This window comes from Lampetra planeri, chromosome 53 (genome assembly GCF_965212315.1).
Source record: "Lampetra planeri chromosome 53, kcLamPlan1.2.h2, whole genome shotgun sequence".
NCBI lineage: Eukaryota > Metazoa > Chordata > Hyperoartia > Petromyzontiformes > Petromyzontidae > Lampetra > Lampetra planeri.
The window spans coordinates 8,835,201-8,905,604 of NC_136159.1; the positions used below are offsets into that span (position 1 = coordinate 8,835,201).

General features: G+C 54.1%; 2 protein-coding genes across 4 annotated transcripts; one reads left to right on the forward strand and one right to left on the reverse strand.

Annotated features, from left to right (window-relative positions):
• Positions 1–6,084: 6,084 nt before the first annotated feature.
• On the reverse strand, positions 6,085–20,735 carry HDHD2 (haloacid dehalogenase like hydrolase domain containing 2). The gene is made up of 6 exons (XM_078617362.1): positions 19,762–20,735; positions 16,669–16,877; positions 15,902–15,986; positions 15,048–15,264; positions 14,609–14,672; positions 6,085–7,339 (listed from the first exon to the last, which is right to left on the reverse strand). Exons 1-6 carry the CDS (start codon positions 19,851–19,853, stop codon positions 7,233–7,235), a joined length of 774 nt encoding a protein of 257 aa, XP_078473488.1. The 5' UTR covers positions 19,854–20,735; the 3' UTR covers positions 6,085–7,232.
• A 919-nt stretch (positions 20,736–21,654) lies between these two features.
• Positions 21,655–57,787, forward strand: LOC144734930 (uncharacterized). 3 transcript variants are annotated; one of them, XM_078617391.1, is made up of 22 exons: positions 21,655–21,832; positions 24,548–24,755; positions 25,440–25,514; positions 26,773–26,927; positions 27,427–27,583; positions 28,536–28,775; positions 29,307–29,567; positions 30,234–30,328; positions 30,750–30,838; positions 31,521–31,688; positions 31,815–31,972; positions 33,765–33,865; positions 35,625–35,771; positions 37,206–37,340; positions 38,674–38,870; positions 43,764–43,904; positions 44,693–44,752; positions 45,090–45,217; positions 46,411–46,453; positions 48,523–48,571; positions 53,250–53,287; positions 53,412–57,787. In XM_078617391.1, exons 2-22 carry the CDS (start codon positions 24,560–24,562, stop codon positions 55,306–55,308), a joined length of 4,530 nt encoding a protein of 1,509 aa, XP_078473517.1. In that variant the 5' UTR covers positions 21,655–21,832; positions 24,548–24,559; the 3' UTR covers positions 55,309–57,787. The 3 variants fall into 3 exon arrangements, with proteins under 3 accessions (XP_078473517.1, XP_078473519.1, XP_078473518.1); XM_078617392.1 differs by lacking the exon at positions 21,655–21,832 and adding an exon at positions 22,162–22,256; XM_078617393.1 differs by lacking the exon at positions 25,440–25,514.
• The last annotated feature ends 12,617 nt before the right edge of the window (positions 57,788–70,404 follow it).

The following is a 70,404-nucleotide window of genomic DNA, read 5'->3' on the forward strand; positions in this document are numbered from 1 at the left end:
GCATACGGGAGCCTCGGGCACCTCGACAGCTGACACAACAGGCTGAGGGGGTTGCGGAACCCACGTACACCTATTCGTACCCGAAGCGCAAGCGCAAGGGGATCCCTGCGGCAATCTGGAGAGTGCGTCCGCGTTCGCGTGACGTGACCCCTTCCGATACTGAATTTCAAACGAAAATTCCTGCAGGGTTTCCAAACATCGTGCCAATTGGCCAGATGGTTGGTCAACTCTCAGGGCATATTGCAAAGCCGCATGGTCCGTGCGAACAATAAACGTACGGCCGTATAAATACGGCCAATATTGGCGGAGAAAATGCACAATAGCCAACAGTTCGCGGCGAGTAACGCAGTAGCGGGTCTCTGCTGGAGACAGCACGCGGCTACCATAAGCTACTACGCGTTCAACGCCGCCCTTGGACTGTGACAGAACGGCCCCAATCCCGTTGTCACTAGCGTCAGTATCCAGAATAAAAGGGCGATCAAAATCTGGATAGTCCAACGTCGGTGCCGTCGCCAAACGATCGCGTAGGCCCTCAAACGCTGCTTCCTCCGTCGGCCCCCAGCTGAACCTCTGGCCCTTCGCCGTAAGGAGGTGCAACGGCCTAGCGATCGTAGCAAAGTTCGGAACGAACCTGCGATAATATGAAGCGAATCCAACGAACCGACGTACGTCCCCCACTGTGGCCGGAGTCGGCCAGTTACGAACGCACGCCGTCTTCTCTGGGTCCGTGGCCACCCCGTCCGCACTGATTATGTGGCCCAAATAGCGCACGGATCGTTGCAGTAGGTGACACTTCTTGGGCTTAAATTTCAAATTCGCGGAGCGCATCCTAGCAAACACCGCATCCAATCTCTGCAGATGTTCCTCAAACGTGCGGCTGAAGACGATAACATCATCTAAATATATCAAACATGTCTCCCACTGCAGACCCGTTAACACAAGCTCCATCAGCCGCTGAAAAGTGGCGGGGGCAGCATTCAAGCCCATTGGAAGACAATTAAACTGAAAAAAGCCCTGCGGCGTACGGAAAGCCATCTTTTCCCTCGAGGACTCGTCCAGGGGAAGCTGCCAGAATCCCGACGAGAGGTCAAGCGTAGAAAAAAACTTCGCCCCAGACAAGGCATCGAGGGAATCATCTATACGCGGCAGGGGGTACGCGTCTGCAACCGACACCTTATTCAATTTGCAAAAATCTACACAAAATCACAATTTCCCATCCTTTTTCTTCACAAGGACCACCGGCGCGCCCCACGGACTGTTGGACGGGGAAAGAATGTCAGCAGCCAGCATATCCTCCACTGCGCCGCGAACATGATCCCGCTCCGTCGGACTCAACCGATGCGGGTTCATCCGAATCGGAGCGGCAGCCCCCGTATCAATATGGTGGGAGAGCAAGGAGGTGCGTCCCAAGTCGAAATCGTCCGAACTAAAAACGTCAGAATACCTTTCCAACAGCGCGCGAAGCACGGACCGTTGGTCCCCAGTCAAAGACGCATTTTCCCGGCACAACTCGGCAATCCACCGATCATCCTGCGCCGTGGAGGCCGAGACCCCCCCTACAAGGCCCCGGCAGTACCGGTCGTCATGGGCCGTGAAAGCCGTCGTAGCGTGAGCCAAAACCGTTCCGGCCGGTACACTAACATTATCCGCGCTTCCATTCAACACTTGTAAAAACGGAGGCTGACCCGGCCGGACAATCGTCTGTGCCCCGACCAGCGTCGAGCCACCTGTTATAGCCGTGGACGGCGATAACAACACAACCGCCGCTCCCTCAATGCCAGGCACCGGTTTCCGATACCTCAACGGAATAAGCATCTGCGAACCAGGTGGAATATCAACAGATACCTCGGACAGCGCCTGTACCTGGCAGACAGGAGCAGACTGGCCCCAGGGCAACGGCAAGAATGAAATTTTCCGACCCCCCGGTAATTCAATACAATTGTGATCCACCCTTATTTGAATGAGCATTTTTGCCAGGAAATCGGTCCCCAACAAACTGGGCACCATGACCGGTCGCACCCGCCCCGGCGGAATGGCTAGGAGATGGAAAATCATGTCGGAGATAATAGTCGCGGATGCACGTGAGTCCACCAAAATGCGCACATCGACCCCTTGTATCGAACCAGGCACAGTGGACGACCCAGTAGCGGCCGCCATCACCCTCCGTGCCAATTTCCGCCACTGCGTCAGCGAGCGACAAGGGTCAATCACCGCCCCCCCGTTATTAATGGCACACGGACCGCGCGGCAATGGTGATGCATGAGATGATAGGCCTTGCCGGATGTCTGATGCGTACCGACTTGCCTGTCATGGATGGTCCTGCCACGTCGCGTCCGTGGCCGAGGCCTTCTGCTGGGGCGGCCGCGGAATGGGAGCCCAACAATCTCTGGCGATGTGGCCCTTACGGCCGCAGCGGAAACATGCCAAGTCGGTTCGCCGTGCAGCACCCCCTCTGTCTTGGTGCTCCCGCGCCGGCGGCCTGGAGTGCAACCCCACGCCCCCTCGAGCAGGCCACTGGGTGGATGCCGCTGTCAACTCCTCAGGACCCCTGTCGTCTCGAACGTAGACAGCCTTCTTCGGGTCCAACCCTGTCGCACCGCCTTCGACGGTGGGGCCCCCCGTCCAAGCCGACACCTGTTTCCACCGTCGAAGGTTAAATTGGGCATCCAGGCACTTAGCCGCCGCACGGGACGTTAACTTATCGTGCCCGCACACCGGCATGGGGATGCCCAAGTCCCTGGATAACTCCAACATCTTTCCCAATATCAGGGGTTCCAACAAATCGGGCTCCGTCTCCGGATACGCGGCCATAGCTAGCTCCATCACGGCGCCCCGGAATGCCACCGGCGATTCTTCAGGTGCCCGTTGCCGCTGCACGAACCTACGATGAGCATCATCCCGGGGCTCATATGCCTCCGCCATTTCTTCAAACACCCCCTGTAGTATCCTCTTCTTTTCGGCCTTGATGGAGCGGAAGAACCTGACGGACTCGTCGTCAAGAAGCGTTGGCAGGACCTCCAAGGCTTCTGCATCCGTCCATTTCGCGGATCGTACAGCCGCTTGAAAACGGCAGGCGAATGCGCTCCAATCTCCGCTGATGGAGAACTCTTTCACAGTCGTTAGACGATGGCTGCAGGTCCCCGCTCCGCCATCTTCCGTCGATGGTGATTCGTGCGGCAGCGACAAGATGGCGTCACTCGGCAACGTGTTCAAAATGGTGGCTCCCCGCGGTGGAGGCAGCAAGATGGCGGCTTCCCGCAGTGGAGGCAGCAAGATGGCGGCTTCCCGCCGTTCCTCCCCAGCCACGCCCAAGATGGTGGTTTCGTGCCATGTGTTGGAGAGGGCTGACAGCGTCGGCAAGGCCCCAGTCGGATGGTCCCCGCTTGGCCTCCCCAAACTCGTCGTGGGCGTCACAAGGGTGCATAACTGCGTTAAAACAGACTTCAGCGACTCAAGTTGGGCTGCCACGTGTCGCCATCCATCGTAGGCGTCCACCAACGTGGACGGACCTGCTGAGCCGGCAACGTCCTGCACGCCTGGCGCGTCGCTCGTCCCTGCGTCGCCTCCTCCCTCCATCGTCGGTAGCGCCACCGCCAGAGGAAGATCGTCTTCAGAAGATGGTGCAGAAGATGGTGCAGGGACGATCTTTTTTCTGAGCTGTTTTGACATGCCGTTTCACTTCCGACACCAATGTAATAAAAGACTCTGCAAACAGTGTAGGTCTCCGTTGTCCTTTATTCGGGTTCTTGTCTCTCTCGCCCCTACGGCGTCCTCGCTCAGACCCGCACCTCCTCCACCGTGCACCCTGCAGCTACACCGCTGCTCCGTCTGCAGCCACACTGCTGCTCCGCTCTGCAGCCACACTGCTGCTCTGTGTGCCCCGCACACTCTGCTAGCTCTTCAGCCCGGCTAGCTTCCACTAGCTCTCCTCCGCTAGCTATAATTCCACTAACTCTAGCCCACTAGCTCTGCTGTGCCCCACGTACAATGCTGGCCGATGGTGCCGTGGCCTCCCACCACGTGGCAATCGCGCCACCCTCTCGCCACTGCCCAGCGTGGCCTCCTCCTGTTTCCACTCCTTCTCAACTCCCAGATTCCTTCCGGTTCTCCCCCTAAATCCTCTCTCTCACGTGACCCTGACTCCTCCTTCTCCTCACGTGACCCAGACTCCACCCCCTCTTTCCTTGCTCGCATTACAGGAGCAACACTATTTATTTACACAATGGTACGTAACATAACACAATCTACACTCGGGTCTCGACTGCCCATCTAACCATGCTATGGCAGAACTAGACACGGTTCGCTATCCAGGTCCCGACCACAAACGGGGTCCCGGACCGCGTGGCTAGAGGCTTCTTCTCCCCAACTTGGATCTTCGTAACACCAGCACACGAAGAACCTCGAGCTCCTCACGGGGCCCTCGTTAAATGCCCCCGGGCTGGGCTGGCTCTGCCCTTCGCCCTGCTCACGTTCCAGGTCTCTCGAGCTCCTTTAGACCACGTGACTGTCCTACGGCCCCCGTCCACCGGTGGCCCCCCTCCAATATCATCCGGTCACGTGACAGCAGGTCAACCAGCGTATCATTCCCTAAGGTAACCCTGGCTGGCTGACGCTCCCTCTCGCTCCTTGACCAGGAACCCGCACCGCACACTGCTCGCGGTGCCACTGCGCTAACCAGCACTCACCCAAGCCCCGCTAGGGCTGGTACTACATCCCTAACCCGGGCTGCCCATAATGACAACACCTTACCCGCCGTGGCTTCGTAAGCCCCAGCACCATACAGTGACAAGCACAGTCACTACAAATGTAGGGAGCTACAAATCCAGCAACCCGAGTTCGATTCCCGCTCACGGCCAACACCAGCTACGATTATCCGAACCGGTCCTGGGCTTCCCCTAGATCGACTCAGCCCCAAACGAGTACCTGGCGCGATGTGTAAAAACATCGCCACTAGGGAGACAAAGGTGGCCGGGCAAGGTGCTGGACACCCACCCCCTTGTGTGCCGTTCCAGCCTTCATAGGTGCTCGCTAATAGCGCTTATCCCAACCCAACAATCTGTTCAGGCTATATCGGGGACCTTTCCCTTTTCACTGAGGTTGTGTGTAGCTCTCCCCGGCGGGACATTGAGTGCAGCAGGAGCGCCGACACCAGCATCGACGCCGAGGATTGTTAAACTCTTTAGTTCTCTTATTTACTCGTCGCTCAACACATGCCGTGAGACACGGCGGGACACGGACGAGATGTGCGGGCAGCAGCCTCGCTTGAGCCGGAAAGGCCCAAGCAGTGACCTTGGCACCCAGCCACACCCTTCTCGCTGCCTGATAATCTGTCCAATGTCTATAAACCTGGTCATATTATAGGAATATAATGTATGCAATAATATATTATGCCCAGACGTAGCTTGTAATCGCACCTCCGATTAGCAGTTAGCTACATACGGTGCAAAATAATTTCTACATACATATATACAATCGACGCGTTATAGTTGTAGTTCCTTACGCCAATAATCCCTACTCTGAGGGAACCTAAGCACCATTGTGGAAACTGTCGAGTGACAAATGAAACAGTGTGTGGGTTAGTTAACTACACCATGAGGGGATCGTCATCGGGCTGCATCTCCCCAAGTTGCAGAATAATGGTGAATAACCTGCACAGGAGTCGCTCACTCCCGCAGAGAGAACGAGAAGCCAACTTGAAAGAGCGAGGAGGAACCACAGATAAGCGGGAAGGCAGCAGCAGCCACGTGGTGATGAGCCTATGCCGAATTTACCCTCCCCCAAGCTCGGTGTGCTTTCATATATTAAGGTATTATCAGTCAATTAATAACATGGAGGAAACTAAGGTGCCCGGAGAAAACCCACGTGTGCGAGGAAGGAAATGCAATGCCCGTACAGAGTCGACATTTCTGCTGTACTGCCTTTCTGGCAGAGCCTGGGTACGGCTGCTCCTCGAAGCCCACGGGAAGGGAGTTTTTCCAACATCCGTATGGTGATCCACCAACCCTCGCTGCTGCCTGCACAGTGCTGGGTTACAGGCAGCCATATGCATAGCCATTACCGCTGCCGCTTGGCACAGAGAACCTCTTCACAGCTATGGCCCTGGCAGGGCACCAGTTTATTGAAGGGAGGGAACACGTGACAACGAGGAAGGCGGTGACACTTCCAGCTGGTGGTTAGAATCCAGTGGCCCACCATGGTTAATACTGCAGGTGTGTATTAACCATACACATACTGCCACGCGCCATCTGCTTCACTCGCAGTGGATGTTAAAGATCCCGTAACATTAATCGCAAGAGTAGGGTCATTGTTGTGTCGTTCTATATTTTGCCAAACTTAAAAAAATGTACCCATCGAATGTACTCAATTGTAATTAACAGTTCAGACCTGCTCCGAAAGGACATCTGTGAAAAAGAGCTTTAAAGCTCATCGGATTCCTCCAGTATCAATAAATATTCTTATTCTGATTGTGAAAACTCGGCAAGACCCTCTCTGAAAAAGAGTCGTGAGACTCGATGAGTTCAAAATTATAAATTCACACTTACAACAAGAGTTCACAGCCTACCAGCCATCCACAGTTGAGCGAAAGCCTCTGTGCTGCACTTCACATGGCCTTAAAGTGCACATAGCCTGGCACAAGCGCTGTGGTGACATTACCGCCACTTGTTGGCGAATGGCAGTTGTTTTTGTGTTGGACAGGATGTGCGCGCTAGCAGCTGTTACACTGCGCTGCATCCCAATTCAGTCCCTGGCCATGACTACCCCAGCGATTAGTTATATCTGAACCAGTACTCGTCCCCCTCCCCCTCCTGCACCAATCTGCAGTGACCAGCATGGTGAAGTATGGTCAAATGACACACCCCCATGATTTCCATGGAGTTGGGAGGCCATTGTCCACTAGTGATTGTTACGGTCACCCCGTGATCGCCTCCGCTGGGAATGAAAATGGCCATGGCTGGCTGGGTGAGACAAGGGTCACCTCACAATCACTTGGCTGCAGCTTCTTCATGGGGGGCAGTGTACCGGGGAGGAGGGCATCACCTTCCCTGGGCCAAACTCACCACCCTCCATCCTGGCCAGCGTGGTGTTGCTCTGGTCAACGCATGGAGCTGTGCAACTAAAGGGCGAGGGTGGACGTCCACCTGTTTTCTGGTGGTCGAGCACCTTCTTGCCCTGTGCCTCTTTGCCCTCCTCCCAAATCGACACCCCCCACGACCTCCCTCATCCCCTCCTACTCATAAACGGAACTCAGCCTCCAACGCCTGCACGGCATCAGGGAAGCTGGAGCAGGTGAGGTTGGGCCCCGGATCCACACGGCTCTCGTCCCCGTCGCGGTATTTGCCTGCACAAGGGGACAACGGCGATGTTAGTGAGCATCCACTTTAGGCACGGTCCAGATAAACTAAACTGTTAACTACGAAAGATTTTTATTTTACCAGTTAAGGCTCACTGAGCTGTTTTGCTCTTTTTCAGAAGTCACCTGACCACAAACTATAGCTCAACGAGGTGGCTTATCACGTGGAAATGTATTGCAATCAAAATCTTACTGACCCTGGGAGCCTCACCGAATCTCAGGACGGGTCTCTATGGGAATGATAAGATTTTTCATATTTCCGCTGTACATTGCATCTGAAGTACCGTTGATGACTCTTGGACACCGTTGGTGAGGCACACGTATTTATTCCATACAAGTAGTCACAACTGTGGACATACAATACTAGAGGGGGTATCGGCCCCCTCACCCGGCTAGCTGGGAATACACTGCTAGCTATCTCTGACCTACCTCCTAGTCCTCCACTAACGGGCTAGGGGAGGCTGTCTGGCCCGATACTGGTAAGTCGGGCTACGGTACCCGGAGTCCCAGAGCACTAGCTCTGGTTCTCGGGACCACGCCGCTGGCTCGGTCCTGCGCAGCCCTGACAAGGGCGGCGTCCCAGGGGAGTCCAGGGCTCTAGCTAGACGATCTTCGGTCTTCACTGGTTTAGCTTTAACATTCTGCCCCGAGCCCTCTGACACATCCCCCTTTATACTCCACCCCCGCTGAGGGGTGGGGCCCCGGGCTGCCTGGTGCGGACGTCGTTGAGAGCACCCCCCCCGTGCACTCACGTAGCCCCGCCCACTGTGTTTGTTTCCCATAAGCTGCCATGCATAACGGCTCTCTCTCTAACACCCCTACATCACCCCCCCCCCGCATAGCTTGCAGCCGTCCCGGCTGCCAACATACAAAAAAAAACGACAATAAAAGCGCATTTACCCCCTGACCGCGCGTGTGCCTCACTATTTTTCAACATAACGCGAAGAGAACAACAACAAGAACCAGAAAACCCCGAAGGGAAAACAACCCGACGCACCCCCCCCCGAATAAATACGAATTCCGTAAAAGCAACGTATATACAAATCGCAAGGAACCCCCAACACACACACAACACAACACAATGTGCCAGGAGCACACCACCGACGCAGCGCACAGTAACCATACACGTGAAAATAAAAAATAAAAAAAATTTCTTCTTTTTGTGCATCACAAGAGTCTGCGCATTCTTGCGCGCGTCCTTGCCGCAGGCCCGTCACACGGGGCAACCCCGGATGGCGGACCATCCGGTGGCAGCTGTCCATTTCGAAGTGAGTCTGCGCTTGATGTCGCGAGACCCTCGGCATCCCCCGTAGGGGTTGTTGGGCGGGAGCCCGTCATTCCTGGTGCACCTGGGGGCGGGACAGCCGGCAACACGTCAGGCGAGAGCAGCAGAGACGGACCCTTTGAGTCGGCCGACCCCCCACATGTTTGGCCACGCGTGTGTGGAGTGGGGCATCGCACCGCAACGAAGGGTTTCAGCCTAGAGGGGTGCACAAACCACCGGCGCTTCCCCCATTTGATGCGAACGCACTGAGGCCGCAAAACCTCGACCACCTTGACGGGGCCCCGCCACGGCCACACCAGTTTTGAGGAGGTCGCGAGTTGTACCTGGGGACAGTGCAGCCATGCCCTGTCCCCCGGCTTCCACTGTAGCACGTGCGCGCGACCCAGTCTGAGGCGCTCATTTGCTTTCTGACGCCTGTCGGAATTTAGCATGGCAGCATCCCATGCCTCAGTCAATTTCGCAAGGTTAAATTTAACATGGTCGGCCAATTTAGTTTTTCCCAGCGGCGCGGGGATCTGCAGCTGTGCCCGAACAGGTGGGTCAGGTTCGCGGCCATACATGAGGAAGAAGGGTGAAAATCCCGTCGCAGCATGGGGGGCCAATCTGTATGCTGCCAGGACCCCTTGAATTTGCGAGTCCCAATCGGTCTGTGAGTCCGAAACCTGCTGCGACAACATAGACGTGATGGTTCGATGCAGACGCTCGACCATCCCGTCAGTTTGCGGGTGATAGGGAGAGGTACGAATTTTTTTCGTTCCCAGGAGCTCACAGACCTGTTGGAGGAGTTTGCCGGAAAAATGTTTTCCCTGGTCGGTCAGCAGCCGCTCCGGAGCACCTTTGTCCATGACGTAACCTTGGACAAAGGCCTCCACGATGGCTGCTGCCGACTGGTTGGCCAGGGGCCAGGCCATAGGCCAGCGCGTAAAGCATTCCACCCCGGTCAACAAATATCTATTGCCCCTAGGGGTGGCGGGAAATGGCCCCAGAATATCCAGCGCGACAAGTTCGTTCACTCTGGAGACTCTGATAGACTGCAAAAGCGGGTTTGACTCCCGTGCTGGTGGTTTTCGCTGCGCACACCGAGGGCATGATGCCAACAGATCTGCGACATCCCTCGTCATGCCTGGCCAAAAAAAATCAAGCTGGAGCAAGGCGAGGGTCTTTTGGGTACCCAGGTGGAGGAGGCGCTCATGAGCAGCCCACACCACCCTACCCCGTAACCCAGAAGGGACCACCAGCCGGTGTCGATGGGATTTCCCGTCCCAATGCATCAGCAACCCCGCGTGCATTTCCCATGCGTCGGCATCACCCATCCCCCGCCCCGCCTCCCCGGCGCGACGACGCGACGCGAGGAGGGAGGTATCCTCCATCTGGAGGCGCCCCCATTCATTAACAGGCAAACTTAGCAGGGAATCTTTTCCCTGTTGTGCGATAGAATTTGGAAGCAATGTTTCGTCGTCGGCGGCGGCCGCCAGGACCGGAACCGGCATGTCCCCTGCTGGCTTGCAACGTCCCGACCCCAGGAGGCATGCACATTCGGAGGTGGTTGGCATGCGCGACAGAGCGTCCGCGTTGGTGTGGCGAACGCCCTTACGGTAGGTGGTTTCGAAATCAAAATCCTGGAGGATCTCCAACCATCGGGACAATTGTCCCGATGGCTGTTGAACTCGCAGGGCGTACTGCAGTGCCGCATGATCTGTGTGGACGGTGAAATGCCGACCGTACAGATATGGGCGATACTGTTGGATGAAATAGACAATTGCCAACAGTTCCCTATGGGTGACACAATATCTTTGCTCCGCTGGAGACAACACCCGACTGCCGTACGCAACCACCCGTTCCACGCCGTCAACCACCTGGGAAAGCACGCCCCCAATACCCGTGTTGCTCGCATCGGTGTCGAGCAAAAATGGTTCCAAAAAATCGGGGTAAATCAAGGGAGGAGCTTTTACCAGGGCGTCCCGAAGGGAGCAGAAAGCAGCCTCCTCCTCCTGACCCCAGTGGAACCGAACCCCTTTTGATGTTAAAGCGTGTAGGGGTTTGGCAATCGTCGCAAAATCAGCGACGAACCGTCGGTAATACGACGCGAAGCCAATGAAACTCCTGACCTCTCCCACCGAGGTGGGAGTCGGCCAGGAGCTGACACACTGCGTTTTGGCGGGATCGGTAGCAATACCTGAGCGCCCCACAATGTGCCCCAAATAACGCACCGAATCGCGTAACAAATGACATTTTTGGGGTTTGAATTTCAAATTAGCAACCCGCATCTTTAGGAAAACCGCCCGCAACCTCTGGAGATGTTCGTCAAAAGTTTTACTAAAGACGATAACGTCATCCAAATAAATCAGGCACGACTCCCATTGCAATCCAGCCAAAACCAATTCCATCAAACGCTGGAAAGTTGCCGGCGCTGAGTGTAAGCCCATCGGCAACCGGTTGAATTGGAACAGGCCGTGCGGTGTACGGAAAGCAGTTTTAGGCTTTGAATCATCGTCCAGAGGAAGCTGCCAGAATCCCGAAAGTAAATCCAGTGTGGAGAAGAATCGCGCTCCCGCCAAGGCGTCCAGCGATTCGTCCATCCGTGGGAGCGGGTATGCGTCGGCAACCGAAATTTTGTTAAGGCGCCGAAAATCAACGCAAAACCGCAACGAGCCGTCCTGCTTTTTAACCAGGACGATCGGCGCTCCCCAAGGGCTGGTGGAAGGAGAAATGATGTCGGCGGCTAACATGTCATCAATAGCCGATTTGACATGGTCCTTTTCGGCGGGACTTAACCGAAACGGATTCTGGCGTATTGGCGCGCTGTCACCCGTGTCAATATGGTGACGCAGCAGATGAGTGCAACCCAAATCGTATTTGTCCCGACTGAAAACGTCGGAAAATTCCCGCAGTAACGTTCTAAGCTGTTGGTGCTCCGAATTTGACAGGTCCGTCGATCCCGCACAAAGCGCATCGAGCCACCCTCCATCGCTGTCCGAATGTGGGTGCGGCCGGGGAGCAGTGCCGACGTGATTCGCAACAGGTTCCTCGCAGGGCACCGGCGTCGCGTGAGCAAGCACCGTCCCTTGAGGAACCACCACTGTCTGCGACCCCACATTGAGGACCGCGATGAAAGGGTCCCCGTCCCCTCTTACGACGGTCTGGGCCGGAATCAAATGAGGTCCACTAACCCCGGCCCTAGATGGTCCCAGCAGAATTCCCTGGTCCCCAATGCCCTCAGCGAAGGGCCGACGAAGTTTTAGAGGCACCAACATTTGAGCTCCCGGTGGCACATGAACTGTTTTAACGACGAACGCTGGTACTGTTACGAACGCCGTCCGAGCCGCAGTAGGGGAAGGCAGGAACGCCATGCGTCGTCCCGACGGGAGCTCAATGCATCCCTGGTCTATTAAAATACGAATCGGCATTTTGCCCAAGAAGTCCGTCCCCAGCAGGCACGGAACCGCCAGCAAGGAGGAAACAAAAATCGGGCCCGACAATTTGATATCCCCGATACAAATTTGCGCTCGAATCTGTCCAATGATGCCAAGAGAGCCCCCGTTAGCAGCATAGAATGGGACGTTAACCGGCAGTAAAGGACGGCTCTGGACAGATAGAATATTGTAAATGAGTTCGGAAATGATGGTCGCCGATGCCCCCGTATCGACCAGGATGCGTACCTCCACCCCGTCAATGTGTCCCACCACGGCCGACGACCCCGACGACGCGGCCACAACGCGATGGGCCAACATGGACCACTGCCTGGGTTCGATTTGAGTCCCCATAGTGGTGCGTGTTGGCCCGTCGCAGCGCAATGTCGGCCCCCCGTTCGTTGCGGTGTGCGAGTGTGTGACGAGTGTGTGCTTGGGCCAAACATGAGGGGTGCCGCGACTCGCCGGATTATATTGATGGAGCTTGGGAGGAGGAGGGCCGGCGTCCTGTCGAGGCGTCGTCCCGCGCTGCCGAGGAGAGCGGCACCCCGAGGCGACATGGCCCCGGACGCCGCAGTTGAAGCAACGCGGGAGCGCCGGCGGCGATGACGGACGGTCGAAGCGGCTCGACCCATCCCGGCCCGACCGTGCTCCCGTCCCCTGCTGCCGTCGACGGTCGACAACGTAAACCTCCTCCACCGGGAGGGTGGCTGCAGCCACCGCACGCCCGGCCGCTGCCCTGCTGGCTTTCCGACGCTGTGACAGCAGGTTGGCGTGGAGGAGCCGCGCAGCCTGGAGGGAACTCATCTCCGTGTCCTCCTGTGCAACGACGGCGATGTCCAGGTCGTCTGCCAGCAGGAGGATTTTTTCTGTGACCATGGCGTCCACGCCGTCGTCGTCCATTCGAGGGAAGGCCGTCTTCGCCAGTGCCAGGAGACTCGTCCTGTACGCCAGGGGCGACTCCTTTGCACCCCGCTGGCGATCGTAAAACTGCTGCCTGCATTCCGCTGAAGGTCCGTAGACCCCGGCCAGCAACTGCAGCGCCATCTGTAGCGTGGAGCGCTTCTCCCTCGGCGCCGATGTAAGGGCGGCGAGTGCGTCGCTGTCGAGGAGCGCCGGCGGCGCGCAGAGAGCCTCAGCATCCGACCACAGTGCCATTTCTTGGTGGGCGAGGAAGCGTCGCTGGAAGCCGCCCCAGTCGCCCTCCGCGCCAACAAACTCTTTGAGCGGAGGCAGCCGTTGGTGCAGCGCAGCGGTCGCCATGGAAGCTCGCAGGCTGCTGTCCCCGTAACTCGGCTGCGCTTCGGCGCGAACGGCAGATGGTATCGCCTGTCGCAGCCGTGATGACGCTCCCTCCGCTGGCGGTGACGCGGCAGCCCCAGCGAGAGCGATGTTGGACCCGAGGTTCAGGCCGGCCACGCCCTCAGCAGCTGCTGCGGCGATGGCGGGAGATTCAAAGTTTGAATCCGTTGAGATGGCGGGAAGGCGCATCGGACGTCGGTTCTCCTCGCCCCGTGGTGGTCCACCAGCCCCCAGACGCGTGATGTGTTCGAGTGTGGCGGCAGCGGCGTAGCAGCTCCGCCAGCCTCGCGTGAGCCAGCCTCAGCCCTTCTGATGGCGGTTCCTCTTCATCCTGATGCCCCGGTAAGAATGCGTCCGGCCCCGGCTGCACGATGTCTTGTTGAGCCGTCTCGGGCTCGACAATTTCAGCGGTGTCCTCCACCTGCAGTCCTCCGGCTCGAGCTGTCCGGCGCGTGTCCATGTTCGTAGTTGTTCTGACACCAGATGAAGTACCGTTGATGACTCTTGGACACCGTTGGTGAGGCACACGTATTTATTCCGTACAAGTAGTCACAACTGTGGACATACAATACTAGAGGGGGTATCGGCCCCCTCACCCGGCTAGCTGGGAATACACTGCTAGCTATCTCTGACCTACCTCCTAGTCCTCCACTAACGGGCTAGGGGAGGCTGTCTGGCCCGACACTGGTAAGTCGGGGTACGGTACCCGGAGTCCCAGAGCACTAGCTCTGGTTCTCGGGACCACGCCGCTGGCTCGGTCCTGCGCGGCCCTGACAAGGGCGGCGTCCCATGGGAGTCCAGGGCTCTAGCTAGACGATCTTCGGTCTTCACTGGTTTAGCTTTAACATTCTGCCCCGAGCCCTCTGACACATCCCCCTTTATACTCCACCCCCGCTGAGGGGTAGGGCCCCGGGCTGCCTGGTGCGGACGTCGTTGAGAGCACCCCCCCCGTGCACTCACGTAGCCCCGCCAACTGTGTTTGTTTCCCATAAGCTGCCATGCATAACGGCTCTCTCTCTAACACCCCTACACATCTGTGCTACAAGGCTTTGCCTGAGACTTGTGCTCTCAATGGGCTTCTGCTTGGCTATAGAGGGCATTTATATCAAGATAAAGATACTTCCAGTTAAGAAATCTTAAAGAGAACAGTGCACCACCTTGGATCATAATGGATTGTCCCTTGGTTAAATAACCGTAACTTGAAAGTGAACTCGTGTTAGAGTGACAACGGCGGGAGCCGCGTGTCCACTTCCTCCTCACCGGTTTTCACCAGGATGCCCCTCATGCCGGCGCGCTGTGCTCCCGCCACATCATCCCGGGCATCCTGACACACGGCACGCACGCACAAAGACAAAGATCCCCCATATAGCCTGAACAGACTGTTGGGGCAAGTGCTGTTAGGGAGCACCTATGAAGGCCGGCACGGTACACAAGGGGGTGCGTGGCCAGTGGTGATGTTAACACACTGGATCAGGTCCTCATTTGAGGCTGAGTCGACCTAGGGGAGGAGGACCATGACCGATTCAGATAATCATCACTGGTGTTGGCCATGAGCGGGAATCGAACTCGGGTTGTTGGCTTCGTCGCGAAGCACACTAACCGCTACACTACTGCTCCCTACAATACGTGTATGCACATATTTCTGGGAGGTGGCAGGGTTGAGGGGCCAGGCTCACTGCAACCTCGGGGTCGTACGCACATCTCCGATCATGACGGCCTGGTGTGGTTCGCAGTCCAGGCCCCGCAGGGCCTCCAGGAAGAAGGGCCCCTCCGGTTTCCCCACGGCGAGGGCCTGCACGCCCGCTGCGTACTCCAGCGCCGCCACGAAGGGGCCAGGCCCCAACGCTAGCCCGTCGGCGCGCCGGTAGTACCTCGCCTTGTGCACAGCCACGAGTTGCGCACCCTCCAGCACCAGCCTGCGCCGGGACAACACATCGTAAAAATGATCCCGTAAACTGATAATGCACCATCACGTAGCATTTGTTGCATGGCTCAGAGGCAGGTTGCTCAAGCTCTGCTATCCTCTGTATATTCAGGTGTTTTCAGCCAATTCATGAGTGTTTTTATTTGGGAGGAACATGGAGCACTCGGGGGGGAAGAAAACCCACGTGTCTGAGGGGACAACCCTCTATCTCATACAGAGGGGATAGAGTCTACATGTTTGCTGTACTCCCTTGTTCTTGTAGAGCCAGTGTAGAGCTCCTCCTTGACACCCACAGGAAGGGATTTTAATAACATTTATATGTGTTATCCACCAACCCCTGCTGCTACCTCCACGACGCTGGATTACAGGCAAACGTGCACCTTCACCACCTGGCTATAATACAACACGTGGCCCGGCAAGACGTGAAAATGGTAAGGCACTCTGCACCACCCGCTCCAATGCAACCGATGCCATTGAGTTTTGCACGGGTCGATTCGTGATGGGCGTGTGGGGTGTTGGAGAGTGTAATAATGATTTTAGCGACCGGCCGTGGAGGTCACGGGGGGGTAACATTTCTAATGGCGACGGAGTTAATGTGTGTGGCCACGTGAGCGCGTGGTCCATCGCACCTGAAGGCCTCGTTCATGGCCTCATAGTGGAACCTCTCCGGCGCGAGCCCCACCAGGACCGCGTTGGGCTCGGCCATGTTCACACCTGCCGCACGCACAGTCACATGGCAGGGGGGCAGAGTTCACTCTTCACTTGCCTCTGTGGTTCAGGCAAGCCTGGCTCTGCTGATGAGACACCAGGTCCAGGGTGGGCTTGCTTAAGCAAATGTATGTGGAGACACAAAGCAGAATTATGTTGATATCTGGGTAAATAACCGGGTACATATCAGCTAGCTTCATTAAAATCGTTTATGCAACTACCGCTAACCGCATGAAGGAAATGGTAAACAACCGCTAACTAGTTTTCCCCACATATAAAATTGTCCAGCAATAAACACCTCTTTTTAAATCCTTTATATTAAGTTCACTTGCTTGCTTGCTTAGGACCGTGCAAATCTTTCAGTCGTTTTTTAACCCACTTCCCGTGATCCAATCGAGCTGACATTTTCCACACAGAATCGTTGTGCGTGACAATTAATGTTCGTGAAATTTTTTTCCAAAATTTTACACTTTTTAGGACAAAAATATATTTATTTACCAATTTCTTAATGCTGCCATGCAATCATCTGACCCATAGGTGGCAGCCATCTCAAGCCAGAGGACGAGAGGACTCTAGCCGCCACGCATATAAAGGATTTATAGTGAAAAACTTTGTTTTTACGGGTTGTACTTGTTACCTATTTAATTGAGGGATGAAGGGAGCTGCTGCGTGTGTAACCAAGTCTTACCCTGGAACTCTTCCAGGGCCGAGTCCTCCAGCATGAGCAGAGGCCTCAGGCCCCGCACCTCCAGTAAGCTCCGCGCTGCTAACAGCGACGTGAAGATCTCATTAGGCTCCAGGGCGAAGCCGAGGCGCGTGAGGCGTGCGTGCAGGTCGCGCCGGCACTCCTTCGTGGTGTTGGTCACGAACCGGATGCTCAGGGGCAGCTTGCGCAGCCTGGGAGAAGAGAGGAGATATGATTGAGGGGTCTGATCTGCGCGGGCAGCCCTGGGCTCTGCACCCACAGAGCTCTGCACCCATAGCTGCTCTGCCTACAGAAGACACAGCAAATGGAACAGCCATCCACATCAATGCTAAGATTCCTACGTGATTTTTTTTCGGTTTCATTGAGAATTCTTTATCTGGTGTCGAAGAAAGTGGGCTTGGGCAGAATACAGTTGCAAGAAGGGATGATGGCCGATGGACGAGACTGCTGATGGAATTTCAATATAAGGAGATAATTTCAGTACAGATAAGTACAGTATAAAGAGATGCATCTCTGGAGAGGATGGCCACCATGGAGATGGAGTGTTGAGATTAGTTTGTATGCAGGAGATGGCTTGTGGCATCGCAGGACTATCAGTGAATGTGGCAATAAGGGGAGACCATCGTCCAGCTGTGGGTAGGCCATGGCTGATTAAAATGACATCTCAAACCCAACCAAAACCCCTGATAGTGCATATAGCAAGTGGCTTAGTCCAGGAGTCCATGGCCTGTGCACATAAAATGGGTATTTATCAATCTTAATTGAAAATGCAATACATTAAATGACAAACTACAGGAACATTATCTTTGTATACTGTGCAACAAAATCCAGGGATAACCAGGGGCTCCTACTCAGTAAACATGCCGTTGAGCCAATATTGACTCAACATTGGGCCAACGTTTAAGGGGCAACATTGGGCCAACATTTCATGTTTAGTGGGCACGAAGCTGGTGGGCGCATCTGTTGCCCTCTCGCGTGCTGGAGATGTGCGTCGGTGCCGAGTCCTGTGCCGTTCGCGTATATTAATAAGTGGAGGAAAATAAATGAATCATGATTCCACCAGCAATGGCGAGTGAACAGGGAAGAGCCCATTGCCAGATCCCCGGCTGTTGCGGCAGGCGAGGCAGTTTTAGCGTAGGGGAAGAGTGCCTGCTCGGTGCTGCTCGGGGGCTCCAAGTCCTTCTGATTGAGGCCTCCTCCCATGGACATTGGGCAAAGGTTTTAGTGACAACGTTGGGCCAACATTCCATGTTGACTGGGTAAAGCTTGGGACAGAATGCCACGTGTGAACCCCTTGTTGATTAGTGACAAACATGCCCATTATGGGGTCCTCTTTTGTGCGAGGCCTGGGAACATTTCCCTTCTGGTCCCTTTTGGTGAGTGGCCCTGACTACGGGCACTGGTGCCAACGGGCCTGTACCTCCCCTTACGCTCAATGCCACATATAATACATACCTTGATATTCATTGCATTATTTGGCATTTTCTTAAATGCATCAGCAACACAAAGCGCCTCACACCTCAAGGTCACCCCCAGTGGCAGCTGTCCCTGCGTGCGCGTGCCAAAAGGTGACTGGCCTGCAAGCAGGCATTAGTCTGCCAATAGGGGACGATGATTACTGCTGCTGTTGTCATCCCGAGTGATTTGCAGAGCCACTGCCACTTTAATTGCGACCGGTGCTGCACCATGGGCAGCGCAAGGGAAATTATGCAATAAGAAATCTGTGCTATAAATAGCTCATTAAATAACCCCATTGTCAAACACAAGAAGGCTAAGACGTCCCTCTAATTGCCTTTTAACTATCCCAAGAACAATAATTAGAATAGGTGACATAGCCTTTGCAAACACCAACGTTTTGGAACAACCTTGTTTCCTCCCTTAAAATCTTCCTCTTCCTGACGCAAAAGATTAGTACTAAATTATCCTGGATACAACCACATTTGTAAATGTGATTTGTAACTCTGATCCTTACCTATGCATCGATAGTAAAATTTTAATGTGCAATTTTATTGAGGGCCTGTGTGTTGTCTTGGTGTGGTCTGGGACTGTTTTTATGCCTTACCCAAGTTTGCATTTAGTGTTGAAATATCGGCAGGAACCGATGTACTGTAATATTCCAATTTGTACTTTTTAAAACATTTTCAGTCACTTGCTTACCTTTCCTATACTTTGCACTCCGCTCGTGTTTTGTATTGTTGGTTGTTATAAATTTCTGACCTGCCCCTACTGGACATCTGTGAAAAAGAGCTTCATAGCTAATCGGATTCAACCAGTCTAAATACAGCACCGTACTATATATTCTGATGACACATCAAGGACATGGCCGTGAGCGCCTTCAGTGGCGAATAGAGGTACTGCGAAATTATAAAATAATAGCCAATATTCCCACATATATTGTAATTATTTTGACAAATCCAAATCGGCTTATACAGCCCTTGCGGGATTGGCATCTTAGGGACACAGCTGGGTCCCCTCGCCAGAGGGATAAGGGGCCATAGGGGGGGGGGGCTCCCTCGCTTGTTAATTGCTTCGCCTGGTATATAGGTCCTGGTAGGTTCGATTCCGACCCTGACACCTGCTGAAAATTTTAAGTTTGCGTCTCCAGATCATCACGGTGGCTAGGAGATGTTAACTACATCGCCTGGTATTACAGAAGCCGTGTTAGGTTCGATCCCGACCCTGACACCTGCTGTTTATTTGGAGTTTTCATGTCTCTCTCTCCGTGGTCGTGTGGATTTTTCTCCGGGTCCTCCGGGTTTCCCCTTCCACGTTTAGAATGAACGTGCGTTTAAGAGTATTTGGCTGCTATAAATTCCCACTTGACAAGCCACTGCGTTGACGCTATCATTTATGGCAGCAAGATCGCTTCTGAAAAAGAGCTCTATAATAGCTCAGTGGGCTTTACCTGGTAAATTAACAACACCAGTTTATAGTAGTTTAGTTTCAGTGGTCGCTCGCAGAAGGGAGAAGCCGTGACCACTTCTCGGCCGCCGATTACAATCGCCCTTTGTAGTTTAGATCACGACGAAGTAACAACAGCGAGGTTATTATGGTGAAGACGACGACGATATTTACCGGAGCAGAGACTCCTGCGCGCCGGGCACGGCCGCGTCCCCGACGTGGAGCGTCCCGCTCAGGTCAACGAGCGCGGCGCGCAGCTTCCGCATCCTGCCGGGACTCACGGCTACAAACCAACCCGGGCCCCCGCCGCGGAGCCGGCCGACGATCCCGGGCCCCACGGCTCTTGCCTGGCACCCCCGAGTCTCAGTGCCCCTCACCCACCCCACACGCGGCCCCCGGGTGGGTCCCTGGAGCACCGCGGGCTCAGAGACGGCCTCCCACGCACGGGCCCCCCGCGGCCGCTCGCTCGATTCCCGTGCAGAGACAGCCCCGATCGCTGTCCGATAATTACATGAAACCCCCTCGAAAGAGATGTCGGTCCCCCGTGAGTTACGGGGTTTACGCGAGGTGGGTGGGCTGGGGGAGAATTTGTGAATCTCTCGCGGGGTTTGCGAGGGCGGCAGCTCAGGCCGCCTCGGCGTTCGTGGGTCACGGAGGCGGCTCCGGGTCGCGGCGCGTTAACGTATCACGCGGTCACACAATCACGACGAATCCCCCCTCGCAACTACAGTCACAAAGGGCCCACTGATGAGCGACGATAAGAATCCCTGAGCCCGTTTAAAATCGCAGCTGGCCAAACAACCCTCAACGTGTTGTTACAGTACACGCTGAACTTCTTTCGCGCCGTACGTAACCAACGGTGATCGTCGGCGGTGCGGGGGAATTGACAACAACACAACACTGCGGCAACATTCTCCTGCAAACGATTGGGACTCGGTTCAACTTTCACGAGATTGCGCACCGCAGGCCGCTGGGGCGAGTGATCAATGTTGTTGTTATTGCCGCTGGGGCTGCTATGGCGGCTCGCGGCAGACGGAGTTCGCGGCGGGGTCCGCCCCTCGCTCCGCCTCATGGCGGCGGCCGGGGCCCGAGCCTCCTCCACCTCTCCCCGCAGTCCCCCGCTCGCGAAATTGCGACTTCTCTCGCCGCTCATTACCATAACCACCCCCACGATCATCATTCATGGCCTCGATGATGACGACGGCGGCAATCAAAGCGGGGGGCGGGGTGGGGGCGACCCCCGGTGTCAGGTCGAGGCAGGCGGCGCCGCGCTGCTGCTGCTGCTGCGATGTCGACTCTGCCGGGGCGGGGGGGTTCCCGTTGACAATTCTCACGATCCGTCACGCGTGAGATTTGCCATCATATATTTTTTAAATCGATGTTGCAGAGGTTCCGTTTGGTTGTTGGATTTATTAGGGGTTTGGTTATTATTTTGTAGAACGGAGGATTATTGTTGGTGATGGTTGTGAAGCATGTAACGTCACCGCAGCTGCATCTCGAGGCGCTGTTTGTGGCGAATTATCGCCGGCGCCGCGAGCTACTTGTGGCGTGCTCCTGGCACTGCCGTCTCGAGTTGTTCGTCGGGGCTCATTTGTTTTTCCGCGCGCGCGTTCCTCCTGCGCCGCCACGAGTCGAGTCAACCCCCCCCCCCTCGTCGTGTCGAGTTTAACGGCCGGTTACTCTCCCCCGCTTGTCGAACACCCCCCTCATTGTTAAACCTCCCCTGGGGGGGGAGCCGGGGGGAAGGCAGTTGGGCGCTCGTGAATCCGCAACAGAGACCCCCCCCGTGCCCCCCCCCCTCGTGCCCCCCCCCCCGTGCCCCCCCCCCCCTCGTGCCCCCCCCCCCTCGTGCCCCCCCCCCTCGTGCCCCCCCCCCCTCGTGCCCCCCCCCTCGTGCCCCCCCCGTGCCCGCCCCCCCCTCTCTCGGCCCCTCCCCCCCCTCTCTCGGCCCCTCCCCCCCCTCTCTCGGCCCCCCCCTCTCTCGGCCCCTCCGCGCTGCCCATTGTCAACCTCTCCAGGTCGCCCTGCCCCGACTGCCCACCGCGTCACCGCATTGGCTACCCGCGCGCGCGACGTCACGTCCGCCGTCGCCCATTCGTTTCTGGCGCACCACGCGGGCGGTGACGTCACTGCGCGGCGCTCGAGAAGTCGGCGCCGCGAGACCGCGCGCGCAAGCGCAGCGCAGCACCGTCGCTTCCCCGGAGCCCCCCTAACCCTGCGAGGAGCCCCCCACGCAGCTCGATCGGTGAGCAAAGGGAACCCCCCACCCACACCACCACTAACCACCACCGTGCACGGGGGCCAGCAGCAGCGGCGGCGGTCGCCGAGCGCCTGCTCGCTCCGCCGCGGCTGCTCGCCCCCTAGGGGTTGGGCTCGCGTCGAGTCGGGGGCGTCACCGCGCGCCATTTTGTGGGGGGCAACGGGGACCACAGCGGGGCGGCGCATGTTCACCTCCCCGGGTACCCCTCCCCCCGCGGCCTCCCGCTGGATCCCCCCCCGACCCCCAAGCGGGAGGAGCCGCCTCTTTCCCGCCTTAAAACACAGCCCTCGCCCGCCACTCCGGAGCGCTTTGTGCGCCACGGCGTGAGGCGAACTGCGCATGCGTCGTCCGGCATTGCGGTGACGTTGCGTGGGGGGATGGGCGGAGCCCCGAGTGCAGCGATGGGGAGGTAGGCGTGACAGCGGTGACGTCACGACGGGGCGGGGCTTGTGTCGCAGCTCGGGTCGCGTTTAGAACGCGGCGGCAGTGGAGAGGCGGCGACGTGAGCCGAACCCGAGCTGCGCGCCGCTGTGTTTGTCAGGGCGGTGGCGGTCGCGGTATGAGATCATTGGTAACGTGTGAGCGCTGGCGTTTACCGCGCAACTTTAAAAAAAAACAGTTTCAGAGCACACCGGCCCAAAACAGCAAACAAGCCGAAACAGCACGGTCGAGGTCGTGTAATAGATTATGCAGGCTTCGTGCTGCTTGGAAGCGTATTGTCAAGTAATACGCTGTTAAATTGCATGGTGGTCAACTGTGAGCAGCCAATAATATGTACTGCATTTCCTCTGCAATTCTGTGAAAAACCTTAACAATTGGCTCTGTCGGGTGGTGGTGAGTTTTTAACTACACATTTACGCCATCCCAAAAAAATTTATTGTGGATAGTAAGATGCTCGCTGATAGAAAATTTGCTGGATGTAATTGGCTCCTTTGCAGCAATTACATTTGCTATTTAACTCGGTTGCAAAGCCCAGATTTATCAAAATCTTTATTTGGGCTGGAGGAATCCGATGAGCTATGAAACTCTTTCACAGAGTTACAACAACAAACGATATACGACAAATCCGATAGAAGAGTGCAAAATAATAGAAAGAGGTAAGCAAGTGTGACAGTGGAATCGCCTTGAGGGTAAAATCAACACACTCAGTGTGTGCGCGTTTGTCGCCGACCCAATCGCCATTAATGCAGCCCCAGTCGCTGGCGCACCATGACTTGACATCCGTGAAAAAGAGCTTCACAGCTCATCGGATTCCTCCAGTCTAAATAAAGATTTTGATTCTGGGAAGTTAAGCAGGAGGGAGCTCGCTGAGTTCCCGGGTGGGTGACCACCATGGCTTGCTGCTGGTGGTTATTGTGGGTGGTCAAGACTGCTGCCGTTCACGGAAGCGGCTGTGGGCTGTGGGTCCTCGATTGATGCGCGTTCATTCACACGACGCGTTTTCGCTGTAACGCGCGCGATATGATACGACACGCGCGGTCGGTTCTCCTATAACGCGGTAGTTGCGTTCCTGAAGAACATCGCGTGAAGGAAAAATCACCTGATAATAAAGCACAGTCCGCGATAACACATGAGATGCGTATGCAGGCTGACCAAAGACTGAAGCTTGTGGATAGAATCTAGAAACATTCAGCAGCGTCCTGCCTTGTGTACAACCACTTATTCCTACTCGCGCGACTAAGTTCCAATTCACATTCGGTTAGAAAAAAATGTGTTCCCTAATACATGCATCGCGTATATCCAAGTCACGTTATGAAAACAACATGTTTTTATAGGAGATCCGACTGTCAGTAGATTTTTCAAGCAATTGAGCTTTAGTTGGGAATGTTTTACTTTTGGCCGCTGAGTATTCACTTTCACCACTTTTCAGCATTGAAGGTTGAAGACGTTCATGCATTCTGTCCGCCCCTTCTTTGTAGGGGATGGCGGCACTAACCCTAGCAAAGATGATTCTACGTGAGCTGCTTCACTGTCGTACAAAGTTTTGTTGCTGTTGTGGATGCATACCCCATTGAGAGTGGCCGGGTTTGATGAGATGGTTGCCCAACCATGAAACCCGAGGCACAGCAAAAACAACGGGTTCCTATAGAAACACATGTTGCCATGACGGCCAGTCGGTTTGTACACTGCCGATTCAATCTTTCCAAAGACAATTGAATACTCGGGGTGTTGCATAACTGCTGCGCGTGCGATCATTTTCCCGACTTGTTAGTTTAAACGTAATGGAGCTGATTAAACTAAGCATTTTTTTTTATTTTACCAGGTAAGACCCTAACTCTCGGCTTCCAGCCCCGCCCACTCCCCCCCCCAGCCTCACGTCCCTCTCCTAGCGTCCACGTAGCGCTCCCCCCCCCCCTTGCCCCTCCCCCCTTTCTTACCTATATAACCTCTTACCACGGCAACTCTCTCTCCTACTTCAGCAAAAAATGTTTTTGCTGTGGTTTTCCCACCTGGAGATGATCGCTTGTGTTGCAATCAAAACGTCGTGATTTATTTTATCTTATACCTACGTGACTTTACCGAATAAACCAAAGAGTATAGGTAAGACCCACTGAACTATATAGCTCTTTTTCAAAAACCACCTGGCCACAAATGATAGCCCACAAATATGGCTTCTCATGTACAAATGTATCGCGACCAAATATTCGAAACGCACGTTTCTAAATTGTGTGTCCACCCCCCCCACCCCCAAAATTCCAGTGAGCAGGAAAAATGGCGGAGCTTTTTATGGAGTGCGAGGAGGAGGAGCTGGAGCCATGGCAACAGCAGGTGGAAACCCCCGATGACGACGACGAGGTGGAGTGCGTGGAGCCCACGTCCCCTCCGGCCACGCCGACCCCGCCCCTGCCGGCCCCAATGGCCCTGACTCGCACCATCCTCGCTGTACCCAGCACCTCGGCCGCTGCAGGTGATGGTTGGGCAGGGGTAGGGACGACGACTCCCTTCATTCCGCACCAGCGTCCAGGTCGTTTGGGGTAACGCGGTTGTGAGGATATGTTATCCCCCTCGCCTGCCGTGGAAGAGTTTGTGGGTTCGATCCTGATCTCTGACGTTACTCGTATATTTGGAGCCCGCATGTTCTCTCCCCCGTGGTGGTCGCGTGAATTTTCCATCCACATTTAGAAACATGTGTTTTTGTTGTTTGCCTGTTATAAATTCCCACATATGGTATAAACCACTTCGATGAGCTATCACGTGTGGCCAGCTGAGTGGGATTTGCTTTATAATTAGGTGGCTTGTGCAGTGCCGCCATATGTCACCCCTATAACCCTGTGGTGCACCCTGTGCGTGTGTGGTGGGTAGCTGTGGTGAAGTGGTTAGCACATTGCGCTACGAACCCAGTAACCACTTGTGGCCAATACCAGTAACGGTTGTCTAAATCAGTCCTGGGCCTCTGCTAGGTCCACTCAGCCTCAAAGAAGCATCTGGTTTGATGTGTAAACATCAGCACTCAGGAGAAAAAAGGTTGACTGGTGTGGTACTGGCCACCCATCCCCTCACGTGCTGTGCCAGCCTTCAGAAGTGCTCGCTAACTGTACTTGCCCCAACTGTCCATTAAAGGCTATACGGGGGGTTTTTGTCTTTGGTGAAGGTGTTCCGGCGCGGTCCCCAGCCATCTCCGTCACCGCTCCAAGTGCGCCCGCTGTCTCCTCCGGTGTTTTGGGCGGTATGTCTCACGGACGGCACGGTCATAAACCCCGATGGTGTCTTCTTGGTTGTCCTCTAGCCGGTGCAATGTGCTTCCTACATCAGTGCCACCATCTGCGTTGTGGTGGTGGCTATCCACGTAGCCTGTAATCCAGCTCTGTGGTGCTGGCTATGCACATGGCCTGTAATTCAGCGCTGTGGTGGTGGCGGCTATGCATGTGGCCTGTAATCCAGCACTCTGGAGGTGAGGATTGGTCGATTACTGCACAAATGTTGTGAAACTCCCTTCCCGTGGACGTTGAGGTGCTCGCCCCTGGCTCGCCGGTAGAAGGCAATACAGCAAGTAGACTAATCTCCAGCTGTGTCCATCTGTGGTTTCCTCCCACGTGTATAATAAACACAACTCACTATTGATTTGCTGAAAACATCTCAAAATTAAAACCCAATGCAGAACCCTCCTGAAGACTAGTCCTATGACTCGGTGTGGCTGTCCTGGATATATAAGTACATTTTTATATTGTATTTTATTATTGTTTACATTTAGCCTATTCCCGCATGCTCACAGAATGTGTGCAGAGGATGCTTATTGCCCGCCCGTTCTGCCTGACTTACTTGCCCTAAACCCACAATTTTTGATTTCAGTGTACATTTAAACCATAGGACAGAACAGACGGGCACATTGTACAGGTGCCGGTGTCTCTTCCCTTGCTCTGACACTTCTTTCCACACATCTTTAGTGTGACTCCAGAAGGTGCCGAGTTGGTGTGACTCCACAAAGTGAATCGGCCTCGAGCAGTCGTGACTGCTCAGTGGAACCAGTTGGCTATTTGTAGTGGCCCACACAGCAAACGCATCCACAATGCAGGAACAGCCTTAGGTTGGGTTCTTTGTCCAGGGTTGTTGTCTCTGTTATGCCAGATGATTGCCATCCGGTTCTCTATGAAAACTTCACTCGCAAGTTGTGTTTGACTCCTATATCCTCGTCTGTTTACGTATTCGTACAGTGGTCACCCTGTGTCTATAATTTAAAAGTGTTCTATTATAATTGGTCTCATGTGACGCAGTTGTTTTTGTACCGATTCCTTTTTTTCACGAATGTACTTTGTTTAGTTTTGTAATTTTGGTGATCCAGGTCACTTCCTAGTTGTTCGTGTTCCTCCCGAGGTTTAACCGAACAAACTAATTGGCGACCTGTTTCTGGTTAGGACTGAATTGGAGGTGTCTCGTGGGTGCAGTGTTGTTGCTGAAGTTCGTTGCCTCTTTCGCTTGTCCTGCAGCACCGGCAGGGCCGGCCTGTCTGCCGGTACCCCCAGCCAATCCCATGGCGCCGCTGACGTTTGGGATGCTGTCCACGACGGGCCAGAACGTGCTGACGGTACCCACGCTCACCGGGACCATCGCCCAGGGACAGAACACCTTCCTGCTGGCCCCAGTGAGTGAGCTATTTTCAGAGTGGCCATGCGCTCCGTTTCGTAATGCGCGAGTGTGGGTAAGCGGGGTGGGGCAAGGAGGAGGATGCATTCGATGTTGGGGAGAGCAGCGAGAGAGGACAGAGTCTGCTGAAAGTTTACAAATGCAGGAGCAATTTATGTCTCTGTCAAAATGTGGAAAATGTACACGGAGGAGCCCCAATGAGGATTAAAAAACACAGTTGACATCGCTATCATGGATCATCCCCCCAAAGACGTCCGGGACGTTTGTGTGAAATGTAACACGCGAGGTCGCAGGCTGCCACGATGCAGCTAACCCTCAACGTCTGCCGGAGAGTGTCCGCTGCCGCTTGGGATCAACACGCAGTGCTCCGGGTCAGGCAGCGTGTTGAGCGTACCTCCTCTCAAGCTGTTGCCACCACACGCTACTGCTGCCGCTGCTGCAAACGGCGAGTGGTTCAGGAGCCCGCACGGTGTTTGTGTCGCCGGTTGATCGCGCAGGGCTACATCCTGAACGGCATGGCGGCTGGCGCAACGGTACAGGCCCAGGGCCACGGCGGGAACAGCTTCGTGATCCAGCTGCAGGGAGGGACCCAGCTGCCCGTAATGGCCGGCGCCGCTGGGCAGCAAGGGCTGCGCATGCCCACCATGGTGCAGGGTCAGTGACCGTGGCCGGCCTGGCCTGTGTCCCCCGTCGCCCCGTGCGGCGGTCCGCGTATCTCCCTCCCATTACCCAGCTCCAGAGTGCGAGATACACGAGTTGTTTGTGTGTGTAGTTGTGTGTGTGTGGTCGCTCAAAGAGCAGTAGTGTAGGGGTTATCGCGCTGCGCTACAAACCCAGCGACCCGAGTTTGATTCCCGCTCACGGCCAATACCAATATCTGAACCGGTCCTGGGTCTCCCCTAGATCAACTCAGCCTCAAATGAGTACCTTGTGTGGTGTGTAAACATCGCCATTGGGGAGACAAAGGCGGTCGGGCATGGTGCTGGCCACCCACCTCCTCGTGTGCCATGCCGGCCTTCATAGGTGCTTGCTAACAGCACGTGCCCCAACAGTATGTTAAGGCTAAACAGGGGATCTTTGTTATTGTGTGGTCGCTCACGACCAATAACAATGGTTAATATTATTACACACAAAGTGCTTGCCACAAATTAAACACAATACCTTGCTGATCATATTACGTGGCTGATCTCGTCAAGGAGCGTAAACCATCACGTAAACTCCGGTCATTTTTGCAGCGGCTTTTGACTAACCATCGAACAAAGACAGTCACTGCATCGCGTGCTTTCAGATGCACTTCTGTGGTCATCTGGAACGGTCTTCCTTTCGATATTATGAAGCCACTTAAGCCGGGCAACTAAATTGCAGCATGTTGGCACAGTAGTTAGGCACAGCTGGTGCATCTGCCAGTCATCTGGGTCAGTCAACCCATGGCACTCAGATCACCTGTCAGCGAGCCTTCGACACTTCACGTGGCCTCCAAGTGCACATGGCCTGCCGCAGGTGCCACTAAGTAGGAAATGGTGGGTGTTGTTGTTGGTTGTGCATGTGGTGTGCGGTTGACAATTGTATGTACGGTTGCGTGGTTGTGCTCGTGTGTGCCGCCCAGTCCCCGGCTCCATGGTGCAGGCGGCGCGGCCCGGTAATCCCGTGTCCCAGAGGCTCAACATCCCCGTGCCGGTACGCTTCGTGGTGCCGCCCAAGTCAGGGCTCCCGCAGGTGATGCCGTCGCAGGGCAGCGGGCTCTTTACCAGTTCCTCTGCTATTGCCGGCTCCTCTGCCATGCAGATCGCGCCTGCAGTGGGCGCCGGGGCCGGCGCGCCGGTCAACCTGGGGATGCAGTCAACCGGTGAGGCCCCCCCCCCCCCCCCACCTGCGGCGGCGGGGATCATAGCCCTGTGGCATTGTGCCACGCAACGCAGCGCACCCTTGCGCGCTCACTACCGGGGCTTATTCACGAGGGATTTTGGGCGTCAAGATAGCGAGAGTAAAATGTGTGACGTTAACCTTCCTCCACCCGATGCAGCCAATCAATGAAGTTGTCACGTGGTGAACAAATGTGCCGATTTATTACTACTTCAGCAGTAGCACCGGGAGGCTGGAGAGTCATTTCACAATATTTAACCATTGGGTGCTAGGTATATATTTTGCCATATTCACAAATATTTTAAAATTTCCTTCCCTTCGCTGTCAAAGAGCTGACATACTCTGGCTTGCCAGGAGAAAGCAGTACAACGAGTGGACTAATCGCCATCTTTTTACATCTGTACGGGGAAAGAGCATTGCCCCCTCGTGTGCCTGAAAAAAAGTCCTATGACTCCTTGTGGCTCTCCTGGACAATAAAACAACCCGCTTGCTGTGGCTGTCGCTGCTTCCCCAGTGGTGAGCGCGCTGGGGCATCTGCCACGCCTCACGCTGAAGCGTGGGTCCGTGTCGGCGGCACCCATCCCCATCGACCCCAAGCGCCTGCGCACCGTAGTGACGCAGGCGAGCTACGGCCTGCACGGCAGCCTCGCCAACATCCCCGTTAAGTCAATGGCTGGCGATGGGCTCGCAGCACTCGGTGGCCCTGGCGGCGGAGGCATCGGCTCGTCCGGTGGCCCTGGCGCCGCCCTCTCGATTGCGTCGCCCGCCTCCGAATGTAGGTTCAGCCCTGACACTCTTGGTATCTTCTGTGTGTAGAACGGCAAGGTTTTTCAGATATCATCTGCGTGTGGGCCACGTAGCAGAATCGTCGTTTGTCGGCGGGTCACCTGACGTCATACAGCTGTCTCGACGTTCACGATACACGGTTTTAATTACATTTTATTATTAGTGGACATGGATAAGAAATGTTCAGCCTTTTACCAGAATTGACCGGCGGAGAGCCTTGGTGAAAGAACGGAAGTAACAGCAACAAATAAATCCTAACGTTGCAGACACCGAATTAGCAAAAACATTTGGGGAACAGCAACATTAAGGTCACGTGCCACTCATCACTGGCAGCAACTCGTGCGGGGTTCTCTCGTTACGCTGACCCCAGTGGTGAGCGCGCTGGGCAGCTGGCGGAGACGGGGAGGCATGGCTTGCGTCATGCCTCCCCGTCTCCAGTCTCGTGCTCTCCTCTCACGCATCTGGCCTTCATCGCCTACAGCTCTCTATGCTCTTGTTTACCTCTGTCTGCGTCGTCGAGCCCAAATCTCATAAGCGGACCATCGCAGTGGCCTCGCTGGTCACATCCCGCCCACGGGGTTAGGGTCGGCTCAATTTGAGGAGCGCGGTGGCGGTGAGCCTGAGACGACGTGCATTCCCGTGTCACCTCCCGCAGACGACAAGATGGACAACAGAGTGCCCATCCCCAAGGGCTGCCCCAAGTGCAACCTGCACTTCAACATGCTGGACGTGCTCAAGAGGCACATGAAGGTGCGGTGACAGCGCTGTCGTGGCTCACTCACACACTCGCACAAGCACGCATACGTGCACACATACATACACGCAAGTGTGCGTTTGCGCGTGTGTACATGATTGAGCGGTCCATGGGATAGTTTTTGTGCCACCACTCGATGTTGATGTTTATTTTAAGCTAGGCAGGGTTGCTCGTGCTTGGTAATTGGATGGGAGATTGAGAATACCAGGTGTTTTGAGGTTGGGGGGTGTAACGGCCAGGGGATAGCAGTATTGATGCATTTTGATCCCAAATCACGGGAGCCTCCCGAGGCAGGCGGAGGGCATTTTTGCCGTGTTTGCGATTCCATCGTGAGGTGCGGTTTGCTTCATTGCCCGCGTTGGGCTCCGATGAGGGCAATGAGCGGGATGACCCTGCTGTCTTGTCCGCGCCCTGCAGGTGTGCTGCCCGGAGCAGCTGCTGCTCCCCGAGAGGCCCGACGTGCCCGGGATGCAGCTCCCCAAGCCCACCGCGCTCCCGCCCATCAAGTAAGGGGCCCTCGGCTGCATCGCGGACGGCCATGGCTCACAGCATGATGGTGGCTGATAGAATACAGGGCAGTTGTTTCCCCCGTGAGTGCGTGCGTTTGTGTGTGTGTGTTCTTTGTTGTTCGATTCCCGCTCATGGCCAACACCAGTGACGATTATCTGAATCGGTCATGGGCCTTCCCCTAGGTCGACTCAACCTCAAATTAGTTCCTAGTGCGGTATGTAAACATCTCCACTGGGGAGACAAAGGCAGCCGGGCGTGGTGCTGGCCACTCACCCCCTCGTGCTCTGACAGTTTTCATAGGTGCTTGCTAATAACACACACCCCAACAGTCTGTTCAGGCTAGATGGGGCGTCTTTGTTAGAATGTGGGATTGTATGGGTGTGAGTGGTTGTGTGTGCAGAAGTGTAGTGATTAGTGCACTGAAGTACACCACAAGTGACCCAGGTTCAATTGCTACTCACTGTCGCTCACTCGCCATCTCGCTCACTCACACTCTCGCTCATCTGAATCATTTGTGGACCATCCCTCAGTCAACTCGAGGAGATAAAGGCTGTCCGGCGTGGTTCTGGCCACACCACCACCTCGTGTGCCATGTTGGCCTTCATAGCTGCTCGTAAGCAGGACTGGCCCCAAGAGTCTGTTGAATCTGTAGGGGAATCGTCTTTCGCGTGCGTGCAGGCCGGCGCCGCAGAAACTGCTGTTCTCCGAGGGCAGGCTCATCATGCTGGTGGACGACTTTTACTACGGGCGGGCCGAAGGCACCCGCAAACACTTCGATAGCAACATCATCATCACGACGCCCTTCAAGTGCTACAGCTGCGCCAAGGTGCTCAAGAACAACATCCGGTACGTGGGCACCATCGCGGAACTCTGTCTCTGGTAAACGCCCTCATCGCGGTGGCGGTGACTGCGGCGGCGGCGGCGCTGGGAGGTGGGCGTATGGCTGATGGTGGCGGCGGTGGTGATCGGCAGGTTCATGAACCACATGAAGCACCACATGGAGCTGGAGAGGCAGAGCAACGAGAGCTGGGACAGCCACACGAACTGCCAGCACTGCTTTCGCCAGTTCCCCACGCCCTTCCAACTGCAGTGCCACATCGAGAGCGCCCACAGTGCCTGCGACGCCCCCAGTGAGTAACTCGCCCTCTCGCACACTCATCCTCTCGCACCCTCTCACTCTCGCCTTCTCGCTCACTATCGTTCGCTCGCCCTCTTGCTTACTCATCCTTTTCCTCACTCGCCATCCCGCTCACTGGCCCTCTCGCTCACTCACCATCTCGCTCACTCATCCTCTCACTCACTCATCCTCTCACACACTCTCGCTCACTCGCCTTCTCGCTCACTCTCGCACACTCATCCCACTCGCACACTCTTGCTCATTCGCCTTTCTGCTCACTCACCATCGCTCACTCGCCCTCTTGTTCACTCATCCTCTCGCTCACTCATCCTCTCACACACTCTCGCTCACTCACTCACACTATCGCTCACTTGCCTTTTCACTTGCTCGCAATCTTGCTCACTAACCTGCTTGCTCACTCACCCTCTCGCTTACCCGGCTCCTGCTCACTCTCCAGCCTTATTATTTGTTTTGCCTTGTCTCTTTACCACTGCCATGTCTGTTCTTGAAAATGGCCGCAATCGCCAAATCCACGATCCGCAAACTCAAAGGCAAATGGGAAAACCAGTGTTTGGTGAAGGTTCGTGATACGACACCCACCCCTCCTTTTGTTTCGTGTTACCCTATATTAACCCTATATATCAAACCAAACCTGAAACAGGAAGTATGTTTTTATGTAAATATGATTAATATTTTCTAAAGTGTTAAATATAACTCACAAATGTATAGATTGAAAAAAAAGAACGTAGTGTACAGTAATTTACTGTACATGTAAAAGTGAACCTCCAAATAAAGATAAGTTTAATGATGCAGCACTCTTAACTTATGCAAGCCTCTCTGGTAATTTATCTTTCACACTACACTCACTCCCACTTAAGTTTCTTTTCGCGGACCATTGCAAAACAATAACGGCGCTGATAGAGAAAAATCGCGCGGCCAAACCTCACGGCCTCCTCACTTGCCGCTGAGAGAACGTAGCGAACTGGGACCCATGATGGGCTGCACGGGAGACGGGGTGGAAACAAGACGGCGTTGTGTGTTCATTTGCGGCAGCATCGTTGCGAGCGGTGCACTTCCGACGCGTACACGAATCTCACGCTCAACTGCGAATGGCCGAGCCGAGGGCGCACGATCGGCGAACTGTGCTTCGATAAAATTTGTCGCGAATGGTCAAATCCGTGATGGGAAAATCCACAATGGTCAAGGTTTTTGCCAGACTTGATTGGTCACATTGTGACTGCTATGCAGTTGATAAAACTATAAAAAAAAATTACTATTAAGTGTTTTATTTAACCAGGTAAAGCCCACTGAGCTATGGAGCTCTGTTTCAGAAGCGAACTGGCCACAAATGATAGCTTAATGAAGTGGAATATCACATAGAACTTTATAGCAGCCAAATTCTCTGAACGCATGTTTCTAAATGTGGAGGGAAAAACAGGAGGACCCGGAGAAAAATCCACACAATCACGGGGAGAGAGACACTCAAACTACAAATATACAGAATCGAACCCACGACCTCCTGTATACCAGGCGAGGTAGTTAACATCTTGCCGCTGTGGCATCCCATCTTGCCACCGTTGGTAGCATCCTTCATCCCGTTCTGTCCCTTCAGCGCTTGCACTCGCTTTGACCGTCACGCCACGGTAAATGTTCATATCAAATGCACGTTAATCAAAAACCATAGATTATCCTTGGCTCAGGTTGACGCATTTCTGGGGAAGGTGGAAGTCTGAGTGGACGAACCTATGGGTGGGTTTGCGAGCCGTGCTCCATTTGGGATTGTGCCTCTGCCGTCCGCTCCACAGCAAAGTGCAAGATCTGCGAGCTGAACTTTGACCACGAGCAGATGCTGCTGCAGCACATGAAGGAGAACCACAAGCCCGGCGAGATGCCCTACGTGTGCCAGGTGAGGCCGCGCCATCGTCCCACGGAGGGGGCATCGGCGCCAGTAGTGGCCGTGGTGGGGGTAACGTTGACTGTTTTATTGTGGCACAGGTGAAGAACACCGATTGGGAAATGAATGCATGTGTTCGAGGGGGACCTGGTTACACGATACGAACCTGGTTACAGCTGAAGTCATTGTACAGGCACACCTTGCTAAGCGTGACTCCGTAGGACACCGGTTCATTACAGCACTTCTTGTCCTGGATTCATTTTTTTACTCTAAATGAGAACACGCAGCAGCAGCGCTGGTCTGAGGAATGTACCCACCCCCAACATTAGCTCCGCCAATTAGAGCGACGCACGCTCCCGGCTAATCAGGCCCTATTTCTTTCGATTCGTAGTCACGATTGCATTGTGTGAAAAAAAAAGATGTATTTTTATGTAGCCAGATGAAAAGTCACGAGACCAGGGTAGAGTCTCAGGCTCCATTTATAAGAAAGGTCACCAAACAAATTTAAACTGATGTCATCGCTAAAACCACGGAGTCTTGGAGCTCTTCTCTGAGAACGAAACCGGACTGGGAGCACAAAAGCAGTTCCCCCACCGCTGCCTTGTAGTACAGTGGAATTCACTCATCAGTAGAGGACATAATACTGATGTTTTAAATTATTTCTAATTAAGAGAGACACTTTCCCCGCGGTATTATTATTAGCGCTTTCACCGATACCCCAATGAAGCCCTCGTATATTGCTCACGTGATAAAAATAGCGCTGTCGGGAACGCATCGCCACATATATAATGGTATGACGACCCCTTTTGGCACCGATTAGATAAGCGCTCACTTCTCCAGGAACGTATTTTAAGCGCTAAGGGAGGTCTGCCTGGAAAACAATTAATAAGCAACTCTTCAAGGTGTAGGTCGTGCATCAACACCGTCACAACAATACAATGAGATGAGTAGCATCAGGATCATCAGAATCTTTATCTTGAAGAATCCCATGCATCTCATACACAAAGGATTGGGTGTGAAACAGCACCAAGGTTGGTAAGATTTATTTTTTCTTCCATTTATTGCAAGTGGATGTGAATGGAAATTTGAGGTTTGAACTTGATGTCAAGTTAGGACAAGGATGATGAGGTTTTGATGCCAAACATTCTCGCTCGCTTATCCCAGAGAACGGGTCGCGACACAGAGGGGGTTTTTATATGGGGGAGGGAGGGGGGCCTTGAGCAGGAACAGGGAGGAGCTTCATTAAATGATTCATAAAGATATTTAGCAAAACTTTTTTTGTAACCACTTTAAGGATGAAGATAGCCCAATGGTGTTCCCTGCATAGATCAAGGAGAGGAGCTGATTAATTAAAGTTTACAGTGATTAAGCGTTCTGTAGGGGGCATGGAGGGCAAAGCGGAGTGGGACAATGGAACATGTTTAGCGCTGAGGCAACACCAGGTTTATAAATGACATCACGGTCGTCGAAGATGGAGAGCATGGTGGCTCTAGGGATTTCCAGTCGTAGGCAGGGTGGAATGCAAAGTTTATATCTGTGATGGTGGTGGCGGCGGTCGCAATGGTGGCGACGGTGGTAACGGTGGTGGTGACTGGTGGTGATGGTGGTTGTGACGGTGGTGGCGATGACCATGGTGGTGACGGTGCGTGCGGTGACGATGGTGATGATGGTAACGATGGTGATGGTGCGGTGACGATGGTAGCGGTGGTGATGGTGCGTCCGGTGATGGTGCTGATGGTGGTGACGATGCATGTGGTGACGATGTGTCCAGGTGTGCAACTTCCGCTCATCGGTGTACGCCGAGGTCGACTCTCATTTCCGTGCTGAGCACGAGAACACCAAGAGCCTGCTGTGCCCCTTCTGCCTCAAGGTCATCAAGAGTGCCAATGGCTACCTGCAGCACTTCATGCGCCACCAGGTCAGTGCGCCACAGAGATACCTGCCGTGTGCTCTGTCTCTGTGAAGGGGGGGTGAGGGCGTACTGGACTACAGACGGAATCATCGATCAACGATTAGCCCAGAGTCGCGCTGTCTGGTGTATGTATTCTGCTCATAGTCGAACCGACAGCCATGGCAGATTATTGATTCATGGAGGGTTAATCACTCTGTCGATTCATTGGCAAGCGGTCCACGAATTGAGTATTCCCATTGGTTAGTATAGCGTCATGTAAAACGCCCCCCCCCTTTTTTTAAATTAGTTAATATCTGCATGGCCGGTAATTCGCTCGCAGTCCGTTTTTATTGTATTTCAGCACCACGGTTAGGGATGGAGACGAGCGTCAGAGGAGTTGATCGTATACACCAACACGACGCGTCACTGTCGTACCATTTGATCGCTCGCTGTGTAGGCTTTTAGGAGTTTATGTAGGCCCCCGATGGCTTCAATGCTTCAAATGTAACAACAATGTCAATATGTAACGCGGCGCCACCACCGCGCAGCATTTGCTTGATCTCGTGAGAGAGAGAGGATGACTTCAGAGGCCATGAGGATACATCATACAGAAACAGCAACTTGAAACTCGGATCAAAACTATCACGTTGCCATACATAGCAGGCATGACAAAAAAGATATCTAAAATTCTAAACAAACATAAGATCAAAGTCCGATTCAGTACAGTACATACAATCCGTGATCTAATTCCATCTCTGAAAGATGTCATTCCTGACTTACAATACCCTGGAGTCTATAAACTGAGTTGCAGCTGTGGTGATTGTTACATTGGGGAAACGAAACGTCATATCTCTGATCGTGTCTGCGAGCACAAGTCAGGTCTAAGAGTATGAGGAGACATAGACGAGTGGCAAGGCAACAGCAGCCACACGGTGAGGAGCTGGGTACCAACAATTACCCAAACTCTGTGGATCTCTGTATATTAAGGTGTTACAATTAATGAGTGTTTATATGTGGGAGCAAACTGGAGCACCTGGAGAAAACCCGCGCTTGCAAGGTGGCAACCATCTATTCAGGTGGAGTCCACATTTTTTGCTAAGCAGGGTACTGCTCCTCGTCGACGCCCGTCCTTGGGAAGGGAGTTTGACAACATGTATGTGAGATCCACCAACCCTCGCTGCTGCCCAACAGTGCTGGGTTACAGGCGGCCACGTGCAGCGTAGCCCCATCACCGGCTGGCTATAAGGTTCCTGTAGAGCGTTTTATTCCGGAATTTGAGTTTCTGCTTCCCGCTAGTCTGTGGCATTAATTTCCTGAGTGATTTTATCTATTATTATTGGACTCAAGGATCCTTTGATTGCGTAAAATATAGTGGGGAGAAAGTTTGCGCAAAGCCGGCCGGTCCGGCTGGCTTGCTGAGCTAACGCTGCGTGGCCGCCATCGCCGCCGCTGCTGTCACAGAACAAGGGCGTGTTCCGCTGCAGCAAGTGCCGCCTGCAGTTCCTGAGCAAGAAGGACAAAATGGACCACAAGACGAACCACCACAAGACGCACCGCAAGCCCCGCCAGCTCTACGGACTCACGCCAGGAACCAAGGTGAGCCGTGCGGGACGCCACCCCGCGGCACTGACCATGCGTCACTACTCATCCAGCATTGCCCGCCCAGCCGTGTTGTTGGCGCTCGTAGTCGGGAGACGCCAACGAGGACGGCGAAAATTCCACTCATCTCGTTAAACCACGGGAAGAGAGGGGTCAACGTGAAGGTGCCGACCTGCTGTTGCTCATTTGCTCTGCTGCCGGCAGACGGGCCTTCACCACGGCCAACTACTGCAGGGCACGGTGAGATGTTAACTCCCTCGCCTGGTATACAGGAGGTCGTGGTCAGTCACTTCAATGAGATATAATTTGTGACCAGGTCACTTCTGAAAAAGAGCTATATAGCTCAGTGGGCCTTACTTGGTAAACTAAAAATAGTTTAGATTTGCTCTGCTCTTCTCCATTTTTTTTGTTTAATCATTATAATGCGCAGCGGCCGCTGCACAGGAGTCGCTCGCTCTCGAAGAGAGAGGATGACTGCGGCGTGAGGAGGAACCCCACAAATGGGTTGGAAGGCAGCTACAAGATATCCCGGTGCCGACAACTGCCCAAGTTCTGCGGTCCTCTGTATATTAAGGTGTTATCGGCTAATTGAATAATTGTTGACATTTGGGAGGAAACCGGAGCACCCGGAGAAAGCTGACGCCTGCGAGGGGAAAAGCTGTTGATGCCCACGGGAAGAGAGCTTCACAACGTCTCTGCGTGATCCACCAACTCTCGCTGCTGCCTCCTGAGTGCTGGATTGCAGGCCACGAGCAGAGCCACCACCACAGATGCTGTTGTTGGCCACAAAAAAATTGGAACTGCTGAAAACGTTAGGTGCCGTGGTCTCATGCACCCAACGACTCTACCTCGCTCCATGTTAGATGCCCATGCCAATTATGCGATTGCACATCCTAATCTAATTAAAAGCATAGTCACGCAGACACTACGCCTCCTACCCATAGCTGTCCCACCACATAACAAATACAAGTGTAGTTTTACTAATCCTATCAGCCTTACGACCTCCCTCCTGGGGGGTGAATGCATCATCATTTCAGCAGCGCTGATGGTGAGCGCCAGCTATAACACTGGAGCTGGCTCGACTCACAGTGCCTCACCAGCAGGCAGGCTTGCTTACAAACAACCGATGCTGGTGAAACTAGCACCACGACCCGTCTCTACCAACCTTGTGTGTGGCGCACACTGACCTGGTGCACAACCTGTGCTGGGAGAGACCGACAAGCCCACACTACCGCCTCGATTGCAGCCATTAGGCTCCAAGCTGCGGCCCCTTCATGACCCCTCTACCACCCTCCCCATTTGCTGCCCCCTTGCCCGTACGTCCATGCAGGTGACGATCCGTGCGTCGCTCACCACCGAGCTGCTGGCCTCGGCCAATGAGAGCATGGGCCCGGGCAGCTCCTCGGGCCTGCTGCTGTCTCCCCGCGCCACAGACGGGGCCTACGGGGGGCAGCAGCAACAGCAGCAGCAGCAGGCGCTCGTACGCAGTGTGCCCGCCGCGAGGCCTACCAGCAGCTTCAGTGGCAGGTGGGGGGGGAGAGCAAAAACACGGGTCTGGGATTTCTCGTGTGTGTGTGTGCGTGCATGCGCGTGGGTGTACGAGTGCGTGTGTGTGCCAGTTCGTGCGTGTGCAAGTAAGCCTCTTCGCTCTTGTAAATGGGATGGTGTAAACAATGGGAGTGGGCCTGCCACTTACTTTCAACTTGCCGGAACACCTCCTCCGTTAGCCAGGGTTTCTGGGGAGGTCTGGACTTTGTACCCAATGCAGCCATAGCAGTTGCATGAGTCGCTGTCTTGCAACTCACCCATTTTCTCTCGGCGTCAGGAGGAGGGGGGGCAATGCCAGCCACCGGTTGCAAGTGATGATGAGATTCTCCCTTGTAACCTTCATCAGATCAATGAGACCAGGCCATTGAGGGTTTGATTGGGGTCCTTGATGGATGATTGCCACCACAGTGAAAGTATGATAGGCATATCTTACAGATGACAAACGATAGTCATTCGGGAGATCAGCTCTACCGTAAGGTCCTGGTGTCAAGGACGTGGACCCGTGTTAGCTTTTCTGTAACTATGTAGTCCATCAGATGTTCTTGCTTGACCTCCGTGTGCATCCATGATTGGTGTTGTGTGAATGTGCCTATACCGGAACAGCGTGTTGGTGATTACAAGTCCATGGGCTGCACCGATGTCTAGCAGCCTCCTACCAACTGTTATTGAGCTGATCTGGCCCATGGCTTCCAATCACTCCAGACCAGGTTCTCCACATCATGAACCACTCAGGCATTAAAGTCACTCAGGGACAGGAGGTCATAGAAGGAATCCCTACACTGATGTTCATCTTATGCGAGGGTGGAAGTCACTGCCACTACCATCCCTCTCTTCCCGTTGATAGGGAGGCGAGCCCACAATAACCTGGGACTCGTAGCTTCCCACACCTTGCCTCCATGCTCCCACACCCCCTTCATTATTTTGTTCAAAAGGAGTGCCACTCTTTTTTGTTTGGTAGTTTATTGCCCCGATTGGAGAACTGTCCACCCCTCATGGTGACTGGAGCCAGAACTAGCTCACTGGACCTCCTGTATACCACAGAGGTCCAAGCGGCATCGGTTCAACTCCCGACAAGAGTCGAAGCCTCTTTTCCGCAGTGATCATTCGGACACTGTACCTGGCCAACCTCAGTGTTTTCCTGGTGTTTCTTGAAAAACCCCGAGGGGAGGAGTAAAGTCTGGGTCCGCCAGTTGGGGTTTTGCCCGGAGGCATCATAGACGCCCCTCCTCACTGGGGTCACCAGCACAAGCTTAAATTGAACTATTGGTATAAGTTAGTGCTAAGTGAAGTGGTTACCAGCCCTTTGCACACACTCATCTGGACAGCCTTCAATTGGAGATTCGGAGAGCCGTGCGATGCTGAAAGCATAGACAGTGGCTTCGATTTACTGAAGAAATGGAAGCTGCCACAGTAGTAACAAAGCATTCTTTAAGACCATCAAAAAGTAGCTTGCAGCGCAACACACTTATCTTTGACCCCCAAGAATAGGTTTGCAGGTTTTCTGAGCATTTCTATGATGTCTTGGGGGAGGGGAAACCCGTAAACTCAAAACATTATCAAAGGGCACGGTGGGATTAACCCTCTTCTTCTTGGTTCTTTCGGTAAAGTCACGTAGAAGGGAAGTAATACAATAATAAAAATAAAACATAATAAAATGAAATAATTCTCACGACGTTTCGGCTACAACGCAAGCAGCCGTCTTCAGGTGAAGAATGAGACACTACCAAGCTAGGAGCTTATATATAAACTGGGTTGGAGGTGGAAGAGCGCCTTCACAAAAAGAATGTGCATATGAAGAGGAATTTAGCATATTCATGGCAAATGCGTAGGAGGTGGGCGGGGGGGGTTTCAAAGTCATATTATGCCCATGCATTATGCAGGATCAGCAGCACCAAGGGGGGGTGCAGGGAGTAGCATTAACAAAGGAAAGGAATGTTAATGATATGTAGCTGCAGTTACTAAACAACCACGTAGAAAACTAAAGTATAAACTACATAAAAAACTAAAGTATAAGCTGCATAGCACCATCAGTATACTTCCTATACTCTACAATAAGCTGAGTTACTAACAGCAAGTAATACATTACAATTCTACGTCGTAAAAATTATATAATATGCTTCCATCTAAACTTTATTCTCTTACATCACACGAGCATATACCGTACTATATACTGCCATAGATAAACCCAACATTAAATTATATACTGTATTACTATAAACCACCCTATACCTTATACATTTCAACATAACACTCTGTATTATTCTACCCACCCTAATGTGTATCGAAATGGTTTATTACGTCCTTCCAATGATTGCTAAGCCAGAATCCATCTTCTCGGTTAAAATTGTCTCTGTGTTTGTATATGTGGATCGCCTCATGAACGAATCTCTCATGATAGCCAGATGGCTTGCAGAGAACCTCTGTCTTGGAGAAGTCAATGTCATGTGAGCCCACTGAGTTGTAACAGTGATCTGCCACGGCTGAGGTGTTTGTCCTACCGTGTTTCAGGTCAGCTTTATATTCACAGATGCGGTCCGAGACATGTCGTTTGGTTTCCCCAATGTAACTGCTACCACAGAGGCAACTTAGTTTGTAGACACCAGGGTACTGTATGTCTGGAACCACATCTTTTACAGACGGTACCCGATCACGGATTTTATGTACTGTGTTGAATCGGACCTGGATCTTGTGTTTAATCAGGATTTTGGAGATCTTTTTTGTGACCCCAGCAATGTAGGGTAAGGTGATGGTCTTGAAAGGCTCCTCAACAGGATCCTTCTTGATGGTTGGAGTGATGGCTTTGCGGATTGTGTAGCCACTCCTTCTAAGTGGTTCTTTTTGTTAAGGCGCTCTTCCACCTCCAACCCAGTTTATATATAAGCTCCTAGCTTGGTAGTGTCTCATTCTTCACCTGAAGACGGCTGCTTGCGTTGTAGCCGAAACGTCGTGAGAATTATTTCATTTTATTATGTTTTATTTTTATTATTTTATTACTTCCCTTCTACGTGACTTTACCGAAAGAACCAAGAAGATGAATCCCTGCAGTCACGAAAGCTTTAAATCGGGATTAACCCTGTTGGTGCTGCTGTGCTTCAAATATTGGAGGAAGTAGCCACTCCTTCTAAGTGGTTGGATCATGTGCCATCTTTTGAGGAAGTATGAAGGGCGATCTGGAGCTTGAAACCAGGTAAAGCGCCGGAGAGAGATTACCTCCCAAGCGAACTGCTTAGGGGGGGTGGCATTTGTGTGCAGACTTCCTTACATGACATCATCACAACCGTCCGGTCCACAGGATGTATTCTGCAAGATTGGAAGGATATTCTGGTGGTCCCTTTCTTTAAGAAGGGGGACCACACAGATTTTAACAACTACAGGGGCATCTCTCTCTTCAGTGTGTCGATAAAGGTCCTGGCAAGGATTATTCAGTATCGCCTTGCCAGGCAAGCTGAGGAGAGGCTTGCGGAGCCCCGATTTGGTCTCGGACCAGGGCGGTCCTGCACAGATGCCATATTTTTTCTGTCTGCTGCAGCAGAGGTTTAGGGAATTCCAATAGGACCTATGGTAATATCAATAGGTCAGGGCACTTGATTGTTCTCCATTCTTTTGGAGTCCCAGATCATCTGCTCACAATAATTAAAGACTTTCATGATGGTGGGCTGGCCCAGGTAAATTTGCGTGGCCAGGAGTCCGAGCCATTGAGGTGCGAAAGGGATGTCTTCAGGCTCCTACATTTTTTTTACATTTCTTTCGACCACATCATTTGAGAAGCTTTCCATGACTGTACCAGACGAATTTCCATCGAGTACAGATACAATGGGAGGCTGATCGATGCCCGGGCATGGTTGAGGGATGGCTCCTTGCTGGTGATCTGGTGATTGCTGCTCACTTGGAAAAGGAGGTAGAGGTGCTGCTGCTGCTGAACCTGGTGGGTGTTACTAAGAGGTGGGTCATTACCATCAGTCCCACCAAAACTAAGCACTTGCCTGGGTATTTTGTGTCATCAAACTCTCTACACCCTCAACTCCCTGTTGGTAACAGGGCAGTTGTGGAGAGTGGAGAGGTTTCTATACCTGGGTTAATGTGCTTATGGGCAGCTCCAGATTGACAGTAGTGGTCTCACTCCGAATCAGTCAGGTGGCATTATCTTTTCATCGGCTGCGTAATGCTATGTTGAAGCTACCTGGTGTGTCGCTCCACACAAAGCTTCGGGTCTTCTCGGCTATACAGTTATACTCTCTCTTCCCTACGCTTGTGAAATGTGGGCCCCCCCTAATGGAACATCTGCGGCGATTAGATGGCTTGCATACGATCCATTCTGGGTTTAACCAGGCTGGATTTTGTGAGAAGCTCACAAATCCCTAAAAGTTCTGGACACAGTCCCATCAGTGAGCTCCTCCAGCAAACAAGGCTGTGTTGGCTGGGTCATGTAGCTCGCATGCCCAGCTGCATGCCCAAGCAGCTTTTGTTTTGCCAGATAAAGGGGAGCTATACGGGCATGGCATGGGGTGGAGAAGAGATGGACTGATGTCGTACAGGAGGATGTAGAGCTGAGTATACTTGCCAATGACCGGTACCAGTGTTGTCAAGAGGAGGCTCGTGAAACACGCTACTGGGCAGATGGAGGCAGTCGCCCTCCAACATCTACGGAGGGCAAAGGAGTGATGGTCACAACAATGAGTGGAGCGCTTTGCAGCTAAAATGCAGATAGTTGGCACAGTAGGGGGCACAGCTGGTGCATCTGCCAGTCATCTCAGTCAACCCATGGCACTTGGGTCTGTCCCGTGACCTCGGAGTGCCCTTGGCCTGGCACAGGTGATACCGCTTGGTGGCAAATTGCGGCTGTTGTTGTGTGTGCGTGTGTGTGTGCGTCAGGCCCAAGGGCAGCTTCCAGCACTGCGTGGAGTGCCGGCTGGAGGTGAAGGACTTTGTGAGCCACTTCCCCACCTACGTGCACTGCTCCTTCTGCCGCTACAGCACCAGCTGCAGCCGTGCCTTCGCCGAGCACATGATCAGGTGTGGGCACCAGCTTCTGCTCGCCGCACCGCAGGGCCTGACCCGCGGCCATAACCGTAGCACTGCACTGCAGGGTGCCCCAAACCCACTGTCAAGAGACCACAAACGTAACCCTGATCATAGCCCAACTTTTACTCTTGCCCAACCTTACCTTTTTCCTCTTCATAGACATTAAACCAGTTCAGTAGAAAATGCAAGACAAAACTGAATATTGCGTGATAACCTAGGTTACAGAAGTTGTGTGTTCATAAATATACTTACCTTGCTCTACATGAGCCTAATCCCAACCTTAACCCCAACTCAATTTCCAGGCACCCCAATACCAAAGTTAACCCTCACCCCTAACTGCTACCACCCCCTCAAAAGGACCAAAACTCCAACAATAATCCTAAACTGGCACTAGGGGAATCCTACCCCATTGCCCCAATCTTATCCCCAACAAAGCTACAGGAACCCTGACCCCGACCCTCCTCACTCTGGCTCCACTTGCCCATGAGGGGGGTAGTGACCCAGCCGTGAGGGGGGTAGCGACCCAGCCGTGAGGTGGTTAGCGACCCAGCCGTGAGGGGGGTAGCGACCCAGCCGTGAGGGGGGTAGCGACCCAGCCGTGAGGGGGCTAGCGACCCAGCCGTGAGGGGGCTAGCGACCCAGCCGTGAGGGGGGTAGCGGCCCAGCCGTGAGGGGGGTAGCGGCCCAGCCGTGAGGGGGGTAGCGACCCAGCCGTGAGGGGGTAGTGACTCCAGCCGTGCTTGTGTTTAACTCGGCAACTCGCTCCCCGTGGCGTGCAGCGTCCATACAACACGCAAGCCGCGCTTCAACATGTACAAGACGTTCCTATGGCAGATGAGGTATGGCCGCACTGAGCACCCCCCCACCGTTCTGCGCAACCCACGGAACTGTGCATCACACCGTGCAACCCACCGCGCTGCAGTCCCCACCACGCTGTGCTTCCCACCACACTACACACGGCACACTGCGCAGTGTCGTGGTCACCACCGCGTCATGTTCACTGTGACACAAACATGTTGTGCTCACAACCAGTGTTGTGTTCACTGCAGCGTCATGTTCACTGTGACACGAACGTGTCGTGCTCACCGCCATTGTCTGTTCACCACTGGGTTATGTTCACCGCTGGGTATTTTTCACCGTGACACGAAGACGTCGTGTTTCCCCACGTGGCTGCAGGGGCCAGGTGCTGGCGTGCACGTGCGGCGTCAGCCACAACTGGCAGTCGTTTGACACGATGGCCAAGCACCTGCTCAGCTTCCCCGATCACGACTGTCACCTGGAGATCTCTGCCGAGGAGGTCAAAGGTGCCGTCCTCACCCCTTGTCCCCACACGCCCAACCTCACCAGTGGCCGAGCCGACTTGTACCTTTGGAGGCGAACTGTGTCCGTGCACGCTTGAGGCGTTGTGCGCTTGTAGCCGCGTTCCGCCGTGCTGCCTAACGATGGCACCCCCCTATATGTGTGCTTGCTTGCGTGTGGACTATCTGGTGATTGCTGCTCACTCTGACGATAAGTTGGGGGCTCTGCTGTTGAACCTGGAGCATGCCACTAAGAGGTGGGGACTTATAATTAGCCCCACAAAAACTAATAACCTGCCTAGGTATTTTGTGCCATAAAACACTCCACCCCTTCCAGTGCCTAGGTATGGAGAGGGTTCCATACCTGGGCAGTGTGCTTATGACCAGCTCCGGTTGGACAGCAGAGGTCTCACTTCAAATCAGTCAGGCAGCGTTATCTGTTCATCATTTGCGTAACACTGGAAGCTACCTGGCCTGTCATTCTACACGAAGTTTTGAGTCTTCTCGGCCACGGTTATTTCCTCCCTTTATGCTTGCAAAACGTGGACCGCCTCTAATGGAACATCTGTTACAACTTGAAACATTCAGGCTGGCCTGCCCTACGATCCATCCTGGGTTTAACCAGGCTGAATTGTGTGAGGAGCTCACAAATCCTTAAAAGATCTGGACGCAGTCCTATCAGTGAGCTCTTCCAGCAAACAAGGCCACGTTGTTCTCAGTAATGTAGCTTTTGTTTGGCTGGATATAGGAAGGCTAAACGAGCTCGGCACGGGCTGGGAAGAGATGCACTGATGTGGTACAGGAGGATATGGAGCTCAGTAGACCGGTACCAGCGGTATCAAGATTGGTCTCTATGGAGGAGGTTTATGAAGTACGCTGCAAGGGAGTTGGAGGCAGTCGCCCTCCAACAACAACGGAGGGCAAAGGAACAATGCTCACAACAACGAGTGGAGCGCTGGGCGGCTAAAATACAGCAAGTTGGCACAGTAGAGGGCACAGGTGGTGCATCTGCCAGTCATCTCGGTTAACCCATGGCACCTGAGTCTGTCCCGTAACCTGTCAACGAGCCTTCGAACAACTCACGTGGCCTCAAAGTGCACCTGGCCTGGCACAGGTGCTGTGGTGACGTCACCGTCACTTAGTGGCGAATGGCGGGTATTGGTATGAATTGGTATTGGTGTGTGTGTGTGTGTGTGCAGACGTTGTGTTCGTGCGCAGGAAGAGGACGAACTTCTCCTTGTAGTGAGTGATGACGTCATATGAAGCCTCACGCTCCCCACAACATACATCCTGTGCAGCCTTAACAGACTGTTGGGGCAAGTGCTGTTAGCGATCACATATCAAGGCCGGTACGGTGCACAAGGGGGTGATTGCCGAGCACCATGCCTGGCTGCCTTAGTCTCTAAAATTGTGGTAATGTTTACACACTGTACCTGCTACTCATTTGAGGCTGAGTAGACCTAGGGGGGGGGGCCCAGGACCGGTTCAGATCATCGATACTAGTGGTGGCCATGAGCGGGAAACGAACTCGGGTAGTCATGTTCGTAGCGCAGTTCGCTAACCGCTGCACTATCACTCCCCAGACCCCACACAGGTGTACGCACACACGCACATGCGTGCAAAACCTTGCCCATTGCGGAGGTTACATTCTTGAAAATGGCCGCACTTGGCAAATGCGCAAACTCAAAAGCAAATGAGAAAACTAGTGTTTGGTTTATGGTTTGTAATATGACACCCACCCCTCCTTTTGTTTTCTGTTACCCTACATTAACCCGAACATGACACATGAAGTATTTTGCATGTTAAATATGATCATGAGTCCCTATAGTGTTAAATATAACTTGTACAGTAAATGTATAGAATGAAAAAGAATGATGTAGTGTACAGTCCAGGTATCCCTCGATTTACGAAATTTCGCGTTAACACAATTGACAAATTCGAGACACTTTTCGATTAAATAAATCGAATTTCCGCGTGAATAAAATTTCACTACGGCACGCGCGACGACATCGTCAAACAAGAAACACCCGGGAGGCTGCGTCATCCATCCGCGACAGCGTCATGTCCCCACAGTAATGCCTCCACATCATCGCCTTTCCAGGCATTGTAGCATGCAGACCTTTTGATGAGTTCCCTGATAGAGGTTCAACACGTTCCTTCGGAGTGGGCAGGTAGGAACTTGGTTGGACAGCGCATTCGTGCACAACAGCCAGCCAACTCATACCTGGTGGGCAGTGTGGAACCTGTTGTTCCTACCTGTATAAAAGATAACTTGACTTGAGGTAGCCAGGCAGCCAGCCAGGTAGCCAGCCCCCTTAACTATCGGCCCCTCCCCCTTGCTTAGGCCCCTCCCATTACCCCCCTCCCTTAGGCCCCTCCCCTGACCCCCCCTCCCTTAGGCCCCTCCTCTGAACCCCCCCCCTCAGGCCCCTTTCATGACTCCCCCCTTCCTTAGGCCCCTCCCCTGACACTCCTCCCTTAGGCACCTCCCCTCTCCGTACCCGGCAGTAGGTCTCCACCAATTAAAGAGCTGTTTGTAAGGTCTCCACCAATCAAAGAGCTGTGTGTATTATATATTTATTTATGCGCGACAGACGGACAATAAATCCCTGGTGGGCAGTGTGGAACATTGTTCCTACCTGTATTATTTTTATTTTAACTAATTACTATTCAATCGTTTTAATATTTACGAGCTTTATTACTATTTTGTATTGTTAAAAGTGATATAGGTGTATATTTTTAGGCTAGGAGTTGGAATGACCGTCCGCAACACATCCCTAGTTTTTCATATGAATGAGAAAAGCTATTCCAATTTACGACATTTCGTTTTACGTGTGTTTTTTGAAGAACGCATCTCTTTCCTATAACGAGGGCTACCTATATTAGACACGTATACGTTCACCTGAAAATAAAGATAAAGTAAATATCCAGTTTGAAAAAGAACAAACTAAAAAATACCTTAACTTACTATGAATGATGATAGATTAATGATCACTTCAAGATTTTTTCGGGGCCATTGCAATATAATAAACAAATGCACTAATTAAGAAAAATTGCACGGCTGAATACCACTGCCTCATCGGCCGCTGGGAGAACAGAGCGAACTGGGACCCGCGATGGGCAGCACAGGAGACTAGGTGGAGACAAGACGGCGTTTGTTATTTTCCCATGACAGCATCGATTTGCTGTACAAACGCACACGTGCATACACGCTCGCGCATACGTGCACACAAGTAGGCGTGCACCCATGTACACGCGCACCCTCTGTGGGCTGCACTTCCCTGACCCTGTCTGCCTTTTTGTGCTGACAGCGATGACACGATGAAGGCCGGCTTCATCAGAAGTCTCTCTCTGTCTCGGGTGAGTCGCAGACTGCTCCCCTTGCTCTCCGTGCTCCCCTTGCTCTCCTTGCTCCCCGTGCTCCCCTTGCTCCCCTTGCTCCCCGTGCTCCCCTTGCTCCTCGTGCTCCCCGTGCTCGTGCTCCCCTTGCTCCTCGTGCTCCCCTTGCTCCCCGTGCTCCCCTTGCTCCCCGTGCTCCCCGTGCTCCCCTTGCTCCCCGTGCTCCCCTTGCTCCCCGTGCTGCCCGTGCTCCCCTTGCTCCCCGTGCTCGTGCTACTCGTGCTCCCCCTGCTCCCTGTTGTATGTGTCGGAGTTATGAAATTTTGATGAAAATAATAAAAATTAATAATTTTCCGAAAAATGCGCAAATCGCATTAATTATGTTAATGTGTGCATTAACATGCATAAATTATGATAATGCGTGTAATATGCATAAATTATGATGGTGTGAGTAATTGTATGCATAAATTATGATAATCGCGGAGATAATCGTGGTAATTTATGCGGATGCTTGCGATGATGTTAATGTGAGCAGTTGTGGTAATTAGGCTCAGCTTCGTTTATCCAGAGTTATGTCAATCAGGATAACACGATGATCAATGATTAAACGTTTACTGATTATCCTAGTGTGTGTTATGATATTTAGGTCTCCATTTTCATATCTCATCACAGGATACAGTTATCAAAAATAAGATGGTTTTGCATGGACTTGGAAAGAATCACTCGAACAGTTGGTGTTAAGCAATTTTATTCTAACAAGCATGTGACATTCTATCATGCAGGTCAAACATGCGTCAATAATTCATGAATAACCAAACTCTTATGCATTTGCGATATCATGCGTTCGATTAATATGAATAACTAAAATTCTTATGCAATTACGAGATTAAGCATTGACTAAAATGAATGAATAAACACTTATGCATTTACTAAATTGAATAACTCAAAACTCTTATGCATTTTCGATATTGTGCCTTCGACTAATATGGATAACTAAAATTCTTATGCAATTACGAGATTAAGCATTGACTAAAATGAATGAATAAACACTTATGCATTTGCGAGAACAACTCAAAACTCTTATGCATTTAACGAACTGAATGACTAAAAACCCTCCTAACAACCAGGCATCTCATTAGTTCGTTTTGGTATCGATCACAATCGGCGACTGGCCGAGTTTGAAACCAAGCATGACACTCTTCATTTTGCGGTAATAAAAATCACTTATTATACCCAAGAGGCGAAAGTATATGTCAATAGATTCATCGGCAAGTGTGAAATCCTTTTAACGGAAGGTTGGAGTCAATGGTGGGTGAGGCGTGTTGCGGGAGAGCGAATTCGGCTCGGTTTTAATTAATTCTTCCGCGAGACTCTAAGACAAAGAAAACTGGTTTGACAAGATTTTCTCTCTGTGCACGGTCGATTCGCAATGAGGATTTCGAGGGTTTTAGTTTGCATCGACGAATCTATTGGTCGTTTATGCGATAAGAGAAACAAAAAAAAAGGCAAGAAAAAAACTTCACCCTCTTATAACCGACGGATTCTTAATTACTCAGAGGGCCACGATTCCTTACGGCCAGCTGGTGTTCAAACTTTATAATTAGTCTTCTGATGATTGTCTAGGGTTGGTCCCATTGTGAGAGAGGTGGATTGTCTCTTGGATAAATTCTTGCATGCCCCGCGGGAAGTAGGTGTGTGCGTGTGTGTGTATGTGCTTCCTGGAGGTTGTGAGTGGGGGAGGTGATACGACCCTGGTTCGCAGATTCCTCTCGCCCGTGCGGGTTGCAGCCGCGACTTTCTCCGCAGGGAGGTGAGCGGCGGCGCTTGGCGGCCCTCGGTAGCTGACGGCGCGGTGGCTCGCTCTTGTAGCTGACGGCGCGGTGTCGCGCTCTCGGTAGCTGACGGCGCGGTGGCGCGCTCTTTTAGCTGACGGCGCGGTGGCGCGATCTCGGTAGCTGACGGCGCGGTGGCACGCTCTTGTAGCTGACGGCGCGGTGGCGCGATCTCGGTAGCTGACGGCGCGGTGGCGCGCTCTCGTAGCTGACGGCGCGGTGGCTCGCTCTTTCTCTCCACTGCTGGATGACGAGTCTGTTCTCGTTGGTTGTCGCTCTGGCGATGAACGATGCTTTCGTCCGTTGCTGGTATTGACGTTGGGTTGAAGTTGTTGGCTCGAGAGTGATAGCTGGAATCTCCGTCCGTTTCACTCGCAGCTCGGCGGCTCAGTGTAGTAATTCTTCTTAGGTGGTGCAGACCTCAGCTTGTCAATGCACGTCGCTATTTCGCGAACATCGTCATTTTGGATGACGGAAGAGCTCCTTCGTTGTTGGCGACGAGATGAGATGGGGGGCCTGAGCCCCGGTGAGAGAGATGGAGGCCGGAGCCCCGGTGAGGATCTGTTTGGTGGGGCCCGTGGCCCGGACGAAGTGATGGGGCCAGAGGCCCTGACGATGTGTGATGGGGCCAGAGGCCCTGACGATCTGTGATGGAGCCAGAGGCCCTGACGATCTCTGGTGGTGGGGCCCGTGGCCCAGACGATCTTAGTTGAATGGATTTTTTTCCGGCTTATATTGAGAAAAATCCCCTCCGTTTCCCGAGTTGTTCAAAGTCTGTCATAAAACCTTCCTGTGTGTGACCATCTGCATCCGTGTGTGTGTCCGTCCGTGTGTTTCGCGTGCGTGTTTGTCCGTGTGTTTATTAGCTTTGAAGACACAGCTGTTGTCGTTCTGGAAGGGGGGGGGGCTCGTGACGGCGCCAACGAAGTTATACATTAGCCAGACCGATGATTCGCGTCGAGTTATATATATATAAAGAGATATTCGAATCCATGTTTTTGTTACTGAATAATATTTGTCGCGAAAACCTACGCGTTAAGCGAGCTTAATTATTTCCTCCCTCGCTCGGGGATCATATCTTTTGTCTCACATAGCTTAAGTTGTTTTGGTTTGGAAGTTGAAATGCGACTTATTCCATTATGCCCCAGTTATGCCGAAACCGTGTTCCCGATGTTTCATCGTGACCCGATCTCTCATGGAGATGTTATTCCTTGCGTGTGCAATTTTTGCTGTCCGTGTTGTGGGAAGACAAAGACGGTTGTTTCCAGTGTGGAAGCACCCGGCGCATGCTTTTATTTATTTATTTTCTGAGAACGTGTTAATTTCCTTTGAGCCATTGCCCGGGAGTTTTATTGGTGTCATTCCCCGGCTTTGTGCCTGTGTGTGGAGATCCTCTCGGAAAGACAAAGATGGCCGTGATTACCCTCTTTCATGCCCTCTTTCCTTTGAAATGAGGTGTGCGCACATCTGTGTTAGTGTGTGGGGGCGTGTCCGTTCTCACGTTGCCCCGTGTCTATTAAAAAAAATGATATTATCTATGTTGGCAGAATAATTCTTAAAAAAAATTAATTTTAAATATTAAAAAGGGGGGCATATACACAACATCCCCGTGCTCCCCTTGCTCCCCTTGCTTCTCGTGCTCCCCTTGCTCCCCGTGTTCCTCTTGCTCCCCGTGCTCCCCTTGCTCCTCGTGCTCCCCTTGCTCCCCGTGCTCCCCTTGCTCCCCGTGCTGCCCGTGCTCCCCTTGCTCCCCGTGCTCGTGCTCCTCGTGCTCCCCCTGCTCCCCATGCTCCCCTTGCTCCCCGTGCTCCCCTTGCTTCTCGTGCTCCCCTTGCTCCCCGTGTTCCTCTTGCTCCCCGTGCTCCCCTTGCTCCTCGTGCTCCCCTTGCTCCTCGTGCTCCTCGTGCTCCCCCTGCTCCCCGTGCTCCCCTTGCTCCCCGTGCTCCCCTTGCTCCCCGTGCTCTTTGTGCTCCCCGTGCTCCCCGTGCTCCCCGTGCTCCCCGTGCTCCCCTTGCTCCCCGTGCTCCCCTTGCTCCCCGTGCTCCCCGTGCTCCCCGTGCTCCCCTTGCTGCTCGTGCTCCCCGTGCTCCCCGTGCTCCCCTTGCTCCTCGTGCTCCTCGTGCTTCCCTTGCTCCTCGTGCTCCCCTTGCTCCCCGTGCTCCCCTTGCTCCTCGTGCTCCCCTTGCTCCTCGTGCTCCCCTTGCTCCTCGTGCTTCCCTTGCTCCCCGTGCTCCTCGTGCTCCCCTTGCTCCTCGTACTCCCCGTGCTCCTCGTGCTCCCCTTGCTCCCCTTGCTCCTCGTACTCCCCGTGCTCCTCGTGCTCCCCGTGCTCCCCTTGCTCCCCGTGCTCCCCTTGCTCTTCGTGCACCCCTTGCTCCTCGTGCTCCCCTTGCTCCCCTTGCTCCCCGTGCTCCCCTTGCGCCCCGTGCTCCCCTTGCTCCTCGTGCTCCCCTTGCTCCTCGTGCTCCCCTTGCTCCCCTTGCTCCCCGTGCTCCCCTTGCTCCCCGTGCTCCCCGTGCTCCCCTTGCTCCCCGTGCTCCCCGTACTCCCCTTGCTCCCCTTGCTCCTCGTGCTCCCCTTGCTCCTCGTGCTCCCTTTGCTCCCCGTGCTCCCCTTGCTCTTCGTGCTCCCCTTGCTCCCCTTGCTCCCCGTGCTCCCCTTGCTCCCCTTGCTCCTCGTGCTCCCCTTGCTCCCCGTGCTCCTCATGCTCCCCTTGCTCCTCGTGCTCCCCTTGCTCCCCTTGCTCCCCTTGCTCCCCGTGCTCCCCGTGCTCCCCTTGCTCCTCGTGCTCCCCGTGCTCCCCGTGCTCCCCTTGCTCCCCTTGCTCTCCACACTCACTGTGCTCACTTGTCTTTGTCTCCCAACAGTCACGGCCTGGAGCGGGGAAAGTGGCGGCAAAATCAAGGTATGGCATCACGGCCACGGCTAGGGGTTAGAGGTAAATGAGGCTTGGGGGTGAAGGGCGGTGTGGAGTGAATGCGAGCAGCGTGTGATAATTGTAGCATTCGGGCTCCTTGTCTTTGCCTTAGTGACGAGGTGATTGTGCTGGACTCGGACTCGGACACTGAGCTCACCGAGGTGAGCGTGACCCCGGCGCTCAAGGCGACGCCCGTGGAGGAGGAGGAGGAGGAGGAGGTGGTGGAGGCGAACGCCGTGCCCAAGCTGCGCATCTCGCTCGGCTTCCTCAAGCCCCGGGGCGGCAGCACGGCAGCGGTGGCCACCAGGGCAAGTGGCCACACAGTGCTGGAGCCCCAGGACGAGCGGCGGGAGCCTCGACCAGGTGGAGACGACGCTCGGCGGCGGAGCAGATCGCCTGTTGCTCTGGCCCAGGGGAATAGCGGCGGCGAAAGTGGCGCCAGCGAGGGGCCTTCGTCCGCTGCTAATAGCACAACGGAGGCGGCCGGCGCGGGGATTGAGCAGGACGGCGATGCCAGCAAGCAGCGACAATGGCGGCGGCAGCAGAAGGTGGAGGAGGAGGTGGAGGAGGAGGAGCAGGGTGGCATCACGGGCACCATTGAGGAGGCGGAGGAGGAGGCGCGGGGCTCCCCCCTCGCCAGCGAGGACGAGGAGGCCGGGCTGGAGGGCTGCTGCGAGTCAGACGACGAAGTGATGCAACGAGGAGACGGCGGCGTGAAGGGATTGGGGGCAGACTTGGCGGCGGTGGAGGAGGACCAGGAGCAGCAGGAAGTGGAGGGGAAGCCTCGGTACTCGCCCATCAGTGACGCCTCCCAGGTGGAGACGGAGCGTTCGGGGGAGGAGGAGGACAGCCGCTCGGGATGCGCATCGGAGAGGAGCGACCGTGACGACGACGGCGGCGGCGGCGAGGTTGAGGAGGAGGGACGACCCGCACCGCCGCACCGCCGCAATGATGGGGAGCAGCATGGGGCCGGCGACGAGGAGAGAGGTGATGCTGATGAAGTGCAAGGTGACGGTGAAGAGATGGGTGGCGATGAGGAGGGTGGGGATCGTAGCGAGGTGGGTGGAGATGTTAATGAAGATGAAGAAGAGAGTGGGCATGGTGACATGGAGGGTGAAGAAGATGATGAGGTGGGTGGAAATGAGGGTGGGGATCGTAGCGAGGTGGGTGGAGATGTTAATGAAGATGAAGAGAGTGGGCATGGTGACGAAGAGGGTGGTGATGGTGATAAGGTGGGTGGAAATGAGGGACGTGAAGATCTGGATTGTGATGTTGATGAAGGGGAAGGTGGTGATGGTAATGAGGGTGGTGATGATGAGAAGGGTGGTGATGGTGATGAGGTTGGTGATGGTGAAGATTTAGGTGATGTCGATGAGGTTGGTGTTGATGAAAGAGAAGAGGACAGTGATGTTGATGGTGAAGGGGTGGGTGACTTTGCTGATGAAGATGGTGATGAGAATGGAGATGTAGAGGAAGAGGAGAGAGCGGTTAATGGTGAAGATGTTGGAACTGAAAATATTGCTGATGTTGATGAAGATGTAGGTGAAGAGGGTGGTGATGCTGATGAAGAGGGTGGAGATGCTGAAGACGAAGATGGAGATGCTGAAGACGATGGAAAATATGAGGGTGGAGATGATGGGGGAGATGGTGAGGGCGAGGATGGGGATGGTGACGGTGGTGCTGGCGGCGAGGATGGGGGAGGAGCCGACGAGGAGAGTGACCACACCGAGGATGACAGTGGAGGAGGGGACCGTGGCGAGGGGAGGGCTGGCCACGAGGAGGGGGCCAAGGAGGTGAGCAACGAGGGTGCCCCGGGGGGGCAGGTCCGGGGCGAGCTGGAGCCGCTCACTCCCTCCGAGGTGCTGGAGCAGGAGGCGAGCCGCATCCTCCATGCCGACCGCAAGGCCGCGGCGGTGCACGCTGGCACTGCTGGCCCGGCCAAGCTCGTCAAGCACCAGCCGCTGGACCCCGGAGCCACCGCTGCCTTCAAGGGCAGCACCATCAACTGAGGACGTTTTGTGGCTCACTCCTCTAGTTCACGTTCCGATCAACCTGAGTGACTCTGTCTGTGGCTCATTGTCCCTGACTTCTGGAGGAGATGCCGTTGCTGCTCGCAGGCGCCGACAGCTCTGTACAATACTCGCACGGATTATCGGTGGCGAGACAGTGCAGATGGGCAGTGGCGCCATATGAGCGTCGTTCTTTATGGAAACGAAAACTGCAGACTTTGAGAGTGTTTCGGAACGGGGAGCGGCGACCAGCGCTAACGCCCGTGCCGCCGCTCTGCTTTTGGTGCTCAGGGCGGCGCCCTCATGCTGTCCTGCTCCCCAGACCCCCTCCCCCCCCACCCTTGTATGTGTGGGGGGCCCGTGTGATGTAGCTATGTTAAAGTGGGAACCTGGAGTGTGGCTGAGTTGTTTCGGGTTGTGCGAGACTGTTCGGTTCATATATGGAAGCCACTTGTGATGCGAGGCTCGTGTGTGTACATAGGGTGTGCATGTTGGGTTTGTGAATTTGGGGGCCCCGTATCGTGTGTAGTGCGTCGTGCGCGAGTAGGCTGTGAATATTGAGTTTCTGGTTTTGGGGTTGTGGGATGCTCGCCATGTGTGAAGGCATGCGTAGGACATGCATGTGTGTGGGCAGTCTGTAAGGAAAAACCTTCCACACATAAATCAGTCTCTTATCATTTGTACTCTACAGGTATATATATATAAATAAAAACGCATAGACGCACACACACGAGGGACTGCGGAGAGTACGTAGATATGACACTAAAGTTCTCCGCACTTGTCTGAGCGGTTTGTTATACCCCCCCAACCCGGGGTGTGTTACATAGCCGTAGGAGATTGTACCACGTCACTGCGAGTGAATGTTGATGGGTAACCGAGAGTTGGGAGATTCGCCGACTAGACCGGCGCCACCGTGTGGCCCAACCCCCACTCCGACGGAACGTGCAGCAATGACCTCCCCCCACTGTGCGGAGGTTGGTTCCCGTGGAGGGCGGGTGGATCGTGTAGAAAGAGAGCCGACTGGGGCCACCGCTCCACTCCACTGCCCCCCTCTTCCGTCTGAATGCACGCGGCCCTGAAGTTTTTTTTCCGGGATGTGGAGAGTCGCTCGCAGCTGCCCTCCACCCCCTCGCGTGGAAGAGATAGAGAAGATGCCCGAGGTAGATGGGGGATGGAGCTGTCGGTTCCTGGTGGTTGGGGCAGCTGGTGTTGGGTTAAGCAGAGTTGTGAGTGGATGAGGCTTGGGCCGCCCTGGTCTTGGTTCACGCGAGTTCACAAACCTGGCAGAGTTTGTCGTCTTCGTTGAAGGGGGCCTTGACGAATGGTGAACAGGCCACGCTTGATAAGGGGAGGCTGGGAGAGGGTGAAGCTTAGGGGGATGAGCACTGTTGCACAACTAAACATCCCTGCCTGTAACTACTCGAGCAGCCAGACCCTACCACCACCAACTACACTATAACTCCATAATATAGGTTGTTGGGTTAGATCGTGTATAAATATATAAATGTGTCGTTAAAACCCGCCACCACCCGACAAAGCCAACAAGCAACATTTACAATGTTGTGGCTTGGCTCTCCAACACACCGGGTGTGCTGTACTCATGACGAATTGGCACGTTCTGTTTACATGACAACCCTTGCTAGTTGGCTGTGTCGGTTGGTGGTGGGTTTTAGCGACACATTTAAATATTTATGCTATCTAACCTAAAAAACCTCTTATGGATGATATTGGTCGCGAAAGCCTTCGTGTTAAACAACACTATAACTGTTGACTTAAAGCTTTCGTGACTGCAGGAATTAATAATCTTTGGGTCTTTCGGTAAAGTCACGTAGATAGAAAAATAATAAAATAAAAAATCACGACGTTTTGATCGCAACACAAGCAATCGTCTTCAGGTGAAAAAATACAGCAGGCGGACTGCTCAGGCAGGAAGAAAGACTGCCTCAGCAGTCCGCCTGCTGTAAAACCCTCGCTGGTCTAACGACCTCTAGCCCTGTTTCTACTGAGACAACCAGTCCCCATCACTCGCCTCGTTACCTCTCCCTTGCAGGATCCTAAACCATCCTAGTGTGTCGTCTAACCACGGTATTCTTTTGTTCGCTTCACACATTCGCAGTTGGCCGCGCTCGGTGGCACATGTGTGGAGTTTCAGTTCTTGGCATCGCCGTGATGCGCCATGGAAAGTCGTGTTGGCGGGCGGCCTCGGTGATCATAAACCAAAAAAAGGCTAAGGTTTCGGCATTGTGTATTCTTTCGACAAGAAGTACATTTTGTAAATCGCCCGTGTTTATGTTTTGCTTGACGGTGTGGCGGCGGCAGCGGTGGCGTGTCTCGTGTGGCTGATTCCATTAACAATCGCAGGAAAATAAAATAACTTTTTTTTTTTACTGTTGGTTACTTTTAGTTTCCCATCGACTTCTTTGATTGGATAAAGTGCCGTTTAAAATTCAAATAAAAGTTGTGTGGAAATCAAAAGGGACCGACAGCGAATGCGTACATTCAACAGCTGTTACCTTGCAACCCGGTGTGAGACGTACGCCTGCCTGGTGAGATTCCTGAACGCCTAGTATTCTCAAGGTGGCAGAGAGAGCTTAAGGTGGCAATGCGTGACTGTCGCTGTCGAGGCTCGGCCGTGGGATAAACGCGGCACAAATCGGGGCACACGACGGCTGCTATAGAAGCGATTTGTGTTCGGGAATTGTCACTTGGTCAAATTATGCCTCATACTTGGTGGAGACCTGGTGAGGAAGATGTTGCTCTTAGTATTGAAACCGCCCGTTATCTCAACTTGCCCATTAAACGGAACTATAATTCCACGTGTAAATGTGCTCCGGTGAAACCATGGTTTGGGGTTACCTCGCTCCCCCTAGGCACAGCCCACACCATCTCGACAGGTAAACATGAACGGCGGTGGTTGTTCACAACGGTTTCATCTTTCACTCTGCTCGTACGTGGATGTTTAGTGCAGCTCGCCCTGACACTGCAGCGCGAGTCTTGGCCGCTGCAACTTGGGTTTATTTTTACAAGGGAGATCCGTGGTGCGTGAACACAGCACAAACAACAAAACAAAGATGACGACTATTTCAGAGAACGAGTACAGGGTCCTTAAGGAATATTGCACAACTAGCGACTTGCACTACGAACAAATACTGTAGTTAATGGTCGTAAACACAAATTAAAAAAACTGCAAATGTAATATGAGAGCAAGGTGCCAGAAAAAGTGTGGTGTAAAAATGAACTATATTTGGTCGAATACATACAAAATCGAAAAAGACAGTGCAAACATGTTGGGAGCATGAGGTGCTAGAAAAGAGTTCGTAACGGATGTGTAGTGGTGATACGTGCTGGCAGGGAGGATCGTGAGAGCGCGTGGTGGGTGGCTACATCACTGTCCGCAGGCGTGTGCCCACATCGCGGTCCGCATAAGCCCCGCCCCCTGGAGCGGAGGGCTATGTAAGGCGATGCGCGGAGGCACTCGGGAAGTTGGTAACCGGCGAAGACAGAAGACGGAGGAAGAGATAGGCCCTGGGACCCCTAGCCCCGCTGCCCTTGTAAGGGCCGGGGCTCTGTGAGGCTCAGAGGCGAGGCCTTGGGATTCACGGCCCGACGCCCTTGTAAGGGCCGGGCTGTGTAACTCAGTGGTCGAGACCCGTGGCCTGGCAAGGCGGGTCTGATAGCTCCCCATGGGGAGAGCGTAGCCGGAGAACCTGAGTGCAAGGCAGAGTTAGGCACGCGTACCCTACGGGAGAGACTGAGTGCGTGGCCGAGCTGGGCGCGCGTAGGGGTCTGATAGCTCCCCGTGGGGAGAGCGTAGCCGGAGAGCCTGAGTGCAAGGCAGAGTTAGGCACGCGTACCCTACGGGAGAGACTGAGTGCGTGGCCGAGCCAGGCACGCGTAACATAGGCATTATCTCGGTTGTGCCTGTTACTGTGCAACCATTGTGAATAAATAAGTGCTGCCCCGTTAACTCGTCTCCCGCCATTATTGAAGATATTACAACTGGCGTCAGAAGTGAAACTGCCTTCAAGTTATGGATACCAGGAAGACTCAACGGACTCACGAGCGTGACCGGGAGGACGACCACGACGAATCGGGACAGCGAGCATCGGGAGGAGAGGAAGAGGAGATGCCGACGCCACAGAACCTTTCGGGGACGCCCGACGCTCCGCTGGGGTCTGACACCGGACTCTAGGATGCGCACTCTCGACTGGCGGAGCTGCTACTCGCCGCGGCGTCCATTTTGGCGGAGATCACCGCGTCGGGAGGAGGAAGGACGACGACGGGCGTCGAAAAGAGTCGCGGGGGAGATTCCCGCCAAAATGCGCTTCGCGCCACTGACTTTGAAAATGGCGCCATTTTTACGGAGCGCCCGTCAATTGGCGGGAATCGCGAGCAACACGTGACCGGGGACCTCCACTCTCCGCCGCTCACGTCATCGGCGCGCGCCACGAGCCGCCATGAACCACCCATGGAAGGGGACGCCATTTCCCATACCGACGGCGCAGCGCGGGAAAATCACCTGTCGGAAGACGTCCTGGTGTTTCAACAGCGACTTCCCGCGTTGACGGCCTTCAAAGCTGAGGGGGGTGACTGGGGCGCCTTCCAGCGGAGATTCCTCGCCCATCAAGAAATGTCAGGGTGGTCCGACACTACGGCGCTACGGGCACTGCCTGCAATGCTGGACGACGACGCGTTCACGGCCTTCAGGTCCACCCCGAGATTGGGCCGCTCCACACTCAAGGCCGCGCTGGGCCTTACCTTGACGACGTCATCGTTTTCAGTAGAACTTGAGAGGAGCACCTCCAACGCTTAAGGGGAGTGTTCATGAGGATGCGATCGGCTAAGTTAAAGTTTAAACCGGCTAAATGCCACCTACTTGGGGCACATTGTCGGCCGTTCGGGGATCTCCACCGATCCCGCGAAGACACACTGCGTCAGTTCATGGCCAACGCCCACGTCGGTTACTGAGGTCCGCAGTTTCATTGGGTTTGCTTCCTACTACCGTCGGTTCGTTGAGCACTTCGCCACCATAGCCAAACCCCTGCATGCTCTGACAGCTAAAGGGGTCAGGTTTCGCTGGGGACCGGAGGAGGAGGCCGCGTTTTGCTCCCTTCGGGACGCCTTGGTGAGTGCCCCGCCCTTGTGTTACCCTGATTTTACGAAACCCTTCCTGCTGGATACGGATGCCAGTAACACAGGCATTGGGGGGGTGCTCTCACAGGTGATCGGGGGAGTCGAACGGGTGGTCGCCTACGGTAGCAGGGTTTTGTCACCAGCGGGACAGCGCTACTGTGTGACCCGTCGCGAGTTGCTGGCTATCTTTTTTGTACAGCAATTCAGACCGTATCTCTACGGCCGTCATTTTACGGTCCGTACGGACCACGCGGCGCTTCAATACGCATTGCGGGTCGCCCAACCCTCGGGCCAATTATCACGGTGGTTGGAGGTCCTCCAGGACTACCAATTTACGACCACTTACCGTAAGGGGTTGCGCCACACCAACGCGGATGCCCTGTCGCGGTTGTCGCCTCGTTCCGAATGTGCGTGTTTTCTGGGGTCGGCGCGCTGTAAGCCGCATGTCGCTGTCCCCGGGGGTGAGTTGGTCGCGGCCGCGAATGCCCCGCGGGTCGATGTTCCCGCTACTCCTGCGGGCGGCGACTCGCTACTTTCGTTGTCTCTCGTTGAGTGGGGCCGACTCCAGATGGCTGACAGCTCCCTACTTGCGTTGCGTCGTAGGGCAGGGGGTCCCGAGGAAGGTCAGAAGGGAGCCGGCTCCTGAGTGCTTAAACAGGGCCTGCTCATGAGATGGGACAGTATGTCCTGGCGACATGCGCTTGTCGTGCCTTCTGCTATGCAGGGCAGAGTTGTTCTGGCCGCACACGAACGCCTCTTGCATCTGGGAGTTAACAAAATGCTCGCTCTGCTCCAGCGGGACTATTATTGGCCAGGGATGGGGAGCGATGTGGTCAACATACTCAAGGGGTATGTAGGGTGCGCTCAACGGAAACCACCGCCCGTTGCGGCTAATCCACCGCTACAGTCCATTCAGGTCTCGCGCACGAACGAGCTCGTTGCGCTGGATATCTTGGGGCCTTTTCCGGTGACGCCTAGGGGTAACAAGTACCTGCTGGTTGGTGTGGAATACTTCACTCGATGGCCCATGGCGTGGCCGCTTGCCAACCAGTCGGCAGCGGCCGTGGCGGACGCCTTTGTCCAGGGCTATGTCTTGGACAAGGGTGCTCCCGAACGCTTGCTGACCGACCAGGGAAAAATTTTTTGGAGCGTTTTACTGCGGGAGGTGTGCGACCTTTTGGGTACAAAAAAAGTGCGTACCTCCCCGTACCACCCACAGACTGATGGGATGGTGGAGCGACTCCACAGAACGATTACTTCCATGTTATGCCAACAGGTATGCGAGGCACAGGTTGACTGGGACTTGCAGGTCCCTGGTGTCCTCGCCGCGTACAGGATGGCCCCCCATGCGGCTACGGGGTTTTCCCCATTTTATCTGATGTACGGTCGGGAGGCCGATCTGCCCATGGAGGCCCAGCTGGGGATTCCCGAGCCGCGGCCTAGATCTAAGTTGGCCGACCATATTAAATTTAACATAGCGAAACTGGCCGAGGCACGGGAGGCTGCAAGGCTGAATTCGAGGTCTCGCCAAATTGCTAACGAGCAGTTGCGTGCACGAAAGGTGTACGTGCACGAATGGAAACCGGGCGATAGGGCCTGGCTGCACTGCCCGCATGCGCCGTTGGCTACGTCCCCTAAACTGCTGAGGCCATGGCGGGGACCCGTGGAGGTCGTGCGGGTTGCGCGGCCCCAGTGCGTTCAGATAAAATGGGGAAAGCGCCGTTGGTACGTTCACCCCTCCCGGCTGAAACCATTCTCGGCACCATATGGCCTTCCTTTATGTCGTGATGACCGAGCATGTGATGTGGCCGTCGACTCGGGGAGGGAAATGTCTCCGCCTGATCCTCACATGTCTCCGCCTGATCCGCTTCCAGGTGTCTCGGAACTGACGGCTGCCGACCGTCGGCGACCGGATCCCCAAGGCACGTGCGGTTCTTCTAAGCCTGCTCCGTGCCTTCCTGGGCTGCCGGAGCCACCGGACGGTCAACCACGTCCCGTCCCGTACGATGGACCGGCCAGGCGGACTCGCGCTAGGTCGCGCCACTTTTCCTGACTGAGAAAAGAGGGGGGTGCAGGACGGTTCCGCCGGATCGTCTCGTTACAGCGTTTTCCGTCCGTCCGACCGCTCTAATGTTCCATTCAAGGGGCGAGCGGGGGGGGGGGGGGGGACCAGGGGGTCGAGGGGACGCTGGACACGTCATTCTTGTAAATACTTTATTCGGTTTACTCGTCGGTGTGTACATATGTTCGTTTTATTACTGTTTAATGTTCGGGTTTATTGCGGTTGTGTTGTGTTGTGTTGATGTTACGGGGCGCACATGCGGAGAGGGGTTTTTTTTGCAGCCGGGCCGGCTGCGAGCTATGTGGGAGGGGGTGATGTAGTGGTGATACGTGCTGGCAGGGAGGATCGTGAGACAGCGCGTGGTGGGTGGCTACATCACGGTCCGTAGGCGGGTGCCCACATCGCGGTCCGCATAGGCCCCGCCCCCTGGAGCGGAGGGCTATGTAAGGCGATGCGCGGAGGCACTCGGGGAGTTGGTAACCGGCAAAGACAGAAGACGGAGGAAGAGATAGGCCCTGGGACCCCTAGCCCCACTGCCCTTGTAAGGGCCGGGGCTCTGTGAGGCTCAGAGGCGCAGCCTTGGGATTCACGGCCCGACGCCCTTGTAAGGGCCGGGCTGTGTAACTCAGTGGTCGAGACCCGTGGCCTGGCAAGGCGGGTCTGATAGCTCCCCGTGGGGAGAGCGTAGCCGGAGAGCCTGAGTGCAAGGCAGAGTTAGGCTTGCGTACCCTACGGGAGAGACTGAGTGCGTGGCCGAGCCAGGCACGCGTAGCATAGGCGTTATCTCGGTTGTGCCTGTTACTGTGCAACCATTGTGAATAAATAAGTGCTGCCCCGTCAACTCGTCTCCCGCCATTATTGAAGATATTACAGATGCAAGCTCAGTGTTTTGAGTTTAACACGTAGGCTTTCGCGACCAATGTTATTCATAATCAACGTTTTTGGGTTTAGATCGCGTTATTTATAAATGTGTCGTAACCCTCCACCACCCGACACGGCCAATCAGTAAAAATGTGTCACGTTGACAAAAGACAAATAGTTCACTGCTTTAGCCCACCCGTGTGTTGAAGCCACAACATTTACAATTTGAGTACGACGTTTCGCTGGTAATTGCATCCAGCATCATCGGGCAATTCGCCCGATGATGCTCAAATTGTAAATGTTGTGGCTTCAACACACCAGTGGGCTAAAGCAGTGAACTATTTGTCTTTTGATAATTGGTTCTTTACCCTTCTATCTGGCAACAAAACTGACACCTTTTTACAAGGAGTCATGTTTGCATAGACCGCAATACCTGCAGTCATAATACAAACAAAAGAACATAACTCTGATAATGTGCACTGTCCTTAAAGTTGATTGATCCACACCCGAGACAGCTTTCCTTAGAGCCTAGTCTCATATGGGTTGGACCAGATGACGCCAAAAGGCGCACAACTCAAAGACAATGCACCATCATAGTATGAGAGCTCGGGGCAAGCATCTACACTATGGGAACCTCATTTGCCAGTAAAAATATGATAATTGGTTCTTTACCCTTCTATCTGGCAACAAAACTGACACCTTTTTACAAGGAGTCATGTTTGCATAGACCGCAATACCTGCAGTCATAATACAAACAAAAGAACATAACTCTGATAATGTGCACTGTCCTTAAAGTTGATTGATCCACACCCGAGACAGCTTTCCCTAGAGCCTAGTCTCATATGGGTTGGACCAGATGACGCCAAAAGGCGCACAACTCAAAGACAATGCACCATCAGAGTATGAGAGCTCGGGGCAAGCATCTACACTATGGGAACCTCATTTGCCAGTAAAATATGATAATTGGTTCTTTACCCTTCTATCTGGCAACAAAACTGACACCTTTTTACAAGGAGTCATGTTTGCATAGACCGCAATACCTGCAGTCATAATACAAACAAAAGAACATAACTCTGATAATGTGCACTGTCCTTAAAGTTGATTTGAGTTGTGCGCCTTTTGGCGTCATCTGGTCCAACCCATATGAGACTAGGCTCTAAGGAAAGCTGTCTCGGGTGTGGATCAATCAACTTTAAGGACAGTGCACATTATCAGAGTTATGTTCTTTTGTTTGTATTATGACTGCAGGTATTGCGGTCTATGCAAACATGACTCCTTGTAAAAAGGTGTCAGTTTTGTTGCCAGATAGAAGGGTAAAGAACCAATTATCATATTTTTACTGGCAAATGAGGTTCCCATAGTGTAGATGCTTGCCCCGAGCTCTCATACTCTGATGGTGCATTGTCTTTGAGTTGTGCGCCTTTTGGCGTCATCTGGTCCAACCCATATGTGACTAGGCTCTAAGGAAAGCTGTCTCGGGTGTGGATCAATCAACTTTAAGGACAGTGCACATTATCAGAGTTATGTTCTTTTGTTTGTATTATGACTGCAGGTATTGCGGTCTATGCAAACATGACTCCTTGTAAAAAGGTGTCAGTTTTGTTGCCAGATAGAAGGGTAAAGAACCAATTATCATATTTTTACTGGCAAATGAGGTTCCCATAGTGTAGATGCTTGCCCCGAGCTCTCATACTCTGATGGTGCATTGTCTTTGAGTTGTGCGCCTTTTGGCGTCATCTGGTCCAACCCATATGTGACTAGGCTCTAAGGAAAGCTGTCTCGGGTGTGGATCAATCAACTTTAAGGACAGTGCACATTATCAGAGTTATGTTCTTTTGTTTGTATTATGACTGCAGGTATTGCGGTCTATGCAAACATGACTCCTTGTAAAAAGGTGTCAGTTTTGTTGCCAGATAGAAGGGTAAAGAACCAATTATCATATTTTTACTGGCAAATGAGGTTCCCATAGTATTTGTCTTTTGTCAACGTGACACATTTTTACTGATTGGCCGTGTCGGGTGGTGGAGGGTTACGACACATTTATAAATAACGCGATCTAAACCCAAAAACGTTGATTATGAATCAGTGTTTTGATCTCATAGGGATGTAAATAGGCTGAGTGAAGGGAGAGAGCCAAGGTAATGTGGAGCAAGAACACGGAAAGACTTTACCAAATGGTTTTAAGAAATTTAATATTTAGTAGGAATAAGACATTTCTGAGGCTCCGGGGGGGAACTAGGTGAACTTTTGTAGTCCTTTAGGTAGTTGGCAGATTTGTTTAAGAGGACCTTTAGGATGAAAACTGCCCGGTTATATATCCAGATATACGGGAGGGGGGGGGACATTTTATGTACAGGTTGGCTACGTACGGTGCAAAAGAGGTTAAACATGAATTCTGTAGGGGGCATTAAAGGCAAAACTGTTATGCAATGAGACGTCGATTCTAATGTATATTCAGAAGCAGTAGATGGTATCACAATAATCAAACATGGGCAGGATGGCGGCAGTATATATATTCATATGGAGTCGTGGAATATATAATTTTTCTGCATAGAAATCCAATTTAGTTTTTTTTTTATGAAAGACAGTTTCGAGTCCAGGATAATGCCTTGATATTTAAAGTTGACCTGCTCATTAACATGTGCGTCCAGAGCCTCTAATATGCATATGTGGTTGGAGAGGTTTGGGGCAGCTGGAGAATAATATAACTTTGGTCTTCATAGCATTGAGGACCAGTTTTAAGGAATTAAGTTGTAGATGTTGGGGCCGCTGGCCCCCGAGGCCTCTCCCTGCTGGGCGCCGACTACAGGGGTCCCGTCGTTTCCCGATCCCTCGCTGGTGTGTGAACAGCTGCTGCCGCCATTGGGCTCATCGCTCGCGGGATAAGGGCTGTCGCCCGACGGCTTCCCTTTCTGGGTCGCGCCCCCGCGAGTTCGCGAGAGAGGCATGGCTCGTCGCCGGCTCACGGACGCCTGTAAACACTGCGTTGCCTCTCCGCCAATCAAACGCGACGGCCTCCCCTCACACAGCCCTGCGCAGCAATCACACGCTCTGAACGGGGGGTCGGGTCGGAGGGCGAATGACTTTGCTCGCACACGCGCGGCCACTGTGAGCGGGTGATAACGCTCGTTTAAAGGGGCCGTGGAACAGGTGTTTACGGTGGGTGTGAGCCCTCACACAGCACGAGTCTCCACAGTGACAGAACGGAGCGTGCACCCGCGGAAACACCGACCACCCACGTTGCGAGCGCACACACACACAGCACCACGTGCATTCACCCGCTTGTCGAAACCACACGAGGCTGCGATTAGTTATTAATGATTTATTATCGGCCGACTGATTCACTGTTGGGTCAGTAGGGATCGGCAAGGCAGGCCTATACTATAGCCCGAGGGTCTGTACCCGATTTATCTAATTTGATAGGCTCTAAGCGGTTTTGGTTTCTCTAGCCTCAATCCCAATACTCTCTTTCCTCTTACTTACAGTTTCGATGCGTACGGCTCTCCGGTGGTCTCGTCCTCTCTGCACACTTCGATGCGTCGCACGGACATTCGAGTGGCCGAACTGGGGACCGTTCCGGGCGCTGACTTCAGGAGCAAGACGGCTTCTACCTTTCTGCGCCCCCCTTTTATAGCTAACCCACATCAAAAAAGGCCGCCGCCGACCCGAGGGTCTTCTCGGCCAATCAGGTCGCTGTGCTTGCTCAGCCGCACTCCCGGTTTCCGTAAGAAAGGGCCCGCCGCTGGCTGCTGCGCGGCAGCGGTCCCCGAGCACACCTGCTATGCTAATCAGCCGCCCACCCCGGTTTCTCCCTTCGTTCGTGGCTGCGCCCCCCCTGCCCGCCTGCCGATCCGTGTGTGGGGGTGCGTTTTAACCGTGGTGGCTGGATAGCCCCCGCCGTGACCATGTAATCTCAACCCAGGTCACAGCGCCGCGGTGCGAATTAGCATCGGGGGAGATCGCCCAATTCCCTGGCCGCAGGAAATCGTGAAGATTATCCCTATGAGGGCTTCCGGGTGAAAACCTGTTGGCCAGGTGACCTCCCCTCGGAGCTCTATGTGGGGGAAATGCGTGAGGGTGTGTTTATGTGGGGGGCGGTGAGGGGGAAGCGGGGTCGGCCCCGTCGCTTGGTGGTGGCGAGGTCGTGGATGGGGCGCCTGCCGAGCGGCTTCGCGGTGGCGGCATCGCATAGCCCCCCAAGGTGCCAGTCCCCGTCCCGGGTTGACTGGAGCACCTCGCCTGGGTCGCACCCACGAGGAAGCGCTGCGGGGTCCGGGGGATCCGTCCGGACCTCGTGGCTGGTTCCTGCGGCGGCCTTCTCCACTCCAACGGCTCTCCCCGTCCCTTGGCACCTGCGGGCTGGGGCACAAACTCAGCAGCAGAAGGGTTTAGGGGCCGTCGCCCGCGTCGTCTCCTGACTGGATCGGTACGCCTCGGGGTCGGGGGCCCGGCGGGGCCCATGTAGCGTGCAACGCCCCCGAGCACGGGGGGTGCGGGTACCCCGGGATTTCAGGGCATTCGGGCGGCGGGGTTCTCTCTCGCCGGGGCCGCTTTCCATGGTTTTAAGCGGCGGACGTTGACCACCGTCTCTCGGCCCCTCTCCCCGCCCTGGATTAGTACCGTCCAGGGGGAGATCTGCCGCACCACGGTCCAGGGTCCTCGCCAGTAGGTCGTCAGTTTCCCCACCTGCCCGGCCCCGACGCGAGGGGTGTGTAGCCACACCTTAGGGCCTGTCGGGAATAAGGGGGGCTCCACGCGGGGTCGGGTGCTCTGTTCTTGCCGCCGATGCGCGGCTTCCCCTTGCGGGTATGCTCAGCCTCGGGCCTCCCGCAGGGTCTCCATCAGGTGTTCTACAGGGCGGCTCCCTTCCTCCGGTTGGGGGGGAGGAACGCCGAACAGCAGGTCTGCGGGTAAACGAGACTCACGGCCGAACATCATTAAGAACGGGGTTTGTCCCGTCGACGTGTGTACAGTGGTGGCGTAGGCGAATAGGGCGTAGGGGAGGTGTTCGTCCCAATCCCGTTGATTTGCGGCCGCCATTCGTTTGAGCTTCCCTGCTAAGGTCTGATACATGCACTCCACCATACCGTTCGCTTGGGGGTGGTACGCTGTGGTTCGGTCCTTCTGGATTCCGAACTCTCGGCACAGCGCCTGGAACAGCTCGGCCTCGAACTCGCTACCCTGGTCGGTGAGGACTCGTTCCGGGATCCCATGCTTAAGTACGTAATGCTCCACGAATGCCCGGGCCACCACAAGGGCCGTTTTGTCAGGGATGGCCACTGCCACGGGGTAGCGGGTGAAATACTCCACCGCTACAAGAATATACCGGTTGCCTCGATAGGACCGCGGAAATGGCCCCTGTAGGTCGATCCTGACCAGCTGGTTTGTGCGGCTGACGCAGAACGGCCTTAGGGGTACCTGATATCGTGTCGGTTTCGGTCCGCACTGCTGACAAGCGCGGCAGCCCTATACCCAGGCGGCCACGTCTTGCGTCAATTTGGGCCAGAGATACTGCCGACGCAGGGTCTCCCAAGTGCGCCGTTCCCCGTCATGGCCCCCGAGCGGGTGGTCGTGCACCAGCCGTAGCAGCTGGGGTCGCACCTGGGTGGAAACACAGATGCACCTTGGCTGGCCGGCTTCTGTTAGCTCTCGTACCACCCCGTTCTGCACACACAACCGGCCGTACAAACCACTCCAGGGTCCTGACAGGGCGTCCTTCTTCTCTCATAGGGCCGCTTCCACCGCCGCAAGATCCGGATCCCATTGCTGGGTTCGTCTCAGCTGCTCATCGTCCAGGCACGGGAAGGCGCAGCCGACGTCCTTTGGATCCGTCCGATCGGGGCGGGGTGGTTCGTCGGGTCCTGAGTCGTGAGCTCCGCGATTGCTGGGCGGTCCGCTGGGCTCCGGGCTTCCTCCGTGGGGTCTCTGTGGCGCATACCGCACTCTCTCTCACCAGGGGGGGGTCAGTTGCCGCGGCCTCCCGGGGGTCCGTTGCCCGCCGGCAGCGTCCCCCCGTGAAACACGGGCAGGCCTCTTCCGCCCTTGTCTCGGCGCACACCGCGGGCCGCCTCGATAAGGCGTCCGCGTTTGCATGCGTCCGCCCAGCCCGATACTCGATTTGCAGGTTGTACTCCTGCAACTGCGCCAGCCACCGGGCCATCTGTCCCCGCGGCTCCTTGAATGTAAGAAGGAACTGCAGAGCATAATGGTCCGTGCGCACGCGACATTTCCTGCCGTACAAATACGGCCAGAACTGCTTACACGCGAAAATCACAGAGTACAATTCTTGGCGGGTCACGCAATAGTTCAGCTTGGCCCCACTCAGGGTCCGGCTGGCGTACGCGATGACCCGCTCCGTCCCATCCTGCACCTGCGACAACACCGCGCCCAGCCCGCTGCTGCAGGCTTCGGTGTCCAAAATAAAATCGGTGGTGAAATCGGGGAAAGCCAGGGTGGGAGTGTGGGTGAGGTGGTCGTTGAGGGTGGTGAAGGCCGTCTGGCAGGCCCCCGTCCACTGATAGGGGTTCTTAGGGGAAGTGAATTGGGTGAGGGGGCATGCAATCTCGCTGAATCCCTTTACAAATCGACGATAATAGGTGGCGAGCCCCAAGAATGATCTGATCTCCGTCAGGTTCCTTGGCCGTGGCCAATCCACTACGGCGCATACCTTCTCCGGATTGGTGCGCACCCCTGCCTCGCTGACGCGGTGTCCGAGGTACCCCACCTCGCGCTGTGCAAGGTAACACTTACGCGGCTTGAGCTTGAGATGGGCCGCTCGCAGTCGCTGGAACACCTCCCGTAACCTGGACCAGTGCTCAGACAGAGATCTACTGAACACTATCACATTATCCAGGTAAATCAGGCACTGTTCCCACTGCAAGCCCCTCATCACCAGCTCCATCAGCCGCTGGAACGTCGCGGGCGCGTTGGTGAGCCCGAACGGGAGTACTCGAAACTCGAATAGTCCCATCGGGGTGGTGAAGGCAGTTTTTGGTCAATCCTCTGCCGCCATCTCTACCTGCCAGTACCCGGACGCGAGA

What these genes read in the sequence shown, in the direction of transcription:
- LOC144734930 (XM_078617391.1), top strand. Translation starts at nt 24,560, where the DNA reads ATGGCGGAGCTTTTTATGGAGTGCGAGGAGGAGGAGCTGGAGCCATGG. An exon ending in CATGCCCACCATGGTGCAGG is followed by an intron (nt 27,584 to 28,535) that starts GTCAGTGACCGT and finishes TGTGCCGCCCAG; the next exon opens with TCCCCGGCTCCATGGTGCAG. An exon ending in GTGCTCAAGAACAACATCCG is followed by an intron (nt 31,689 to 31,814) that starts GTACGTGGGCAC and finishes GGTGATCGGCAG; the next exon opens with GTTCATGAACCACATGAAGC.
- HDHD2 (XM_078617362.1), bottom strand. Translation starts at nt 19,853, where the DNA reads ATGCGGAAGCTGCGCGCCGCGCTCGTTGACCTGAGCGGGACGCTCCAC. An exon ending in GGCCCTGGAAGAGTTCCAGG is followed by an intron (nt 15,987 to 16,668) that starts GTAAGACTTGGT and finishes TGCGTGCGGCAG; the next exon opens with GTGTGAACATGGCCGAGCCC. An exon ending in AGGCCGTCATGATCGGAGAT is followed by an intron (nt 14,673 to 15,047) that starts GTGCGTACGACC and finishes GCCGTGTGTCAG; the next exon opens with GATGCCCGGGATGATGTGGC.